This window comes from Nicotiana tabacum, chromosome 10 (genome assembly GCF_000715075.1).
Source record: "Nicotiana tabacum cultivar K326 chromosome 10, ASM71507v2, whole genome shotgun sequence".
Classification (NCBI taxonomy): Eukaryota; Viridiplantae; Streptophyta; class Magnoliopsida; order Solanales; family Solanaceae; genus Nicotiana; species Nicotiana tabacum.
The window spans coordinates 63,139,602-63,211,690 of NC_134089.1; the positions used below are offsets into that span (position 1 = coordinate 63,139,602).

Sequence of the window (72,089 nt, forward strand, 5' to 3'; positions counted from 1 at the left end):
TTAGTGCATTCATTATTTGTATTACAAAATAAAATAGTACATGAATTATCTTTATATTATTTATATAGTAAATTTTAATGTGATTTAAAAGTTTGATCATGTGAGCAGCATAAACTTCATTGAAAAAAAAATTTTGGAGAGAGAAAAACCAAACCTCTCTCCACTCTCAAACCACGCAATACTGAAATGGCCACATCCCCACTCCCAGTGGAGGACCCATCCTCCAAAATCCCACTGGAACCACCAGACCCCCCTACGGAAGCCACTCAAATTGAGATGGAAGAGAACATTCCTCAGAAAAATTCTTTCAAAGAGATCTTACTGAAAAGGAATTTAATTTTCACTACTTCATATGAGTTAACTCACTCCCCCCCCCCCCTATTCGAATTAAATGCGGGGAATATCCCCATTACTTTGACAAAGGAAGACACAAACATTCTATACCTCCCCTAGAAATACTCCTTAATAGTGAAACTATTTGGGGAAAAACTCCCTCATCAGTTACTGCGAGCAAAGTTTGTACAACTTTGGAAATCCATTGAACCCCAAACACTAATCGATCTAGGGTGGGACTTTTTTATCATAAAATTCAACCTTGAATCAAGTATGAACAAAGTTCTGACAGAGGAGCCTTGGTTTGTGATGGGCCATTTTTTATCTATACGAAGATGGGAACCAAACTTTGTTCCAGCGGAATCCAAATTAGCTATTAAAGCAATTTGGATCAGACTCCCACAGCACCCAACGGAATTTTATGTTAGAGAAATCCTAAAGAAAATGGGCAAAAAAGTTGGCAAACTATTGAAAATAGACACATGTACCTCCTCCACCCTTAGGGGGAGGTATTCTAGGATTTGTGTCCTAATTCCACTCGACATTCCTATCACCACCTCTATTATCATCGGCACTCATAATCAAACCAACTTATATAAAGGGGATGGGATTCTCTACAAGGGATGTGGGAGAATTGAAGCCTATTGAATCCAGCAGTCCGATTGACCCAACATCTACTGCCCCAAATGATGGTATAGTCCCAGACAAATACTCTTCGTGGAGGACATTCCCATTCATGCGGAATAGAAAAGGACACCACAAAGAAAATCATACATACCGACCAACCGGAGAAACATCAAATCAACCCACAACCCAGGTAAAATGGTACAGTGAAACCACAGTACGTTCCTTGACCTGGTAGACACCAATACTAGCGGCAGCAGTTTAAGGCCCACGACAGGTTACCATTTAGGCTCTATGGGGCGTGCTATGGGGAACCAACAAGAATTGAGGCCAACTTGGGCCAATTTTGATAAAGGCCCAGCTTTAGAACTGGGCCATGTCAAATCAACTACCACCCCACAAGCCAAAATTATTGGGCTAAAACGGCATCTGCCTAAGTCAGGAACAATCCTAAAAGATGTCGTTTTAGGAATATTTTAACCCCCAAAAATCCCAAACCAAAATACAAAAATGGGATTAAAGATCCCCCCCCCCCCCAACTCTAGTCTCTCCAAATTGGGTATGCTTACACATAAAGATAGTATCTCTTTTTGGAAAGGGATCATTTATCAGTGCAACCCCACCCCAAAATGACCCACACGTTCCCTGAAAAGCCATAATACCGTGCATGTGTATTCATCACACACAATCTACTCTCAACTCTTCCCCTATCTTGCCTCTTTTAGTAGAGGTAATCAAGTGCATGTTACAAATCCAATGCCCAATATTATCAATGAGGTGACTCTCCTTTTGAATCCCTCAAGATTAATTGTAGAAGGCAAATCGCCTCATACAAAACCTAAAGAGGAAATGGATTATAATAGTGTTTCTCCCTCCTCTGTCATTACTCAAAGCCACACCAACAGTCTCATCTACTTTGAACCTTCCGATAGAGAATAACTCTCCCTCTTCTCAAGCACAAACCACAACTCTGCTAGCAATCTCAACCACCCCACTGCCACCGAAGCTTATGCCGAAATCATGGTTGGAGATGACCCTCCAAGGATATACCCAGAACCTCCAAATGATGGTAGGTCTCCCCCGATGGAAATATCTATCCAAAACCCTATATACTTAGCTCGCATGGAGACCAACTCCTCTACTAGGGTCTGGCAAATTTTGGGCACCAATTATGGATGTCCACATTACTCCAAGCCCAGCAGGGAAAATCAACACCCTTTTGGGCCAGCTTTGCCAGACCATGCATTTTTCCCCCTCGTGAATTTAGAAACTCTAGTCTTATCTCCATCCTTCAAACTTTGGCCGCCAATAGTCCAAGTTCCCTAACCAACATCCCAACCATTGTCACCTATCAAACTACTAAGCAGGGGTACCACCATGGCATTGGACTATCTTAGGAGTCCAATGTGGACCTGGAGAACATGCTAGAAAAACTAGGATGCCAAAGAAAAAGGCCTTCCTCGTGTAGAAACCACTGGAGATACAATTCAAATAGCAAACATGTGAAATGCTTACTTCTCTATGTCCCAAAAAACTTATAAGTTGCAAACTCGATCTCCGAGTGCCCTCATTTCCAAACTCAAAAAACACAGCAGTGACACTAGTCCCTCTAGTAGGTATGTTGAAGCCAACCCCAATGAGCAAGGAGAAGGGAATCAAAAGTAAGGCTCCAACCCAAAATCCCATGTTAATGAATTTCATAATATAGAATGCGAGATAAGCCAATAGTGTTGAGTTCAGTAGGTACTGTGCATCGATGGTGAAGCTCTATAACCCTGTTATGCTGGTCTTGCTGGAGACTAGAATGGCAGACCACAAACATCTCACTACTGAGCTCAAACTTGATGTTCAATTCCAGTCCCCTATTGTAGGCCAGTCTAGTGGGATTGTGCTTATGTGGAAAGATGAGTTGGTTAAGCTAGAGTAAGTTTCCACTCCTCCACAGTGGGTGCATATTGTGGTTAAGGTACTCCCCCTTTCTCTAAATGGATTTTTCTGCTATGTATGCTAGTAACTGTATTAACAATAGTAATAAACTTTGAAATACACTAGAGGATCTGGCATATGTGTATAGACGTAGTTGTCTTGTTGGGGGAGACTTCAATGAACTCTTAAATGCCAAGGACAAGTTTAAGGGTAATAGCTTGAACACTAGTAGAAGCAACAGGTTTTGGAAATGCTTGAAAAGCTGTAAATTAGTTGATCTAGGATTCGAAGGTTCAAAATACACTTGGTCTAATAAAAGATATACCAACAGGCAAGATTTGATCCTAGAAAGACTTGGTATGTGCTTTGCCACTTATGATTGGATAGAAGAATTTCTTGATTCTACTGTTACCTATCTACCTAGGACACACTCTGACCACTATCATCTTCTCTTAAGATTAATCTATCAGTGTCAGAACATGGCCAATAAGCCTTTTAAGTTTGAGTCCATATGGTGCAATCATCCTGATTTCCTTCCAATTGTGCAAGATAGCTTTGCAACCAATACTGATATCCTAAGAGGTACTATTGTTTTTACTAATAGGGTGACTGATTATAATAGACATGTATTTGGAACATCTTCCATAGGAAAAGGTAGATGCTTTCTAGAATAGCTGACATTCACAAGTCTAATGCCTATACCTTTAGTACTTTCCATCAGGACTTAGAAGCCAAGCTCCAACAGGATTTCTCTGTCATTCTCAAGAGTGAAGACTTCTAGAAGCTTAAGTCCAGAATCAATTGGTTAAGTGAGGGTGATGCCAACACTAAAATCTTCCACATATCCACACTTAACAGAAGAAGTAGGAACATGATCATGTCTTTAAAAAATTAGGTGTGCAACAGTATCCAGGATTCCCAAGACATTAAAGACACAATCCTTAACTACTTCACTAAGATCTATGCCACTGACCATCAATGCTCAAATTTGAACAATAACCACATTACTGACAAAGCTAATGTCCCGTCTACCAGGGAGAAGAACATCATTGACTCTCCCCTTAGGCTCTCTAAGATTAAGTATGCCTTGTTCTACTTTAAAGCCATGGAGGCACCTGGGCCTGATGGACTTACCCTCTTTTCTATCAGAAGTACTGACACATTCTTTTTGATAAAATAGTCTAATACTGCTACACTTTCATCTCCACTTGTAAAATCCCTCCTAAAATAATCAAAATCAACCTCTGCCTCATTCCTAAGTGCCCTAATGACAACATAATGAAAAACGTCAGGCCAATAGGTTTGTGCAACACCATGTATAAGTTGATTACCAAGATCATTGCCAATAGAATCACACATTTGCTGCAGAATATCATTGGCCCAACTCAAGCCCGTTTTTAGCTAATAGAAGGGTTGCTGACAATGCCATTGTGGTACAATTGTACATTACCCATTTCCAAAATATATAAGAGAAGAATGCCAATATGATCTTAAAAATAGACATAGAAAATATTTTTGACAGGTTGGAGTGGTCTTTCATCAGAGAATCCCTCCTTTTCTTCAACTTCCCTACCAAATTAACCACTTTAATCAGTCTTGTCTTACTCTAAGCTCCATCTCCATTCTTGTCAATGGTACTCAAACTGAATACTTCAAGCCTAGTAGAGACATTAGACAGGGGGATGCCATCTCACCTTACTTGTTTATCATATGTATGGAAAGGCTTTCCAGAAATATTGACATTGTTGTTGCTAATAAGGAATGATTTCCTATCAGCATCAGCAAGGGAGGGCGTAGGATCTCTCATCTGTTCTTTGTTAATGACCTTACTATATTTTCTAGAGCCAATAGGAGACATTGTGAGACAATCTTATCCATCCTGGATAATTTCAATGCTGCCTCTAGGTACACATATAAGGTGATCTTTTCTTCCAGCTGTCAGGAAGAGTGTGCCACAACTTGTAGTACCATTCTCGGTATCAAGGGTGCCAATGACTTTAGTAAATACATAGGCTTCCCCATCATTCGTAGAAGGTTTACAAATAGTGACTTCCAATTCATTCTGGATAATCTCAACAGTAGGATAGTAAGTTGGAAAATCAAGTTCCTCAACATGGATACTCACACTACTCTGGCCAAATCTTGCCTAAGTAGTATTCCCAACCATATAATGCAATACATGCAATCGCCTTCCCACATTATCAACCAAATTGACAAAATCTAAAGAAATTTTATCTAGGGAACAACCCATGCCAAAAGAAAACTCCACATAGTTAAGTGGACCACTATCACCAAACCAAAGAACAGGGGAGGTCTGGGCCTCTAACAGACCCATCTAAAGAACAAAACTTGCCATACCAGCCTATCTTGGAGACTCTATAATAACAATAACTCCATCTAGGCTAGGGTATTTATGGGAAAGCACCATAGTGGAAGAGGGAACATGGCTAAGGCTAAAACTAGAACATTTAAATGTGTCTAGGAGGGCTGGAAGATATGCGCTAATTGCACTAGATGGGTGGTTCACAAAGGGGATAGGGTAAGATTCCTTACTGACACATGGCTTCCCAAAATATAACTATTAGATACAATACTTAGAGATCCATGGCACCACAATGATATGAACACCACGATAAATGAAGTGTACTCCAATGGGGGTTGGGATTTCACCTCCATTCCCTACCCAATCCCTCATGACATCAACATCATAATCCAAAATACTTTCATTCCCACCTCTACCTCGGTTGAAGACAATCTCTTGTGGAACCTTAACTCCAATGGGTTGTTTAGTGCCAAATTTTCCTACTCTTTCATTGATGCACTCATACAAAAGGACACATCACACAAAGACCACTTCATTTGGATTTGGAAACTTAAAACCCCAAATAAGATTAAGTCTTTTATATGGCTTATGCAGCAGAGCAGACTGCTTGTAGGGAACCACTTATACCACATAGGCTTGAGAATAATCCAAACTGCTATATCTATGATTCTAGAGTAGAATACATAAACCATATCTTCTTTGAATGTACAAATGTTAAGGAGTTCTGGCAGCAAATGCTGCACTTGTGCAACTATAGGCCAAGCCTTAGTGTACCTCTCATTTCTATGGCAAATTGGGAAGACACATGGAATAAGCTTCAAAATGTTGATTACAATGCTTGCATAAATTAAAAACAGTTATTTCCCTTCTACCTTGGGCCATCTGGCTCACCAAGAACTCTAATGTCTTTGAGAAGAAAAGAAATCACATTAATGTTCACCAAACAATTGTTAAAGCTATTGAATACCATCATGTTGCTGCCACGAATAGACCTGCTATAACCACCAGCACTTTATACCTGAAGTGGCAACCACCAAATAGGAGATTTTATAAGTTGAACGTTGATGAAGCTGCATGCCTTAATACAGGAAAATGAGGTGAGGGGGGTGTATTCATTAACAACAGGGGTGACTAGGTTTTAGGCTTCATAAGGGGGCTCCCTAACACTGACAGTCTAACGGCAGAATTTTCAAGCCTTACCGATGGGGGCTAAAAATAGCACTTGAACAAGGCTTGTCACACTTTGTGATAAACACTGACTCTGAAATGATGTTTGTCCATGAAATTTGGCCAGTTTTAAAATAAATTTAATATGAGTTCAAAAACCAAAAACTGGTTTTGACCACTTTTTCAAAAATTTTAATATTTTTTTGCCTCACTTACAAAACTGTAATATTTTTTCAAGTGAAATAAATATCTAAATAATTTCAAATTTCAAAATGTCATTTTCCAACTTTAACTCTAATTACTATTTTTATATCCACACGCCTGCTTAATTTTGATTACGTGATTCTTGTAGTGTCCTTTGGACGGCAAAGGTCTTTATCTTGTATGCCTTCCTTCTACTTTTGCACTATACTCTATTTCTCTTTCCTTTAGTTATAAATAGAGTAGCCATAAGCAAATACCTTCTCACCAAATTCACTTCTCCATAAACTAAAACAATATTAATCCTTTAGTACTACTTAAAACTCCTTCTTAAATTTGAAACTACAAATTATGGCACTCACTTTTGCAAAACTTGCTTTCTGCTTTCTTGTCTTATCACTAAGATTGCATAGTAGTAAAGCTGATTATGGAAGTTGGCAAACTGCACATGCTACTTTCTATGGTGGTGGTGATGCCATTGGTACAATGGATAAGTTTTAATATATCTTTTATGGGTGGAAGGGAATGAGAATTTGAGCTAATTAAGGGTTAATAATTAATTAAATTGCAGGAGGAGCATGTGGATATGGGAATTTGTATGGGCAAGGATATGGAACTAATACTGCAGCATTAAGCACATCATTGTTTGATAATGGGTTGAGTTGCGGGGCTTGTTTTGAACTGCGGTGCGCTGGTGAACCAAGATGGTGCCTCCCTGGTACCATTACTGTCATTGCTACTAACTTTTGTCCACCCAATTTTGCTTTTCCCAGTGACAATGGTGGGTGGTGCAATCCTCTTTATCCCCATTTTGACATGTCTTAACCTGCTTACCTTTAAATTACTCAATACCGTGCCGGAATCGTCCATGTTACCGTCCGAAGGTAAACACTGTCAAATTACATAAAAAGAATGTGTATGTTTTATGAATATATGTGTTCGTTCATGTGTTGGATATTTGCAGGGTGCCCTGAGTGAAGAAAGGAGGAATTCGGTTTACAATTAATGGACACTCTGTTAACACTAATAAGGACTGTTCAACTAAAGGAAAGGGATCAGTCCAACAACAATGAGACACTGCCTGAAGTACCCGGCTCACTTGGACCACTTGTATTTTTTCATTCTTTCATTTCTTTTATTTTTACACATTTAGTGGTGTAAATATAAATACACAGCCATTATGTACATTTAACAATAATAAAAATAAAAGAGTTGGTTCTTTTGATTAAACCGACTCATGTTCTCTCTTCTCTCTCACCCTAGCTAGGGTTTTCTAAATTTCTTTTCCGCCATAGTTACCGATTCTTCAGTCTAACATGGTATCAAAGCGGGAATCATGATTCCTCACTTCATCAGCTTCAATCCGATGTTACCCTTGCTTAAAGTTTTGGAGGATTTCATGTGCGTTTCTGGATGATCGAAGTTTACTGTCAATCGGTGATTTTGCCATCAAAACTTGGGGATTTCTTCATTTTCTCTTTCAAGCGACTGGTATCTGGTATAAGTTTTATATTTTCGAGGTCTACTTCAGTGATTTCTTCAGATTCGATTCTTAGGTTTTCATGTTCAGAGAAGACTCTTCTTCTTTGAGTTTGAGAAGAAGGCTGGTAATACCTTTCCTATTCAACTCCGAAATTGTACAAATCCGACACTGTTCCAGCATACTCCTATAGAAATTATATTGATTCAATTGATAGTAGTTTGTCTCATCTTGCTGAAGTTGATTTTTTCACTGCATGGGTAGTATTATGGAAAACGTAGGTTCACCTAGTAGTACAATCTCTGAAGGTTTTACTCCCTTTATGGTTGATCTATCTCATCCTCTATATGTGCATCCGTCTGATAGTCCTGGTAGTCAACTAGTGTCCATACCTTTCAATGGTTGTGGTTTTGTTCTATGGAGAAGCAGTATGCTTACCTCCTTATCTACAAAGAACAAATTAGGTCTCCTAGATGTTAGGGTCCCTCAACGAACACCTGATTCTCCCTATTATCCATATTGGGAAAGGTACAATGATATGGTGAAAGCATGCATAACTAATTCTGTGTCTAGAGAAATTGCTACCAGTGTCATGTGTCTTAAAACTGCAAGAGAAGTCTGGAAAGACATCAATGAGAGGTTTGGTCAGTCAAATGGATCAAAGTACCTTCAAATACAAAGAGAAATTAGTACTACAAGCCAAGGTTCATCAGACATTGCTACTTACTTCACTAAGCTTAGGAGCCTATGGGATGAACTGAACTCCTCTTATGTTGGTCCAGTGTGTTCATGTGGAGCACTTCCAAAATTCATAGAAGATCAACAGTTGTTCTAGTTCTTAAATGGTCTGAATGAGTTATATTCCACTGTTAAGAGTGCCATCATGATGATGAATCCTCTACCTCCCATAAGCAAGGCTTACTCACTCCTCTAACAGGATGAGAGTCAAAAGTAATCTCTTTCCAATGTTTCTAAATTTTCTGGGGACTCTGCTTCCTTTTCTATAACTCCTATTCAGTATAACAACAATAAAATTTTTACTTAGAGAGTCAATTTTGAACCCAAGAAGAATATGTCCACAGTATCATGTAAATACAGCAAGAAACCTGGACACACAGTGAAAAAATGCTACAGGCTGCATGGTTTTCCCCCTGACTTCAAATTTACTAAGGGTAAGAAGTCTGCTTCTTGTGTCCAAGGTGAGGTTCTCTATTCTCAACCACCTTCTGGGTCCAATCAGACTTTTGGTAACTCTACTTCAACTCATGGGTTTACAAAGGAGCAGTATCAACATCTCCTCACTTTATTCCAGCAAATTCAGATCTCTCCTGCTGCTACACCATCTATGCATTCAGATGAGGATTTTGCTTTTGCTCACTTTGCAGGTTTGTTTACTGCATATGCTGTAGAATCTGTAGATTCTCATGTGTGTGCTTCTTCACAATTAAATCCAAACCCTTGGATTTTGGATTCAGGGGCCACTAATCACATGACTCCACACAAATATTTGCTTCACAATATTGTACGTTTATCTAAACCATTTCTTGTCACCTTACCTAATGGATGCAAAGTTAAAGTTATATCAATTGTCCTTTTGCATCTAAGACATGACATAACTTTACTTAATGTCCTTCTAGTTCCATCTTTTCATTTCAATTTAATCTCTATTCATCAACTCATTACTCAGCTTGATTGTATTGCAGTACTTACCAAATTCCATTGTTCTCTACAGGGCCCTTCTCTGAATAGGCCACTGGTAATTGGTAAAGCTGCTGGCAGGCTTTACTATCTTTATCGTGATGGATATTTATTTCCCACCACAAGTTCTTCTGTATCTTCTGTTGTTGCTACTACTTATAATGAGTCTACTTTTGATGTAGGTTCAATTCCATGTAATAAGTCTGCTTTTGCACCTTTACATCTTGATGTTTCACCTAGTTGTAATCATATTTCACTTGTCAATAAGTTGGATGTACTTTGGCATCAAAGATTGGGTTACATGCCTTTTCATAAGATGCAGTCTATTTCTTTTCTATCTGATAAAATCTCTACCAAACAACCTTTTATATGTTCAATTTGTCTAATGGCTAGACAACAAAGTCTCCCTTTCCATGACAGTACCATTCATTATGCCAAACCTTTCCAACTTGTTCACATTGACATTTGGGGACCATATAACACTAAAACTTACAATGGTTTTAGGTATTTTCTCATCTTAGTTGATGATTTTACTAGAGTCACTTGGACTCATCTTCTTTCTTCCAAAAGTAATGCTTTGTCAATCCTTAAGTTTTTTCATCTATGGTGAATGTTCACTTCAACTCTTCAATACACACTTTTAGATCAGATAATGCTTTTGAACTTGGGGGTAGTTCTGAAGCCATTAGTTTCTTTGCTTCTCATGGCATTTTATATCAAACTTCCATTCCCTATACTCTACAACAAAATGGTGTTGTGGAGAGGAAACATAAACATCTTTTAGAAGTCTCAAGATCCCTACTCTTTCAATCCAAACTACCACTGAAATTTTGGGGGGAATGTGTTCTCACTGTCACATACCTTATCAACAGGATGCCTTCACCACTTCTTCTTAAGCTTTCTCATTTTGAAAAGTTGCATGGATATCCACCTTCCTACGACCATTTGAGATCCTTTGGGTGTCTCTGCTTTGCTACCTCTCCTAAGGTAGGCAGAGATAAATTTAAATTTAGAGCCATTGACTGTATATTCCTAGGCTATCCCTGTGGCAAGAAGGGTTACAAATTGCTCAATTTGTCTAACTCTTCCATTTTTCATTGTAGGGATGTGGTTTTCCATGAACACAATTTTCCCTATTCTTCTTCTCCTCCTTCTTCTTCTCATTTTAATGTGTTACCTCCCACTATTGTGGATGTCCTAGCTCCTCCTTCTGTAGTTCCTCCCTCTACTAAACATCCTGATCCTCTCCCCCTTCCTCATCCTGTTTCCTTTTCTTCTTCTCCTCCTTCCACCACCATTATTCCTGATCCTTCTCCCTTAAGAAAGTCCACCAGAACTGTCATCCAACCCTCTTATCTTAAGGATTATGTTTTTTCCTCTGTCCTTTCCAAATCTGTTCCTCCACAATCCAAAATTTCTTCCAGTGAAGCACACAACATGAACCTTAGTTCTACCAGCAGGCTGCAGGCAATCCTGCTTGGCAAGAGGCCATGCTAAAGGAATTCCATGCTCTTGAGGTTAATCAGACTTGGGACATTGTCCCTCTTCCCCAACATAAAAAGGTTATTCCCTGCAAATGGCTTTACAAGATTAAGTAAAGGAAAGATGGGTTTATTGAAAGATACAAAGCTAGGTTGGTTATTAGAGGTGATACAAAGGGAGGGTATAGATTTCACTGAGACTTTCTCCCCTGTTATCAAGCTCACTACCATCAAATGTCTTCTGACTCTTGCCATCAAGAAAGGTTGGACTGTGTACCAGCTGGATGTTAATAATGCCTTCCTCCATGATGATCTCCATGAGGAGGTCTATATGAAAATTCCTCCTGGCCTTGATGTCTTCACTGCCTCTTCTTCAGCTCATCTAGTCTGCAAACTTAAGAAGTCTCTATATGGCCTTAGGCAAGCTTCTAAACAATTGTTTTCCAAATTGTATGAAGCTTTTCTCTCAAGGGGCTACATCTCCAGTCTCAATGATTACTCTCTCTTCACCAAATCTTCTTCTAGTTCTCTAGTGGTTCTGGTTGTCTATGTTGATGATATACTATTGGTTGGTGATGATCTTGCTAAAATGCAATCTCTGAAGTCTTTTTTGGATGATCAATTCAAGATCAAGGACTTGGGTTCAGTCCACTATTTCTTAGGTTTGGAGATTTCCAAGACTCCTTAGGGTCAAATATGCTTTTGATCTTCTAGCTGAGTTCAAATGCACTCATTTTTCTACTGTTGTGGCTCCTTTGGAACTTCTGTCAAGCTGACTATGGATATGGGTGATCCATTCCCTGATCCTAGTTTGTATAGAAGGCTAATTGGCAATCTCAACTTCCTGCAGCACACTAGGCCAGACATTTCTTTTTCTGTACAACATTTGAGCCAGATCCTTCAGAAGCCTCATGTTCCTCACATGATGGCTGGTTTACATGTTCTTAGATATCTGTTGGCTGCTCCTTCTCAGGGTGTACTCCTCTCCAATTCTCCTGTCTTGTCTCTTATTGCTTACTCTGACTCTAATTGGGCAAATTGTGCTATCTCTCGCAAATCAGTGACTGGTTTTTATGGGACACTTGGTGGGAGTCCTATCTCTTGGAAAAGTAAGAAACAACCCACCATTTCCTTGTTTTCTGCTGAAGCTGAATACAGGGCTTTAAGGAAGGTTACTGCTGAAGTTTCTTGGCTTGTCAGACTGCTTGGGGACCTTGGTCTTCTTTTGATTCTCCTATCCCAGTTCATTGTGATAGTCAGGTTGCCCTTCACATTGCCAAAAATCTGGTCTTTCATGAGTGTACGAAGTATATTGAGATTGATCGCCATTATGTTCGTGAGTGTTTGAATTATGGGCTTATCTCTTTACATTTTATCTCTAGTACTAACCAATTGGCTGATATTATGACCAAGGCTCTATCTGGGCAGCTTCATCACAGCATTCTTGGCAAGCTTGGTGTGTTTCCACCCTCCAGCTTGAGGGGGGTGTTAACACTGATAAGGACTATTCAACTAAAGGAAAGGGATCAGCCCAACAACAATGAGACACTGCCTGAAGTACCCGGCCCACTTGGCCCACTTGTATTTTTTCATTCTTTCATTTCTTTTATTTGTAAACATTTAGTGGTGTAAATATAAATACACAACCATTATGTACATTTAACAATAATAAAAATAAAAGAGTTGGTTCTTATGATTAAACCGACTCATGTTCTCTCTTCTCTCTCAACCTAGCTAGGGTTTTCTCAATTTCTTTTCCGCCATAGCTGCTGATTCTTCAGTCTAACACACTCTTACTTCAACTTGGTACTAGTTACCAATGTTGCAGTTCCAAGGGATATCCATTCTATTTCAATTAAAGGATCTACAAGTGGTTGGCAGACAATGTCAAGAAATTGGGGTCAGAACTGGCAGAGTAACTCTTACCTCAACGGCCAAAGCCTTTCTTTTAAGGTCACAGCTGGTGATGGAACAACTATCACTAGCTACAATGTGGCACCTGCTAATTGGCAGTTTTGTCAAACTTTTGAGGGTGCTCAATTTTAGACATATAAATTAACTTTTTAAGGGCAGCATAAAATTTGTAATATGCATGATTTTTTGGGCAATGGTACTATATATTATTTCCCTTAGAAATATATAAGTACTAAAGAAGTGTGTTTAGGAAAAAAAACAAAAAACCCAAAAAAAAAAGGTGAAGTGAGTGTAGTAGTCCTTAGTAACAAAAGGAGCCTGACTAAATAGAGATGGCTAAGTAGCACCCGCTTTTGGCCATCAATTGTAGTAAAATGTTACTACTATTCATTAATGATTGGCGGAATGGCTTCGTGGCCACTTAAACTTGACGGGGTTTTAAAAGTTGATACATAAACTTTTAACTTTCCCATTTGAACATTCAAACTCATTTTTTTCGTAACTAATAAACACATTTGATCATTGACCATGCCCATGTGGCGTCAGTTGGTTCTAATCAGCAGGCCGCGTGAGGAACATGACGCACAGGAGCGTGAAAGCCCCCTTCCCAATGCCTAAGAGTACAAAATGGGTTGTATTTAATTATTTTCTTATTCATTCCTTCTAAAATACATCCTTCCTCTATTTTTAAAAATTTGAAGCTCCATTCCTCCTTCTTGTAAAATTTGAAGCTCCATTTTTAATTTGTTTTTCATTTTTTCAAACCGTGAAAATGGTGAAAAGTTGTATATTTTGTCATTATAGAGTTGAAGCAAAGTCTTGTATCACTTGGACCAAACTAAGCTCGATCAGAACAAGATTAACAGATAATAAACGAAAACAAAAAAAATGAGTGAGTGATTATGATCGATTTTGGAAGGGGGTGAGTGATTACGATTGATTTTGAAAGTTCATCCCGCATGACTGACCTCATGCCATATCCTCCACCATAAACAAGTCCTTTTTGAATGTTGGATAAGGTTAAAAGAATGTGGAAGATTCTGGAATTTAGCGATCGAAGAAGGTGAAAAGAATCTTCTAGAATTTTGATGCAAATGGCAATGAGGGTCTTAACCGCGAGGAAATGGCAGCTTTGGTGGTTGCTGTAAACCCTAGGGTCATACTCAGCGATGAGAAAATCAGTGCCATTCTCGACAAAATTTTCCGAACTTATGGAGAGTTCATCGATGGCGAGAAGGGCCTTACATATGACGGCCTATGGGCCTTACATATGTTCTCCTCACTTTTCAGATTCTTTTCACCTCCTCCGATCATCAAAATTCTTGAATGAACAGGGGAGGGATTCGTCAGTGAGAGGTTAAAATGAGGGGGGGTCGGTCTATGGAATGAAAGAGGAGACCAGGGTTAGGGTTTTCACGCCCTTGACGTGTAAGACATCTATTGGTCATTTGCTGACTTGATGGACACGTATGTGTATGTTTAATGCACACGCACATGATCTCTTATCAGATGTGTTTATTAGTCACGGAAAAAATGAATTCGAGTGTCCAAATGGAAAAATAGAAAGTTTATATATCGTCTTTAAAAAATCCGACAAGTTTAAGTGGCCAGGAAGCCATTTCGCCTAAATCAATAAGATAAATATAGGGATATGTGTAGACACCGGATTTTTGACCCTCCCCGAGAATTTTCACATTTTTAGCGTGAATATGTGAAATTGGGTCTAATATAGCCATTTTACCTATTTTACTTTATTTCGTTGCAAAAAGAAAAAATCACAAAAATACATATATAAATTTTAGTATTTCTCATAAACTTGAAAAATACAAAAATTGTACTTTATTTTGGTACTTTATATAAATTCGAAAAATTACAAAAAAATATAATTCTATTAATGTTTTGTAGTCATTTTAATTTTGGAAAAATACAAAAATATTACTTTATATTTTGTCTTTATTAAAAAAACGAAAATTACAAAAAAAATAGTTTTATTAATATTTTGTAGCTATTTTAAATCTTGAAAAATATTTAAAAAAGGATATAGTTTTGTTTAAATATTAGTCTTATTTTTGGTAGTTATTTTGCTTGCATAGGACTAGTTAAACAACGTCGTGTCCTTAATCGGGTCCGGGCAAAAGAATAATATTCGGGTTCAAACTACCCGGTTTTAGGCCTAATTTTCGGACCTAGCCCATAATAATCCGAGTCCACCACACATGGGGGACACGCGTGGGGAACACGGACGGAACACGACACACGGGGAACCCCACCACGCGTGGGGGACACAAGTCTCGAACCCCACCACGCGTGGGGCTCATTTCCCTGGGCAAAACCATTACAAATGCACGGAAAAAAAATTTTCAAAGGGAGGGGATTTATGTTTCCACTGTTCATCTTCTTCTTCCAAAGAAGAAGAACCGAAGAACCCTAGCAAACCTACCACCAAACGACCACTCCTTCTTCCTCCGTGAATCCGCCATTGTCACCGGCCCCTACTCCCCCACGTCCAAACCCACCGACCAAACGACCCGCCATAACCATCGCCTTCACCAGTTTCACGCCCAAACACCTACACTAAACGGACCCTTCCACCACCAAAACCACCCTCGACACAGTCCAAACACCACCCCCCCTCACGTCCAAAATCACCAGCAACCCGACGCCTGAACCACCGGCCCCGTCGAGCAGCAGCTGCTGCTGCTGCGCCACCTTCCCTACTGTCCAAACACCACTCCGTCACCTTCCTGACTGACCAAACAGTCCACCAGCCATTACCGTTACCAGCTAGGCCACCAGCTCCCCGCCACCCGCGAAACCTCCCCAGTTCGACAGCTCCACGCACAGCCCGAATGAAAACCAGCCGTTTCACCATTTCCAGTCCAACGAGTAGCTATCGCTGCGTGCCAAGCAGTCGTTGCTACGTTTTCGGGCAGCTGTTGGTTGCCGCGATTCTGCCTTGCCGAGTTTTCTGTTTTCCGTCGAGGTCGACTTTGGTCCGAGCTTTCTGTTTTTCCGGTGAGGTTGCTTTTGCTCGTCGAGGTGTTTGTCCGAGGTTTCGTCATTGTTTCCTCGTTTAGTGAGGTCAGGTTCGAAGTTCCGTCGGGGGCGCTGTTTGTCGTTCTAGGTTTGTCGAGGTTCGAAGGTTAGTGTTCTTCGTCCTTTGTTTCATTTCGTTCGATTCGCATATTATTGTTTAAGATGAATGTCAACAATGCAATTTTTGTCGTTTTTGTTAAAAATGTTCATCTTATGATCAGTTACTGCATATGCTTAAAGTAAATGTGAGAACATATTGTGAACTTAAGTTTTTGTACGAGAATGTCTACTTCTATGCATATATTTGTGTTTATTAAGGGAACAATTTGATATCCAGTGATTTGTTGCGAACATATGTGCTCGCATATATTATGTACTCTCGTTGTAATAGGTATGTGAACGTCTGAATGAAAAATCATGACTACTAGCGTTTAAACCTTATTTCTCATTTTTTAGTAATAGAAGTTGGGTTTAATAACAATAACAATACGTTAGCAAAGTTAGGACTAATAGGAACCTTATTAAAATTCTTAGAATTCGGGACAGGCCGCTTAGCGAATTTCACAGCCTTTCCCAAAATACCAATACGTTAGTTGCTTTAAGCGCGTATTTAATAATGTTACCTTCTTAACTCGGGTGCACATTTATGTGACCCAAATCCAAGTCTCAACGGAGTCGAAATGTGTTTCTAATCACGGGTACATTGATTGTGACGTGGTCTGAGATGCATTTCCATGACGTTGCAAATTCTTTTAAAAAATAATAATAATAAAATGAGGTGAGCCTCGCCAAATAAAAGGGACAAATTGCGGGGCCCTCACAAAATATATGTATTAAATACTTAGATTCCGGGACGGGGCGTTTAGCAAATTTCACGGCCCTACCCCAAAATAATAATGCGCTAGTTGCTTTAGGCGCGCCTTTAATAATGATATCTCCCTAAATTCGGGTACACATTTATGTGACCCAAATCCAAATCTCAACCGAGTCGAGATATGTCAATAACCACGGGTGCATTGATGTAACGTGGTTCGAGATATGTTTTCACGACGTTGCAAGTCCTATAAAAATAACAGTGAATGATAAAAGTGGTTAAAAGATAAAATTGGCACATAAGTTCACATTTGTATAAAATCAGATAATCGAGCCGAATATAACAGTTGAGCGACCGTGCTAGAACCACGGAACTCGGGAATGCCTAACACCTTCTCCCGGGTTAACAGAATTCCTTATCTGGATTTCTGGTACGCAGACTGTAATATGGAGTCATTCTTTTCCTAGATTCGGGATTAAAATTGGTGACTTGGGACACCCTAAATCTCCCAAGTGGCGACTCTGAAATAAATAAATAAATCCCGTTTCAATTGTCCTTTAATTGGAAAAAACTCCCTTGCACCCGCCCGGGTGTGGAAAAAGGAGGTGTGACAGCTCTGGCGACTCTGCTGGAGAATTTGACCCAGAACCACTGGTTCAGGGTTAGAAATTCGAGCTTAGATACATTGTTATATTTGGCTTTATTTGATTTTTACCTATTTTGAGACTAATGTGCTAAATGCTGCTTTTACCGCTTTGATATTATCTGAACTGTATATAAATTGTGCCGAAACCTTTCTCTTCTTACCTCCGGGGATGTGCTTACTAGTTGAGACTCCCTATTCTGTTAGTGTCATACCCTAAATAAAAGAGGATCGGAAAGTTTCTAAGCCGGCTGGCCTTTTGGTTCCCGGAAAGGAGCTCCTTCCTCAGCTCGAGTTGTCCGCTCGGGTACACTGTCTAGAACACCGACCCAGGTTTTGAACATATAATAACATGACTTCATGCCGGATCCCTAGTAGGAACGCTTATTTGCATCACGTTGCATTTGACTTAGGGGACTCAACACAGGGGTTGGGTCCGTCTAAGACAAGCAACCTGAAAATAATGGACCATCTTAAGGCATCCTATGTGCTACATGTTGTATTTATTCAAGGGTTCATTTGGGCGGACCAATGATAGTTGAGGACAAATGGCACTCCTTATCATGCTGATCACATTAAATAAGAAAGTTGCACGTTTTTTAGATAGGCATGATATTATGTTAATTAAGCATGGGGAACATTTGTGGAATTCAAGAAGCCTTGGTATTCCCTATGTCCCCCATGCTTCATATTTTGGGAAAAGCGCATGGGAAACATTTGCGGAATCCAAGAAGTCTTGGAAATCCTTATGTCTCCCATGCCACATTTTTGAAAATAATAATAAATATAAAAAATAAAAATACATATAAAAACAAAGCATGAAAATTCAAAAGAGTTTCGTATGTTTTCATCATTTTCCAAAAGAAAATAACAGTGTAGAAATATAACTACTTATATTTAGAAAAAAAATCAATGTCCAAGTAGTGTTGAAACTCTGCCAAAATTTTGAAAAAAGAAGGAATGTTTTATGTTTTTTGTTAGTTTGATAGTTTGTTATGAATGAAAAATAATAGTTTGTTTGTTTGTTTTGAAAAACAATATATAGAAAATGGAAAAGGGTCTTCTCAAAAATAGTTGATTTGCCCGAACTACGCGGGTTTGATTCTCACCGGATGTGAGATACGTAGGCAACCCTCATCGGGTCCAACCCCACCTTTTGCTAAAATAACCAAAAACAAATAAAAAAAAACATGTCAAAATTTTAATTTTGTCATAAAGAAGTCGGGTGACGCTGTTTTATCAAGACATAGCCGAATATTCCCGAAAGGGACGCCGGAAGGCTGACTTTGCATAAACAGCCACTTTTGGGTCATTTTTAAGACTTGGTCCAGTTGACCCCCACAGCCTAAAAATCTTCGTCCCCGAGACGTTGAAAGGCCGTGTTTGCAATATTGACTTTTCTAATTTGAAAAACGATAAAAAAGAGTTATAAATAAGTCAGGTGATGTTGTTTTGTCATAAATAGCCGAATGTTCCCGAAAGGGACGCCGGAAGGCTGACTTGGCATAAACAGCCACCTTTGGGTCATTTTGAGATATGGACCCACACAGCCTTAAAAATCTTCGTCCCCGAGGCGCTGAAGGGCCGTGTTTGCAACACCAGGTTTTTATTATAATTTGAAAAAAAAACAAAGAGTCGGCGGTCAGGTGAATACCGTTTGAATTTTGTCATAATAAGCCGAGCCAGCTTCGGCCGCGTCTTAAACCGTTCTTGCCGAAACAGCCTTAGAGTATCTTTCAGTTGTCGAAAGGTTGTTTTCGTAAAAAATGGACAAGTTGGTAAAAGTGTCATAAAATAATCCTCCCCGGCCTCAAAATTCATGTGAGAATTGGAAGGGGCCACATTTGCAAAAATAACCATTTGGTTAAAATTAGCAAACGGAGGAAGGAAGTTGGCCATTTGTTTTGAAGTTTATAAATCTTTTGACTAGAATACGCGGGTTGTTTGATTCTCAAGTTTGTGGGTCATCTTAAATCCTTGAAACCCAGTTTGTTTTAAATTTTTTTTTTAAAAAAAATGTGTTTAGTATTGTTTATCTTTTATTGGTCCGAACTACGCAATGTCTGATTCATGCGGGGTCATGATACGTAGGCAATCTCCATAAGATTCGACCGCCACCATAAAACCAAAAATAAAACATATAATAATAACACCACTAATAATAATAAATAAATAAAGGAAAGTGTGGGAGAATTTTCGGAGGGGCACAATTGCCTAACTGCTTAGGTGCACTGTATTTCTGACATATGATTGTCTGTCAAATGCCCTAACACTAACGTGATGCCTTCCCTTTGTTGTGTTCATATATAGAAAAGTGGTTGGTTGTGGTAACTCCTCCCTGCAATGCAAAGTCAAAGGACGATGACTCAGAACCACAACACCGAGTGGGTCGGTACTGATGACCGGCAACAATTGGTCGAACGGAACAACGAGTTGGTAAAAGAAGTGAAAATGCTGAGACAGCACGTGGCCGACATGTATCAGGCATGGACGACTGAGAGCGCACCAACCCCTCCACCGCCAAGCTTCTTGAACTCTGTCTTTACCCAAACACCCAATACCATAACGGAGGATCCCCCATACTCTCCATACCAACCCACTTATGGCAGTTTTTCCAGCTACCCGAGTAGCTCCATCACTCGTCAACACTGCTATCCTCCCCAACACTACTATTCTCCACGAGATTCCCAAGAACGGACTTCACTGTACAAATACTCAGCTCCACAAAAGGCCTATCCACCCTCACAAGCCTACCGAAAGCCCCCTGGATCTGGTTTCCGGCCCAATAAAGCATTTAGGAATGAGAGGTTGCTGAAACGAGAAAAGGCTATCACCCCTATCGGAGTATCTTATGCAAGTCTGTTCGAAAGGCTAAATCATATTGGCCTGATGGAGCCTCTCCCCGCATATACTCCAGATCCACGTGCAAGAAACTTTGATCCGGCAGCACAATGTGCATACCACTCCAATGTCAGAGGGCACAACATTGAGAGATGTCGTATCTGAAAAGGGAAGTAGAAAAATTGATCCAAAAGGGGCGGATTGTGATCGATAACAGTGACATAGAGCACTCGAACCCTATCGAGAACTCGTTGACGGAGGTTGATGGTATTGAAGCTGGTAGTGGTCTTGGTAGTATTGAGGCAAAGCTCAGTGGCTAAGATGCCAGGTCTGATAAGTGGGAGGACGCTCCGTTCTTTGGTTAGCAAGAGAAAAGCTTGTTGGTGGCTTATTTTGTTGTCAATTCTGTTGTTCGGATTATTAGAATTGTAATTCGGATTTTGTCCTGTGTCAAACCTTTTTATCTTTCCGTTTTGTCATAGCGGTTTGTTTAAATTTGTCCAGGTTATTTTAGGATTTCATTCTGGTTTGTTTGTTTGTTTTGTTATTCAAACCATTTTCACCGGTAGTCTAATGCAAATCCGGTCTTTTATTATTTCCAGTCCTCTTTTTGTTTAGTCCTTTTATCATTTTGTTCAATGCCGATTCTAGGGACAGGACATGCGCACCCATGTTTGGGCCTAATCTTAAAAGTTAATCATAAAACCCTGGGAAGGTGATCAAAGCATTTAAAGGAAATAAGAACGGTTCAAGATTATTTGGAGCCCGAGTCATGTGGAACTGGGGCAAGTAAAACATAAAGAAAACCGTTAAATGCAAGATTCGCCTAAATTGGCATGTGGGTCATTCATAATAATGAGAATGAGAGTGTCGCCCAACGGTGCTTTAGAAGTGACAAATGACCAAACAGATGTTGAATATAATTGTCAAGTCCAGCACCATCGGAAGAGACTATAAATCTATTGTTTAATTGTGTTGTTTGCACTTGGCATGTTTTAAAGACTGGAATGAAGAAGGCATTTTGTTTTGCTACCCAAACACTCTATCCTTCGTTACCCCTTTTGAGCCTTATTTATTTTCTTTCATACCCCTTGTTCGAAATCAGTAGCAACGAAGGAAAAAAAAAGAAGAAGAAGAGAGAAAGAAAGAAAACAACAAAACGAAAAAGAGAAAAAAATAAAGAAAAGAAAATGATAACAAAAAAAACAACAAAAGAAAGTCGGAATGAAAAGAGGAATTGGGAACTACGTTTGACCTGATTCCTCAAAGAGGATACGTATGCGCTTCACGGCTCGGTCATAGTTTTGAAAAATGAAAAAAAAATCAATTAAGATATCCCCAAACAAGAAACTGGGGCAAATGTTGCGTTTGTTGTAAATAAATCTAGTTCCGAAGGTTGTAATTAATAACCCAAAATCGATGCATTTTTTAGCCTTTAATACCCTTTCTTTCTAGCCCTATCGAAAACCCATATTACGGTCCAAAGAAAGACCTTCTGACCAGTCTTCAAAAGATGCCAAGTCAGACAAATGAGAGTCTTACCGGCGAACATAACATTCTGTTCCACAGCAAAAATGACTCTAATCTCCAGTAGAAAGAGTCATACCGGCGACACTCCAAACCCCCAGCTGGAAAGTGATACAAATGAGAGAGTCTTATCGGTGAAAACCTTCACAAGCACCATAAGGCGATGAAAGCTGAGAGAAAAACCAGAAATGAGAGAGGCTTGATAGTGAAAACCCTTTGGGCACTACAAGTCGAATAGGATTGAGAATCAGATGGGGTATTGCCAATTGAAGGTCTGGAAAGATGATTAATGGCGGAGGATAGGCCACATATGCATGTCATGGCCATTAGAGTCGGTATCTGCGTTTGATAGGTTTTTATTTATAGTTTCTTTTGTTAAAAGGTCGTCTTTTTCCTTTTGTCCTTTTATTCTGTTCCCTTTTTATCTTTTACCTTTCATAGAAAAATCCCCAATAGAGTCTGCTTGGTCAGAACAAGTGTAAATTGACTTCAAAATAGGCCATCAGCTTTCCAAAATGAGATCTGACTAGTACATCCAAGTGGTTTAGTCAGCAAGGAACAAACGCGAGGCCTATGTCAACAAAAATATCCCCAGCAAAAGGGAATTGACAAAAGGATTGACGAGTGTCAAGAGGGATACCCTTGACAAAACCAAGGTTATAAACCTCAAGGCCAAGGCCCGTGAACAAAGCAAGGAAAGCAGTGAGCATGAATTTGTGGGAAATTCATACAAGACTAAAAGTCGGGGAAATGCCAGTTTCCAAGCTATGCCACAAAAGAAGAGGGATACCCCCAGCAGAAAGGGATTATCCCCAGCACATAATATCATCCCCAACAAGTTGTTGAACGCAGAGCAAGGAAGGAGAAAGGGAAATCTATCCCAGTAGGAGTATCACAACCAACCACCATGTTTTAAACTAACAAATTTTTGTTTGATTTGAAGCAGGTAACGGAAATGGCATTGATGCCAGAACTGCATGCCACAAGGGATATTATCAAACTGGGGCAGAAAATTTTCCTTCCATTTAGAAAATTTTCTGGAAGTCAGGTACCCCCAGCTGATAACATTTTACCCCCCCCCCAACAGGTAAGTAAATAATTCCCCAACAGTGTTATCCCTAGCAGTTGCGAGGAGTCCAACACAAGGTTGGAAAGTCAGTATCCTCAGCGGTTCCTTTCGGGGAAAGACAAAACGACTCTCAAGGGAGGTAGTCTTCGAAGGAAGAAGCTATGCAAAAACAAAACAAAAAAAAAAAAGAATAAAAAAAAAGAATAAAAAAAGAATAAAAAGATAATAATGAAAAAAAGGGGGAAAAATCATCCCCATCTAAATAATCCCCAACAGTTTCGAGGGAAGACAACACAGGTAAGTAAATAATTCAAAAAAAAGCGAAGGTTTCATTAATAGGAGACACACTTCCTAGTTTGAAATCATTTAAGTTTTACCCATAGGAGACGCATTTCCTCCTAGGTTTGTTTAGTTTCACCCATAGGAGATGCATTTCCTCCTAAGTTTAAGTTTTACCCCCTAGGAGACACATTTCCTCCTAAGTTCGTTTTAGTTCCACCCATAGGAGATGCATTTCCTCCTAAGTGGTTGTTAAAGATAAAAAAAAAAAAAAGACCTAGTCTGATGAACCTTCTCCTAGGATCAAAATCTTAGTCCGATGAATCTTTCTCCTAAGATAGAGACCTAGTCCGATGAACCTTCTCCTAGGATCAAAATCTTAGTCTAATGAATCTTTCTCCTAAGATACCAAAAAAAACAAGACCTAGTCCGATGAGCCTTCTCCTAGGATCAAAATCTTAGTCTGACGAATTTTTCTCCTAAGATAGAGACCTAGTCTGATGAACCTTCTCCTAGGATCAAAATCTTAGTCTGATGAATCTTTCTCCTAAGATACCAAAAAAAAACAAGACCTAGTCTGATAAACCTTCTCCTAAAATCAAAATCTTAGTCTGACGAATTTTTCTCCTAAGATAGAGACCTAGTCTGACGAACCTTTTGCTAGGATCAAAATCTTAGTCTGATGAATTTTTCTCCTAAGATACCAAAAAAAAAAGACCTAGTCTGATGAACCTTCTCCTAGGATCAAAATCTTAGTCTGATGAATTTTTCTCCTAAGATAGAGACCTAGTCTGACGAACCTTCTCCTAGGATCAAAATCTTAGTCTGATGAATCTTTCTCCTAAGATACCAAAAAACAAGACCTAGTCCGATGAGCCTTCTCCTAGGATCAAAATCTTAGTCTGACGAATTTTTCTCCTAAGATAGAGACCTAGTCTGATGAACCTTCTCCTAGGATCGAAATCTTAGTCTGATGAATCTTTCTCCTAAGATACCAAAAAGAAAAAGACCTAGTCTGATGAACCTTCTCCTAGGATCAAAATCTTAGTCCAATGAATCTTTCTCCTAAGATACACAAAAAAAACAACGTTTGAATTTGAAAAAAAAACAACGATTGAAAAAAGAAAAAGAAAAAAAGAGAGTCATTTTTAGTTTTCTTAATATTATCAATGTTTAGTTTTCCTAAAACCAGGAGCCCGCCTGAAGAGAGGAGTGGCGTTTATTTTTAAGTTGTTTAAATCTCGCCAACCTAAAAAGAGGAATGACATTTTATTTTCAGAATTATTGAAATCAGGATCCCGCCTGAAGAGAGGAGTGGCGTTTATTTTTAAAGTTGTTTAAATCTCGCCAACCTAAAAAGAGGAATGGCATTTTATTTTCAAAGTTGTTAAAATCAGGAGCCCGCCTGAAAAGAGGAATGGTGTTTATTTTAAAAGTTGTTGAAATCAGGAGCCCGCCTGAAGAGAGGAGTGGCGTTTATTTTTAAAGTTGTTTAAATCTCGCCAACCTAAAGAAAGGAATGGCATTTTATTTTCAAAGTTGTTGAAATCAGGAGCCCGCCTGAAGAGAGGAGTGGCGTTTATTTTTAAAGTTGTTGTGAAAATCAGGAGCCCGCCTGAAGAGAGGAGTGGCGTTTATTCTAAAAGTTGTTGTTGAAATCAGGAGCCCGCCTGAAGAGAGGAATGGCATTTTATTAACAAAGTTGTTGAAATCAGGAGCCCGCCTGAAGAGAGGAGTGGCGTTTATTTTTAAAGTTGTTTAAATCTCGCCAACCTAAAGAAAGGAATGGCATTTTATTTTCAAAGTTGTTGAAATCAGGAGCCCGCCTGAAGAGAGGAGTGGCGTTTATTCTAAAAAGTTGTTGTTGAAATCAGGAGCCCGCCTGAAGAAAGGAATGGCATTTTATTTTCAAAGTTGTTGAAATCAGGAGCCCGCCTGAAGAGAGGAGTGACGTTTATTTTTAAAGTTGTTGTGAAAATCAGGAGCCCGCCTGAAGAGAGGAATGGCGTTTATTTTTAAAGTTGTTTAAATCTCGCCAACCTAAAGAAAGGAATGGCATTTTATTTTCAAAGTTGTTGAAATCAGGAGCCCGCCTGAAGAGAGGAGTGGCGTTTATTTTTAAAGTTGTTGTGAAAATCAGGAGCCCGCCTGAAGAGAGGAGTGGCGTTTATTCTAAAAGTTGTTGTTGAAATCAGGAGCCCGCCTGAAGAGAGGAATGGCGTTTATTTTAAAGGTTGTTGTTAAAATCAGGAGCCCGCCTGAAGAGAGGAGTGGCGTTTATTTTAAAAGTTGTTGTTGAAATCAGGAGCCCGCCTGAAGAGAGGAATGGCGTTTATTTTAAAAGTTGTTGAAATCAGGCGCCCACCTACATAACGAGTGGAATACTTTTCAGTCTTTAAATTTCTTGTCAGGCGCCCACCTACATAACGAGTGGAATACATTTCAGTCTTTAAATTTCATGCCAGGCGCCCACCTGTATAATGAGAGGAATACATTCCAGTCTTTACTTTTCAAGTGTTGAAATTGGGAGCCCGCCCATAATAACAGAGGAATACATTCCAGTCTTTACTTTTCAAGTGTTGAAATTGGGAGCCCGCCCATAATAACAGAGGAATACATTCAGTCTTTACTTTCAAGTGTTGAAGTTGGGAGCCCACCCATATAACAGAGGCATACATTCAGTCTTTAGATTTCTAGTGTTGAAGTCAGGCGCCCACCTGTATAACGAGAGGAATACTTTTCAGTCTTTACATTTCATGTTAGGCGCCCACCTGTATAACGAGAGGAATACATTTCAGTCTTTACATTTCATGTTTCAGGCGCCCACCTGTATAACAAGAGGAATACTTTTTAGTCTTATACTACAGATTTTGGAAATCAGTAACCCCACCGGAAGGTAGAAGGTTACAACAGGAATCCCCAGCAGGAAACAATAAAGATCCCCAGCACCGGGAAGCAGAAGGCTACAACAAAAATCCCCAGCATTCAACCAAGTTATAAATAGCAGAAGCTCGCCTCAAGAATGCGAGTCAACAGGCTGAGATGGTCAACAAAAGCTGGTCACAAAAACAAAAACAAAAAAAAAAACAAAAAACAAGAAAAGAAAAAGAAAAAGAGAAAAATGAATGAATCCGAAGCACGGAAGTGGAGAACGGATGTGATCTGCTCAAGAACTAGCGCCTATAACTAGCAAGTATCAAGGTTCAAATCCAAAGTCTGTATGAAGTACCATTCAAGACTCAAGACCAAGTTTCAGAAGACTTGAAGATAGGAATCCGTGTAACTAGTAGCTGATAGGTTTAGTTAGTCTTTTTTAGTTATCATTTTTGATATAATGACAGGACCACGGACCGGAACCTCAACGGAACGGAACCTCTATCGGCTCTTCACCTCGGTACACTTTACCATCTCTCTCATTCCCGAACTACACGTGGCCTGATTCCTGTATAACCAAGGATATGTAGGCAGCTCAGATACCAGGGCTCGGTCACATTCCCTCCCTTTCCTTAGTGTAGTCCGTCCAAGTAATGGTCGGGTCAAAAACATGTCTAGTCGTTCTTTGTCGGAAAACTCTTCGTGTTTCCAGTCAAAGAGGGGCAGCTGTAGACACCGGATTCTTGACCCTCCCCGAGAATTTTCACATTTTTAGCGTGAATATGTGAAATTGGGTCTAATATAGCCATTTTACCTATTTTACTTTATTTCGTTGCAAAAAGAAAAAAATCACAAAAATACATATATAAATTTTAGTATTTCTCATAAACTTGAAAAAATACAAAAATTGTACTTTATTTTGGTACTTTATATAAATTCGAAAAATTACAAAAAAAATATAATTCTATTAATGTTTTGTAGTCATTTTAATTTTGGAAAAATACAAAAATATTACTTTATATTTTGTCTTTATTAAAAAAACGAAAATTACAAAAAAAATAGTTTTATTAATATTTTGTAGCTATTTTAAATCTTGAAAAATATTTAAAAAAGGATATAGTTTTGTTTAAATATTAGTCTTATTTTTGGTAGTTATTTTGCTTGCATAGGACTAGTTAAGCAACGTCGTGTCCTTAATCGGGTCCGGGCAAAAGAATAATATTCGGGTTCAAACTACCCGGTTTTAGGCCTAATTTTCGGACCTAGCCCATAATAATACGAGTCCACCACACATGGGGGACACGCGTGGGGAACACGGACGGAACACGACACATGGGGAACCCCACCACGCGTGGGGGACACAAGCCTCGAACCCCACCACGCTTGGGGCTCATTTCCCTGGGCAAAACCATTACAAATGCACAGACAAAAAATTTTCAAAGGGAGGGGATTTATGTTTCCACTGTTCATCTTCTTCTTCCAAAGAAGAAGAACCGAAGAACCCTAGCAAACCTACCACCAAACGACCACTCCTTCTTCCTCCGTGAATCCGCCATTGTCACCGGCCCCTACTCCCCCACGTCCAAACCCACCGACCAAACGACCCGCCATAACCATCGCCTTCACCAGTTTCACGCCCAAACACCTACACTAAACGGACCCTTCCACCACCAAAACCACCCTCGACACAGTCCAAACACCACCCCCCCTCACGTCCAAAATCACCAGCAACCCGACGCCTGAACCACCGGCCCCGTCGAGCAGCAGCTGCTGCTGCTGCGCCACCTTCCCTACTGTCCAAACACCACTCCGTCACCTTCCCGACTGACCAAACAGTCCACCAGTCATTACCGTTACCAGCTAGGCCACCAGCTCCCCGCCACCCGCGAAACCTCCCCAGTTCGACAGCTCCACGCACAGCCCGAACAAAAACCAGCCGTTTCACCATTTCCAGTCCAACGAGTAGCTATCGCTGCGTGCCAAGCAGTCGTTGCTGTGTTTCCGGGCAGCTGTTGGTTGCCGCGATTCTGCCTTGCCGAGTTTTCTGTTTTCCGTCGAGGTCGACTTTGGTCCAAGCTTTCTGTTTTTCCGGTGAGGTTGCTTTTGCTCGTCGAGGTGTTTGTCCGAGGTTTCGTCATTGTTTCCTCGTTTAGTGAGGTCAGGTTCGAAGTTCCGTCGGGGGCGCTGTTTGTCGTTCTAGGTTTGTCGAGGTTCGAAGGTTAGTTCTTCGTCCTTTGTTTCATTTCATTCGATTCGCATATTATGGTTTAAGATGAATGTCAACAATGCAATTTTTGTCGTTTTTGTTAAAAATGTTCATCTTATGATCAGTTACTGCATATGCTTAAAGTAAATGTGAGAACATATTGTGAACTTAAGTTTTTGTACGAGAATGTCTACTTCTATGCATATATTTGTGTTTATTAAGGGAACAATTTGACATCCAGTGATTTGTTGCGAACATATGTGCTCGCATATATTATGTACTCTCGTTGTAATAGGTATGTGAACGTCTGAATGAAAAATCATGACTACTAGCGTTTAAACCTTATTTCTCATTTTTTAGTAATAGAAGTTGGGTTTAATAACAATAACAATACGTTAGCAAAGTTAGGACTAATAGGAACCTTATTAAAATTCTTAGAATTCGGGACAGGCCGCTTAGCGAATTTCACAGCCTTTCCCAAAATAACAATACGCTAGTTGCTTTAAGCGCGTATTTAATAATGTTACCTTCTTAACTCGGGTGCACATTTATGTGACCCAAATCCAAGTCTCAACGGAGTCGAAATGTGTTTCTAATCACGGGTACATTGATTGTGACGTGGTCTGAGATGCATTTCCATGACGTTGCAAATTCTTTTAAAAAATAATAATAATAAAATGAGGTGAGCCTCGCCAAATAAAAGGGACAAATTGCGGGGCCCTCACAAAATATATGTATTAAATACTTAGATTCCGGGACGGGCCGTTTAGCAAATTTCACGGCCCTACCCCAAAATAATAATGCGCTAGTTGCTTTAGGCGCGCCTTTAATAATGATATCTCCCTAAATTCGGGTGCACATTTATGTGGCCCAAATCCAAATCTCAACCGAGTCGAGATATGTCAATAACCACGGGTGCATTGATGTAACGTGGTTCGAGATATGTTTTCACGACGTTGCAAGTCCTATAAAAATAACAGTGAATGATAAAAGTGGTTAAAAGATAAAATTGGCACATAAGTTCACATTTGTATAAAATCAGATAATCGAGCCGAATATAACAGTTGAGCGACCGCGCTAGAACCACGGAACTCGGGAATGCCTAACACCTTCTCCCGGGTTAACAGAATTCCTTATCCGGATTTCTGGTACGCAGACTGTAATATGGAGTCATTATTTTCCTCGATTCGGGATTAAAATTGGTGACTTGGGACACCCTAAATCTCCCAAGTGGCGACTCTGAAATAAATAAATAAATCCCGTTTCGATTGTCCTTTAATTGGAAAAAACTCTCTTGCACCCGCCCGGGTGCGGAAAAAGGAGGTGTGACAATATGTTATGTGTGATTTCTAACTTACTTGATATGCTAAAATTATTAAATGAAAATTGACATCGGGTGACGGCATATAATTTAAATTTATAATTTTTTGGCCTTAAATTATGTTTGACAAAGACATTCCAAAAAATTGGCAATGTATAGATAACTCACAAATATCTACTTCCCTATTTATTCTCTCTCACCATAACCCCTATCTACTTCTCTTTGTCGTCTCTTTCTCCCTCTCTTTCTCTCCATACTTCTTCTATCGCTCCTTTCTCCCTCTCATCGATTAGGGAAGATTAAAAAGCTAATAACAAAGCGTGAGATTAGAGCAAATCATACTCGCATGCAGTTTTCTAGGCGAAAGTCGCAATACTTTTATTCTACGTCATTTTAGTAGACACATTGTTTGATGTGTGATACCTCATGAAATACAAATAATACAATTATTTTTGTGTTATACACTTGGATATAGAGAAAACAATAAATTATAGATAACTATATTATAGTTTCATATTTTAGATATAAAGAAAGAATATAAAAATTTTAATATACATTTTGATATGTAAAGTTGTGATATATATACCGGCCTTAAAGGTATTTGTTTATTTTAATTTATTTTATTTTATTGTATAGTATTTAAATTATTTTGTTTCTTTCCACTGTCGTGACTATGTCCGGCTAAGCGGATTCATATCTATGTTGAAGAACTTATTAGTTTTCTAGGAGAAATATTATTTCTTTCTTTGATAGTTTTTCGTAGGACTTGATATCATCGTTCTCCTCTTCTCTAGCGATTGAAGCAAATGTATTACTTTGCTTTATGCGGAAAAAATAATTTATTAATTCTAACCAATTAGTAGGGTGAAGTGATATACGACGCCAAATTCCCATTATTTAATACTCAATACGTTTGCATTTGAAAAGTCTTGAATATTGTAGGTGAAAAATGGTTCCCCTTGTTTGGGCTTGTGTGCACTATTCTTATTGTTTTGTTTCCAAAATTTGGTCAATAATATTTTCCTATGCCAAATCTTGGGCCTGTGTACTTAAATGGTTAACGTCTTCCAATTGGATAATAGACAGCAAAGGGACGACGTGGTTTTTGAGCCCATCAAAAAGTGGAACTTGGGATGCTCATTTTGGTAAGCGTCCTATTTGGTCACCCCTATTTAAGATGTATTCTTTTAAAAAAAAGTTTAAATGGTACCTAAATTTTGGGTAACTTCATATACAATTTTCTCTTCATATTCGTTGCTGCTTTCTTCTTCTTTATATTCATGTCCCATATATCCGGAAGCTTCCTGTTGCTTTCTTTTTCTTTGTATTCATGTCCCATGTATTCAAGAGCCGTTTGGTTTCTTCTTCTTATTCTTCTAGTTGCAAAACACCATTGTAGGTTGTGCTTAGGGTTTCTTCTTCTTCTTCTTCTTAGTTGTAAAATGGTTTTGTCAGATATATTATTTTGACAATTTAATGACTAGGATTTGTTCTTTATGATTTTTAAAAGTTACCGTTTCAAATTTAAGCACATTTGAAATAGATTTGGGCATTGAATCATTTGTTATAATGTTGAAATTTGAAGAACAAGTTTACTCTTCAGAACTTAAGATCTGATTTCTAAAGTTGCATTGAAGAGATAGAACTACTTAAGACCCTATTTTCTAGAGTTGCATAGGAAAGATACAAGAACTTCAGATCCAATTCTAAAGTTGTATTGAGGAGGTAAAAGAACTTCAGACTCACGTGGGCAAATATTCTAGTTTTGTGCAATGCATGTATAATTTCAATGGCGACCCCAAAAGTGGGTTGTAACGACCTAGCCGGTCATTTTGAGTATTTTAGTCCCGTTTTCATATTTATTACCTCCTCTATGTTATATTATGGTTATGTGACTTGTTGGGGTGGTTGGTTTTATTTCGGGTGAGGTTCGGGTGAGTTGGGACACTTAGTCCTAAAGTTGGAAGCTTAAGTTGAAAGAGTTGATCGGAGTTTGACTTTTTTGTAGATGACTTCGGAATGTAGTTTTGATGGTTCTGATAGCTTCGTATGATGATTTTATACATAAGCGTATGTCCGGATATTGATTTGGAGGTCCCTAGGTCGTTTTGGCTTGAATTGACGAAAGTTAGGAAGTTGAAGACCTGGAAGATTGAGAAGTTTGATCGAAAGTTGACTTTATTAATATCGGGGTCGGATTTTGATTCTGAAAGTTGGAATAGGTCCATTGTGTTATTTATGACTTGTGTACAAAAAATTGAGGTCAATTGCAAATGGTTTGGTACGTTTTGGCATTAGTTTTAGAAGGTAGAAGTTCAATAGTTCATTAGGCTTGATTTGATGTGTGATTCATAGTTTTGGTGTTGTTTGATGTGATTTAAGGCTTCATGCGAGTTCGTATCGTATTTTAGGACTAATTGGTATGTTGGAACGGGATCTCGGGGGCCCAAGTGTTTCAGATTGAGTTCGGGCCGTTTATGCATATGTTGAGGTTGCTGGTTTCAGAGCTTTTGGTTTCCTTCTTCGCGATCGCAAAAATATAGGACGTGATCGCGTAGGGTATTTGTTAGCAGATGATCTTTGCTCTTCGCGTTCATGAAGATTTGGCTACGTTCGCGGAAGGTTGGTTGGTTGTGCATCGCGAACGCATGTGGGGGACCTGTTTGCATAGAAGGAATAAGGGAAAGTGGGATGTCATGCGTTATTCATTACATTCGTGTGGAGTTGTCTGCGATCGCGAAGCCTTGGGATGTTTTGCCATCACGTTATCGTCTGTAGTAACGCGATTGCATAGTGTATTTTGTGAGCTGGTGGAGTTTGTTCTCCGTGATCGCGTGTGCTTTTCCACGATCGCGTAGAGTAATCACTGGGAAGTAGATATAAAAATTTCCAAATCGATGGTTAGAGTTATTTTTTATCTTTTGAGTTAAAGAGCTCGGTTTTGGGAGATTTTTTGGGGTATTTTCAAGGAGTTGATCGGGGTAAGTGTTTATGACTCGAATTTGATTATATTACATGTGTCACGACCCAAACCGAAGGGGCCGCGACGGGCACCCGGTGCCTTACTCAACCGAGTACCAATGTAACATATCTTTCTTAACATGTTATCATGAGTAAATGAGCCAGAAAACCCGTCATGAGATAACAAGAATAAAACATAAGGGAATACCTAACATATGAAGACTCAATAGGATATACAAACTAATATATGGGACATACGGGCCAATAAGGCCGACATGACCATTAGTAAACTCAAAACATAGGCCGACAAGGCCATACAAGTATCTATACACCTGGCATCTGTCTACAAGCCTCTAAGAGTATATAAAATCATAAAGGTCGGGACAGGGCCCCGCCATACCAATCAATACATATCCAAAGCATACTAACCAACTAGGCGACTCCGGAGAAAGTGGAGTGCACCAACACCTTCGCTGAGCTGATAGCCTACTAGGAGGACTGTCAACCTATCAATCGAGACCTGCGGGCATGAAATGCAGCGTCCCCAGGCAAAAGGGACGTCAGTACGAATAAAGTACCGAGTATGTAAGGCAGGAAAGCATAAACAAGAACAGTAATGTAAAGAGAGAGATAGAGGGGATACAACCTGTAACATCTGAGTGCCTCTGGGGGCTACTGACATGAAATGCATAATACATATATATACATGAACTTTTTAAAAACATTCGCCTCTGTGGGCATCATCATCATCATATTGTACCCGGCCTCAAAGAGGACTCGGTAAAAACATACCCGGCCATCATAAGGCTCGGTAGAATCGTACCCTGCCACGTGGAGCTCGGTAAACCCAACTGATCAGTGGTTGCACAATAGGTGTCGTACCCGGCCGACTATAGCGCGGCTCGGTAGAGTAAAATAGATACATATATATAATGCATGCTCAACTTATGGAATCACCTTCTAAACCTTTTGGAGTGACTTAAGAGCACTATGGATATCCATACCCTCAATATGAACCTTAGTAGGATTCAAGGATCATACACACTTGCTTAGAATAATTTTATAAGGAAAGAACAACATGGACAACCTTAGTTGCTAGGAGTAGATCCATTATGAAATAGCTTATTCATTTCACTTTAGATCATGCCAAAAGAAAGAAGAAAGTGCCTTAACATACCTTAAACCTGTTGAGTCCTTAATCACTTCCAAGCAACTCTTCAAACAAGTCAACTCAATCTATCATAGTATAAGGAGATTCAAAATCAGTGCTGAGCACAGGCTAAGTCTATAACTTAAGCTAGTAGCTCGTTTACGTAAATTTGGGCAGCATCTCCCTTGTAACAAGGGCCTCCTCCAATACCATATACCAACAACAATGACCAGAGCAATCCATCAATACATAATTATCAATATCAAGACACCATATAACAACAAGTCACAACTACATTACGACGAGCGGCAGGCTCCGATTTGAATCCGTATACCGCTTATCAATCCTTATAGACTTCTTAATTCAACATAAAAGTATCATTAACATGATAATGAAGTCATTAATCAATGATTACAGCCTTATACCATATATTTATAACAACGAAAATAATCCACAACTTCAACTATCCCCAACTAGCAACTTTATTCACTAGTTCATGTCTAGCCCATCCATTTAACTTAATCAATATCAAGATAACCTTAGGCACAAGCAAGAACACAATATACATACCTCCTACAGTAACGTCAAGTCAAAATCCAAGTTATATTCAATTTACAACAACCCTTAATAGCAATACAACACCATAGAAGTGACTTAAGCTAATCCAAGTATTATCTTGTAGTTCATCATCCTAACGACTTAACCAACATACAAGCAAGCTTAAGCACAATTAGTATGCTGTTATACTCACCTTATAAAGCAGCAACAACTTGGAATTTCATCCAAATACAGCCCACAACAATCCTCAATGACAACACAACCTCAAAGAGGTGTTGTTCTTCACTAGAACTAAGTTTTGATGTTGAAATATGGTGTAATCACTTTGGAATCACTTCAAACCCTTGTGGTATATGTTTAGGAGGGTTAGGAGAAGTTTGGAGATGAAGTTTAGTTGAAAAATGAGCAAAAATAGGCGTCCAAATCGTTTATAAATTGAAGTAGGTCAACCACCGCCTAAGTGGGTCCCATTGGGAGCTGCTTGCGCGGTCTCGCAAAAACGCAAATATCTCTCTACTCCGATGTCGTATTGATAAACAGTTTAATGCGTTAGAAACTAGACTTGTATATATTTAATTTGATAGGTAGAACACCCCATGATTCCAAGTATATTTGGAGAAATTCTCAGATACATTCGACCTAAATTTCAGCAAATTTATGAATGTAACTTGTGATGACCTTTGCCAACTCTTGTTCCACAACTTGCTTGCCTTCAAAATGTAGAAAATGATTATCATACGACTAAAATAACTCATAGAAAAACCTCCTTATCATGTTAAGAACCCTAGTCTCACCCCAAAGTACATGTTATAACATTCCAAACTTGTCGACTTTTGACGAAACTTATTTTCTTCAATTGGTTTAGCTTCTAAGATTTCCAACCCTCTTGGTACTCGTTATTCATGATCTTAAATATTTGTAACCTCCAAGGTAACATGATTAACTTACTTTATTTGCTTCCAAATATAATCTCATTTCCGAGCTTACATCAATGACTTACGACGTACTCTCACGTATGAAAACTTAGGGTGTAACAACATGAATCCATCACTATTTTTATTATTTAATTAGTATTTTGAGTTGGAAAAATTGGGAAATTTTGTGAAAAATTCCTAAATTATAAATTGAGGATTTGAAGATCGATTTTAGCTAGGAATTGGATAATTTTAGTATAGTTGGACTCGTGATTGAATGGATGTCCGGATTTTATAAGTTTGGTCGGGTTCCGAGATGCAGGTCTGGGGTTGACTTTTTGGGTTGACATTTTGATTTTCTTTAAGGATTGAAACTTTATTATCCAGATTGTTTCCTATAGTTTGCATTTTGATATAAACTTATATTGGCTAGATTCGAGCCGTTCGAAATTGGATATTTACTGAAAAAGCTTACTAGTGGATTGAGTAAGCTTGTTTGAGGTAAGTATGTTGCCTAACTTTATGTGGGGGAACTACTTCTTAGGAGTTGGGTTGATTTTACTATTTGTGCTATGTGAAAGCCGTATACACAAAGTGACGAGTGGGTACATGAGCTATATATGGTATTTGATCGGTTTAGGCTATTTGGACTCTTTTCGTGCCTTTAATTGAATTATCATAACATGTTATACTTACATGTATTAATCTACCTCACATGCCTTATTTGACATTGTTAACATTTGTTCTACTTTTTACTTATTATTTTGTCTTATATGCTTTAGTTGAAGTTATTATCTTCCTTATTATCTGTTACTTCTTTAATTGTTGAATTGTTTACTTGAAGTTGTTGTTTTCATGGAATAACTTCTTGTTGAGTTATTGGCATTGAAGTTGTAAAAGCCGTGATCACATTGAGGCAAAGTTATTAATTGTTTAAGTACCATTCTTGTTGAGCTATTCACTTTCAGTTTTCTATTGTTGAGACTCCTATACATATTATGGTTGAGTCATAGGCTAATTATTGTGGAAAGATTGGTATTGTTGATTCTTTTGGCAAGTTGTGGTATATGGAAACTTGTGGTGCGAGTTGTGATATTGATACGCATTCAACGGTATAAGGATAGGGGTTAATGTTCATGTGGCGACATAAGATGAGATAACGTGTGTGTAGCTATTTCGAAAAACTTATTTTCAAAACTATCTAAATGTAAGACTCATGCGGCGGTATAAGGAAAGATTGTAATTGTGATTGTGAAATGTTATTTCGAGGTGATACCTCGGTTGTGATTCTTGTTGTTATCCCTCATTTACCTCACTTGTATTTGTTTGCATTGTTATCTTGATGTTCTTATTATGTGTTTCTTCCTTGTTGCATTTATTGTTTTAAATTTAGTTGTAGTCTATCTTGTTGTATTTTTTATTACCTCATTTTTCCTCATTTCCATTCTTAGGCTATACTATACTTGTTAAGCTTATTTTTCTTATCCTAGTAGGCTTCTTTACCTGGCCCCGTAACTACTCTACCGAGGTTAGACTTGATACTTACTTGGTACCAGTATGGTGTACTCATACTACGCTTTTGCACATTGTTTTGTGTAGATCCAGGTACTTTATATCAGGATAGGCATCAATGATTTGGCTATACACTCGAAGACTTCAAGGTACCTGCTTAGCGTCTGCATGCCTTGAAGTCACTCTCTATCCTTATCTTTCTACTACTTACTCGTTTTAGATAGTGATATATTAGGAATTTTATGGTATATTTGGGTAGAGCTTACGACTAAGTCTCACTAGATTTTAGGAGTTATTGCCAGCGGTATTGTTGAGTTCTTTTATGATAGCTAGATGATTTAAATTTGAAGTTCTATATTGTTTCCGCTATTTCTCCATGCATGTTAGACTTGCCTAGTCTTCGAGACCAGGTGCCATCCCAACATCCTTCTGTGGGGGAATTGGGGTTGTTACAAGTTGATATCAAAGATCTAGGTTCATAGATGTTACGAGTCATAAGCAGGTTTAGTAGAGTCTTGCGGGTCGGTATGAAGACGTCTGTGCTTATCGTTGTCTTTGTATTATCTCATAGATTGTGGTGACACGTACCGCTAGATCTAACACTTAGACACCCGCTCCCCCTGCTAGAGCCGCGAGAAACTGGGGTTGGGATAGAGGCCGAGGAGAGGCACATGGTGCAGCTATAGCACCTGGGCGAGCTGTAACAAAGGAGCCACCAGTAGCTCTTGTTGGGGGAGGGGACAGGCAGGCACCTGAGGCGCATGTTGCTACCCCTGCACTTCAAGAGACCCTCACATAGTTATTGAGCATGTTCAGTACTTTATCTCAGGCAGAATTTATTCCACTTATACCAGCCATATCTCAGACTCGGGGAGGAGCTTAGACTCATGCGACCCGTAATCCAGAGCAGCAAGTCCATGTTGATTAGGTCTTATAGGTTATGCCAATGCACCCTGTTGTTTCGGTTCAGCCCGAGGTTAGGGCAGTGGCATCTGAGGAGGTGCAGCTTAGATTTGAGAGGTTCAAGAAGTATCATCCTCCTACTTTCAGCGGCCTAGCTACAGAGGATGCACAAGGTTTTCTAGAGAAATGCCAATGTATTTTCTGCACCATGGGTATTGTGGAGATGAGCGGGGTTGCTTTTACTACATTCCAGCTTTTAGGAGCAGCGTATTGTTGATACCCAATTTTTCTATATATATATTGTAATATGCAAAATACTTTCAAAATAGCATATGTATGCATATATAAGTATATTATTTTTCCTTAATTTTTAAAAGGTTTTAAACTAATTTATTTCCTTATTTTCATCCCTAAAATCCAATAATAATTTCCAAAATTATTATTTTTGATGATTCATTTATAGGATTCTCATACTCATACTAAAATATAGCTAATATAAGTTTTGCATATTTTGACAAAGTTATTTAGTATTTTTAAAGCTTAAATTGCATATAATTGCAATATTAGCCTCTTTTAGATTTAATTGCATTTATATTTATAAAAATTAAGTCTAGTATTTTTAAATTGATAATTATGTATTACAAATCATTTTAGTACCTTCAATTGACCTTCGCATGCTTTTGATATTCTATGTTTCTTCACTACTAATTCAATTGACTATCATGCTTCGAGTGTTGCTATCCATTGAATTTTCTTTTTATTCTACTACTGTATGCTGTTTTCCTTTTGCCAACAGGTTTGACCTCGCATGTATAATGTTTATGCACCCTATTTATATGCTGAGTCTCCTTCTTTGACTGATTTTCAAACTTGTGACTGATTTCAAACATTTCCTTTGTGAAATTCTGATTTCACTCGCCTATTAAGGTTAACTGATTTCTTTTCCTGTTTTGCCTTACTCAATCCTTTCCAAAATTAGAGTATTTCTGTACCTAGACTCTATTGTTTGCTTAATGTTTTACTACTTCTTTTATGGCAACTGTCAACCTACTGACAAATTGATTTCATTCCATGTTTTGAACCTGTAAATGCCCGTTAAGCAAGTGATCCCTTAATTAAAGGGAAACACTTGTATAATTGATTCTGAATCATGATTGTTTCCATGTTTGTAGCTTATTACCTCTCTCTTACTCGTTTTCAAAAACTATAAATAACTTGTACTTCTTCTCTTTCAAAGACACACGAACACAAGGCATAAACTGGTGAGTTCAAACACACACTACACTAAACCTCCTTCTCTTCTCTGTTACTATTATATTGATGCCTTACCTAGCTGGCTGAAAGCCAAGGCTAGGCTATGGGGAAACTTGCTTATTTTCTGCATTTGCATTTCTTACTGGTATGTTCTAATTAAGTTTCCTACACCAACAACAACATGCTTATCCATTGTTTCTTGCATTCTTGTCTGCCTACTGCTTGTATTTAACCCAGTACCATTATTTATCATGCTGTAATTTCCTTTCTCCTATTCTGAATCAATGTATTATGACCTGTGAATTCCAAATCCCTACCCCCAATGTGTTTAATTCTTGTGGTTGGTTTGGGGCATGCCAGCATTGGAAATTGTTGTGCATGACCCAAACTTAATCCTCTTAGGATCATAACCTCCATGTTTCTCTTAAATGTTGTGTGTTCTAGTTTATTTACAGGGATGTCAGCACTTCCTATTGTTGTGCATGCCCAAAGTTAATCCATGCCTAAGTGTATAGGCTCTTTGCAATAGTTTCCCAATCCCCTGCCCCTTTGTGTGAAGTTATTGACTCCTTGAAATGTTAATGGTTGTCTCTCATCATCCTTCCCCTCTCCTTTATTCCCTCAGCTCCTAAAACTCAGTTTCTGCACTTTCACTCTCTTCTTAGACTTAAGGTCTCCCCCCCCCCTCATGAGAGCCTTGCCTTGGGACCTATGAGCTCCCTCTGAACTTGGACACAAGAGGGCTGACATTTCCACACTGCACTCATCTCTATTCTAGTTATGTAACTTGGGTGTGAGCACTGCCCAGGGTCCTATTGAGGCCCTTAGGGAACTCTGACACACTCAAGTCTGAGAAAGGCTTTGGATCAATGGCATTTTGAGGTGGTTTATTCCATAACTCAGAGAGGAAGTTAAGAATCAGGCTTCCTTTGTTTGTAACTTTTCTTTGTACTCTTCTGATGTAATTCAGTATTCTTGGTTTGTAATAATTTATAATGAACATTTGGGGCTGGCTAGTGAAAAAGGGTTGGGTAGTTACGCATGCTCAAGGGTAGAAAATATGCCTATAGGACTGCTTTTTCTACATGTCCAATTCGCATTTTGAAAATATGCCTATAGGACTGCTTTTAAATTCTGCTTACTCACATCGCATTTAGAAACCATGTCTATAGGACTTACTTTAAATCCTGTTTGTTCACATCTAGATAACATGTGTATAGGAATTATCTAAAATTCTGCGTGTTAGTCACCGTTTAGATATCATGTTTTTAGGGCCCAATTAGTTATAACCCAGTAGCATGTTAAAATCGGTATAATGTATAGAAATCATGCTTATAGGAATTCCCCAGTAAGAACCTGTCTGTTTCCATTGTTTAAGATATTATGCCTATAAGGTTTAACATTATTCATTTAAATACTTTATATACAAAGGTTTAAAATCAACAATTATGTCTATAAGGGTCTAAAATCAGCAATCCTAGATCTCGTGTTCATAGGAGTAAAAATCAGCGATAGTAGATACTGTCATCTGCAGAAACTGAAACTAGTCTAATTTAAAATTCATCCATTCTGAACCTTTTTTAATAACCTAATTTCCTTATTTTAACAAGGTTTAGCAAGCATGCCTATAGGATTTCAAGCAATTCGTTTTGAGTTATCACTGTTTCACCACCTTCTGAATTAAGTAGATATCATGTCTATAAGACCCCGTCTAAATACTTAGGCAAGCCTTAGATTAATAGCTGTAAAATTGAATCCGTTTTTTTGTTAATTGCTACAACCAGTAGGCAGGCCTAATTCAGACTTCTTAACTGAGTTATGTAATAAACAAATCTTCTTCAATAATCAAATTTCCCTTATCTTTAGTATTTTAGTCAGACCTAAAAAGTATGTGCAAGTCATGTTAGTTATGTGCTTTTGTTCAAGCAGGCGTATTTGAGCATTTATCTGTTTATATGCTTCCCCAACATCCAGTATGTGTTTTGTATGTCGCCTTAGACTTTTATCCTTTGAAACCAATCAGCCTAATATCCCACCCTTTAGGACTAGTAGTCCTAAGTGCTTCCGGGACTGATAGGAATGGGACGGGTAATAGCATGCAATAGTAATCGAGACCAATTCGCGCTTTAATACCTTAATGGGGTAGGAAGGGTAGATATGGATATGATTACCGGTGCGCTAATGCCACGTGTAACCCCTCTTTTGAGGAGTGATTACCGGGTATTGCATTGATGTGATCCATATTAAATATAAACCTAGGACCCCCTTTTTCCTTTTATTAGCAAACTCTTTTTACTCTTCTTTTAATTGTTCTCTCTTTTTATGTGTTTAAATCCCCTAATATTTGAGTCATATTTGTCTATTGCTAAATTTACAATAAAATGTCTGGCCGGGAACCACACTAGTGGATCTTGAGGGGTGCCTAACACCTTCCCCTCGGGATAATTTCAAGCCCTTACCCAATCTCTGTTTATCCAAACAAACTTAGAATTGAACCCCATTGGTGTCCTAATGCACCTCAAATCATTAGGTGGCGACTCTTCAAAATGCAAAACCCAGTTCCCAAAAGGAACGAGTTGCCCTCCAAATGTCATAAACCCGATTTCGCAAGAAAAAGGGGGCGCGACAGCATGGCGACTCTGCTGGGGATATTTAGGCTTTTACTATTTCAGACTATTATTGTGAATTCATACTTCTTTATGTGCAATTACTTGTTTAATTCCTTTAAGCATTCAATTCCCTTTTCAATTGCAAAATTGACTTGTCTTTTTGTTTCTTTCCTTTATTACTGTTTTAAATGATGAAACTGATGTATTTACTGCTTTCTTAATGTGAAAATACATGTTAACATGCTTTTAATTATTGCATAACCATGCTCAACATCATAATCCACTCGTTCCAAACAAAATACCATAGCAACGCTTATAATGAATGGTTGCGCTCTTCCTATATTATTACCCCATAAATCCGGAAAAGGCATATTTGCGGTAAAACCAGTCGATCAGCGGTGCAGTTGACGGTTCCGTGCCTTTCCCCCTTTGAGTCGTCCTCTCAAGGGTACCGGTCTAAAAACCCATAGAAACCTTACTCTGTTCAAGTTGTGTATGCATCATGGTCAAACCTAGCCAGGTTAGTTATGTTGTCTACATAATGACCCTTTAAGATAGCCTTGACCAAGTCCACTGGGTTTCCTAAACCCAAATGGATGTCACCACGTTCTGTGCATTTATTTGGAGAACTAAATGCTTCATGCTAATTATTGATATTAAATAGACGAGTCCGGTGGGGGTATGGTCTTAACCCTTTTGTTTTGCAGAAAATGAAGAACGAGGTCCCCCGATTCGGTATGGTTAGCATACCCTCACTCTTGCTAGACTGGTGGAAGAGCCTTCCATCGAATGGCCAAATCAATGAGTGGAAGGAGAGGGCCGCCAAAGCTAGTGAAAAGTTGGAATATCTGGAATACAGTCTGCTGGAGTTGGAAGGAAAAGTGAGAAAGAGAGTCACCGACTGCTAAAACACTGAGGGAAACGAAGGAGAACATCTGGCAAAGGCATTTTTACTGGTGAACCTACTGGAACTGGAGGATTTGATTAACGGGCGCATTCAACTTGAGGAAGGTCCTTCTGGTACCACATAGGAGTTTATCTTTTCGCTTGTAATAAGGCTATGACCATTACTTTCTTTTACTTCTTGTTTATTTAGTACCGATTTGGGATTCGTCTATTTCTATCAATAAAATGAGGCATTTAGCATTCAAAGTTCTCCAAAACAATTTATCGCTAGGCCTACCTCGGGCACAAAGAGGTCCCCCAAATTAGGACACGATTTAAATTCCCGCACTATGTGTTTAAATACTGCAATACTTTTTATGATCCTCACTAACTTGGTTACCTTTTGTTTTATTCTTTGTTTTTGTTTTTATTATTCCCTTTCCCAAAGGTTAGTTCGTGCAATCTGGCAACATCATCCTATTTCATGAGATTCAAGGGCTCTCCACCCACTCCTCCTCTTAGTCCCATTAAAGGCAAGAACAAAGGGCTCGGCAAGAACCTTCAAGGAATCTCTAAATCCATAAAACTAAAGAAACATGGCACTACCTTAGGTTTAGGATATGGATACACGTAGGAGGAATTCAATAGCTGGTCGCCACCATGGCGTGGTCCTTACTATCCATTAGAATAGCCAATACTACATTTAGAATAGACTTTCCAATAGGCTGACATTATTTATGGACCAGATGAAGAAGTAGCACTGGCAGCGGTGAAAAACTTGTTCTTAAAAGATAATGACATGGATTGTTGTGTTGTTCTCAAGGAGGAGGGGGAGGAAGGCCCTTCCATACAGGCTGTAAGCAGAGGGGCATGCCTCATTAACTGGACCATCAGGACAACCAGAGCCCGATGAGCCTCGGGGTAGCAAGTCTAAAACAAGCATCATGCACAGTTTTAATTTATTAAATGATTTTCTTTTCACATTTTTAATTTCCGCAATAAGATCTCCAATGTTCCAAATAATTATGCAATTTATCAAAGCATTTTAACTTTTCTTATGATTCGACGCTCATTATTATTTTTCTCTCATTACTTTACTTATACAGCAATACTATTACTTATCTTGATGAACCAATGACTGTGACCTGCAACGAGACAACACAACAAACGGACATAGATTCAGAGGAAGACGGCATACCGCAGGGGATTGTTAAAGAAGTTGAGAATTTTAAAAACAGACCCAAGTTTAGCCTGGACGACACCGAGATTGTTAACCTGGGAGATGCAAAAAACGTCAAAGAAACACGAATTAGCGTCCACTTATCGCCATCAGAAAAGAAGGAATACACAGATTTTCTAAGAGAATATGAGGACATATTCGCCTGGTCGTAACATGACTGGTTTAAGTATGTCTATTGTGGCTCACAAACTGCCAACCGATCCAACATGTCCACCGGTAAATCAAAAGCTCAGAAAGTTCAAGCCTGATATGAGCCTGAAAATCAAGGAAGAACTCACTAAGCAGGTCAAAGCTAAGGTTCTCAAGGTAGTAGAATACCCGACATGGTTAGCCAACATTGTACCGGTGCCAAATAAGGATGGGAAGGTTAGAGTCTGTGTCGACTACCGGAATCTCAATCGGGCCAGTCCAAAAGACGACTTCCCTTTGCCGAATATACACATCGTAATTGACAATTGCGCCAAGCATGAGTTGAAATCATTTGTAGATTGTTTAGCTGGTTATCATCAAATCTGGATGGATGAGGAAGATGCTGAGAAAACGGCTTTCATTACGCCGTAGAGGATATACTGCTACAAGATGATGCCGTTTGGGCTAAAGAATGCTGGGGCCGCCTACATGAGGGCCATGACTACCATTTTCCATGATATGATACACAAGGAGATAGAGGTATATGTGGATGATGTTATCATCAAATCCAAGAAGGCCACTGATCACAGGAAGATTTGAAGAAATTCTGCAATAGATTGCGGAGGTAAACCTAAAACTGAATCCCGCAAAGTGCGCATTTGGGGTTCCCGCTGGAAAATTACTGGGGTTTATTGTGAGTCGTCGAGGAATAGAATTGGATCCATCAATGGTCAAAGCCATTCAAGAACTACCACCGCCAAAGAACAAGAAGGATGTGATGAGTTTCTTGGGGTGACTTAACTATATCAGCCGGTTCATAGAATATTCTACAGTTATTTGTGAGCCAATATTTAAGATGTGGAAGAAGGACGCCGCTACCAAATGGACTGATGACTGCCAAAAGGCTTTCGACAGAATCAAGGAATACCTGTCAACACCACCAGTCTTAGTCCTGCCCGAGCCAGGTAAACCCCTATTAGTTTACCTCGCAGTATTGGATGGAACTTTCGGTTGTGTTCTGGGGAAGCATGATGAAACGGGGAGGAAGGAGCAGGACATCTATTATCTCAATAAGAAGTTCACCCCGTACAAGGCCCAATATTCTCTGTTAGAGCGCACCTATTATGCTTTGACTTGGGTAGCTCAGAAACTGAGGCATTATTTCTGTGCCGATACCATATATCTCATATCAAGGATGGATCCTTTGAAGAACATCTTTTAGAAGCCCATGCCCACTAGAAAGCTAGCCAAGTGGCAAATCTTGTTGAGTGAATTTGACATTGTCTACGTGACTCAGTAGGCAATCAAGGGACATGCACTAGCAGATCACCTTGCTAAAAACCTGTGGACGGAGAATACGAACCCCTGAAAATGTATTTTCCTGACGAAGAGGTATCATTCATAGGAGAAGACATCGCAGAATCCTATGATGGTTGGAGAATGTTTTTCGATAGAGCAGCAAATTTTGAAGGAGTTGGCATAGGAGAAGTCCTAGTATCAGCAATCGGTCAGCATTATCGATGTCCGCCAAACTCAGGTTCCCGTGCACCAACAACATGGTCGAGTATGAAGCCTGCATCATAGGGCTCAAAATGGCCATTGACATGAACGTTCAAGAGTTGCTAGTGATTGAAGATTCGGACCTACTTATACATTAGGTCCGAGAAGAATAGGTAGCCAAGAACTCCAAGATACTCCCGTATCTGCATCTTGTACAGGAATTGAGAAAGAGGTTCACAAAGACAAAATTTCTAGCATGTTCCTAGAATCCAGAATGAGTTCGTCGATGCATTGGCTACCCTATCATCTATGATACAGCATCCGGACAAAAACATCATTGATCCTATTCCAGTAAGATCCATGATCAGCCAGCTTATTTTGCCCATGTCGAAGAAGAAGCAGACAGAAAGCCCTGATTTCATGATATCAAGGAATATTTGGCAAAAGGCGAATACCCAGAACTTGCAAATCCTACTCAGAAACGCACACTTCGGAGGTTGTCCAACGACTTCTTTCACATCGGAGGAATCCTGTATAGGAGGACTCCTGATTTGGGGTTACTAAGGTGTGTCAACGCAAAAGAAACATTCAGGCTACTACAGGAAATTCACGCTGTGTCCTGCGATCCACATATGAACGATTTTGTCTTAGCAAAGAAGATACTCTGAGCTGGTTACTTTTGGATGACTATGGAAACGGACTGCATCCAGTATGTCCGGAAATGCCACCGCTATCAGATACATGCAGACATGATAAATGTAGCTCCAAATGAGCTTAATGCAACAAGTTCACCTTGGCCGTTAGCCGCTTGGGGGATGGATGTTATTGGACCAATTGAGCCTGCCGCTTCCAACGGGAATAGATTTATCCTGGTAGCAATCGACTATTTCACCAAATGGGTCGAAGCAGCATCTTACAGGGCATTAACCAAGAAAGTCATGGCGGACTTTGTCCGCGACCGCATTGTTTGTCGATTCGGTATTCTAGAGTCAATCATTACTGATAATGGCTCCAATCTCAATAGTGACTTGGTGAAAGCTATGTATGAAACTTTCAAGATCAGACACAAGAATTATACAGCCTACAGGCCTCAAATGAATGGATCCGTAGAAGCCGCCAATAAGAATATCAAGAAGATATTGAGGAAAATGATAGAGAAGCATAAGCAATGGCACGAGAAGTTATCATTTTCTTTATTGGGATATCACACCACAGTTCGCACATCAACCGGAGCAACCCCCTATATGCTGGTTTATGGTACAGAGGCAGTCATTCCCAATGAGGTAGAAATTCCTTCCCTAAAGATCATACAGGAAGCTGAGCTCGACGATGCAGAGTGGGTGAAAGGTCGTTATGATCAAATAGCCCTTATAGACGGGAAGAGAATGAATGCAGTTTGCCATGGTCAACTCAATCAGAACAGAATGTCCAGAGCCTTCAACAAAAGAGTTAAGCCAAGACAATTCACACCGGGGCAGCTGGTGTTAAAGAAAATTTTTCCGCATCAAGATGAAGCCAAAGGGAAATTCTCTCCCAACTGGCAAGGTCCATACATGATTCACCGGGTCCTGACAGGAGGAGCCCTCATACTTGTAGAAATGGACGGAGAAGTCTGGCCAAAGACCATCAACTCAAATGCAGTCAAGCGTTACTATGTGTAATCTTAATGTTTTCCTATATGATGTAAATTGAACTATGGCTGACCTAATTCCCATTTAAGAGGGGATACGTAGGAAGCCCAATGGGTTCGGTCACAATTCAATAAAATTTCCATTTCCCCCCGCAATCGGAAACTGGGGCAGAATTTTGAGGAGGACCCTCAAAATTTCGAAGTGATTTCAGCCAATTGTCGCAAGCAACGGTCAGAAGCATCAACCCATTAACTGGGGCAGAATTTTGAGGAAGACCCTCAAAATTCCATAGCAAAAGAGGTTGTAATGTCTTGAACCACATCACAGTCATCGGTTCATCTAAAAACATTTCTTAATTGTATACTTATATCGTTTTTTATACAAAATCATGCATGTTTATTACTGAAATTGCCTTGTTTAGCAATGCTACCCCAATGATACATACAATATCACCAGATCAAAGCCTAGCAGGTCAAGCAAAGCCAGTGGGGATACGAACTAACCTTCTCCCTTTACAAAACTCATGATTTTTTATGGATGCAGTCACTGAGATTACGAAAGCACAAGACATACTATACACTCACAAGACAAACATTGTTCAGGAATACAACTCTCAAAACTATCGCACTTACCAACATTTTCTATCCACACACGCTAGTGATATTCCGTATGTCACAATGTCCCTAGCAGTCACAATATCGGAACCTGCTATCAGGTAAGAAAGTTCTATTACTGATTGCCCTTTTATTTATTGTATAAGGCTACCATTCTGCCTTCTGAGACTAAACACTGTCTACATCTACATTTTCTGCATTGAATAAGGCTACTATTCTGCCTTCCGAGGTTAAGCTCTACCTCCATCTGCATCTACATGGCTGAAATATTGCCACCCTATCTGCATTTGCATGGCTAAAAGATCGCCGCCTTATCTACATTTGCACGGATGAAAGATCGCCACCTCATCTACATTTGCACGGCTGAAAGATCGCCACCTCATCTATATTTGCACGGCTGAAAGATCGCCAACTCATCTACATTTGCATAGCTGAAAGATCGCCACCTTATCCACATTTGTGCGGCTGAAAGATCGCCACCTTATCCACATTTGCATGGCTGAAATATCGCCACCTTATCTCCATTTGCATGGCTGAAAGATCGACTCCTTATCTCCATTTGCATGGCTGAAAGATTGCCACCTACTGCATTGCATGGGCTGAAGGATCGCCAAACCATCCGAAGGCGTCATTGTTCGGAGGCACCATTTTCATAGCCCGAGAACGCCATGTCATGGCCTGAGGACCCCCTTTTAATCTTTTGCATATCATTATTCAAAGGCATTATGGTTCGGAGGCATCATCCTCATAGCCCGAGAGCATTATTTCATGGCCAACGAATCCTTTATTATGCGCTTCATGGCCTAGGACATCATGGTCCAAGGACGTCATTCTAACCGTCTGAAGACAATCCTCATGGTCCGACCGGAAATTGCATCATGTTTAAATTTATGCACAATATATGCTTGTATTGCTTATTTGCAGGTAAACCAGTGAGCAAATGGCCATCTCAGTAGGAGAGATTCTGCTCCAGGTCTCGCAGCCCTATCAGACCTTAACCATTCACCCCGTCCTAGATATTGCGTCCGTTCTTGAATGTCTCCATCGGCATACTCCGCCGATGGATTCTAAACTACATATGGACTGATTCCTGTAAAACCAGAGATATGTAGGCAGCTCAGAAGCCAGGGCACGGCCTAAACTTCTTCGAACCGTCTCGCTCGGTCAAAATTGGCCATCATATCTTTACCCGACAACTCTTTCATCCTTCCCGAGTAAAGAGGGGCAGCTGTTGATACCCAATTTTTCCCTATATATATTTTCTAATATGCAAAATACTTTTAAAATAGCATATGTATGCATATATAAGTATATTATTTTTCCTTAATTTTTAAAAGGTTTTAAACCAATTTATTTCCTTATTTCATCCCTAAAATCCAATAATAATTTCCAAAATTGTTATTTTTGATGATTCATTTATTGGATTCTCATATTCATACTAAAATATAGCTAATATAATTTTTGCATATTTTTACAAAGTCATTTAGTATTTTTAAAGCTAAATTGCATATAATTACAATATTAGCCTCTTTTAAATTTAATTGTGTTTATATTTATAAAAATTAATTCCAGTATTTTTAAATTGATAATTATGTATTACAAATCATTTGAGTACCTTCAATTTGTTTTCAAAAATTAATTTGCAATTTTTTATAAAATAAATAAGGGAAAAGTGGCTATTTAAAATCTAGCCCCAATTACATTTCAATTACAGCTTGAATTGGACCCCCAATTTAAACCCAATTACCCAGCCCAATTGCCATTTGAACCGACCCAAGCCCTAAATCCGCCTACCGACTCAAGACCCGATAAATCCTAGCCGTTGATCTAAAAGATCAACGACCCTCACGATTCCTTTCCTTTATTAATTCCAACGACCCCCAACCCTAGCCTCATTTCCAAACTCCCCTTCTATCTCAATCCTCTCTCAAATCTTCTCAAACCCTAGCCGCCACTATCAAACTACAACCCTAATACCTCCCAAATCTACAACTTCCGAGGTCATCGGAGACCTGTATCCACCTCCCATGGCTTCTACGTGTTCGATTCTATGGTCTCATGACCAGATCGTGAAGGGGCTTTGTCCAGTCTTTGCTCGATGACTATTTTCCAGTCATCTCTGACCTTTATCCAGGCTAACCATGGCTATTCGAGTCAGATTTTTGACTCTCCTGCTTAGATCGAGGGTTTTCAAAGCCTTTCTCATCATTTGGGGTTCTTCTGAAACCCTAACCTCTAAGGTTCTTTCGATTTCTCTTAGATCCGTTTCAGATCTATGTTTGCTTTGAACTTTTAAGCACTTTTCTCGAAGTTTCTTTTAAAACTCTTCTTTCAAAACTCCTTATCTTTTCAATTAAGGTTCTGTTAAGTTATTTCAAAAACTTTTCTTTGATTTTTGACATGTTTTGCTCTGTTTGCTCGTATTATTCTTCTGCCTGAGTTTGCATGTTAAAAGTCTTAATTCCTTTTGAATTGTTTGTTAGAACTAATGCTGGTTTGCTTGAGTTTTTCCGGTTTTGTTTTGTTTATCCATCTTTTAAAATTCTTCTATTGTTGAAAACCCTATTGCTTTGGATGTGAGACTGTTAGTATAAGTACAAGGCTCGATTTGAAGTTCTTTATTTCGAAACCTCTATTCCTTTGTGTGATCCTTTTTATTCTGGGTTCCTGTTTCCTCTAGAACTCACGTATGCTCGAAACCTTAATTTTTCAAAAGGGGTTTTCCTCACCGGCTACTGCGAGCCCTTCGCATGCTTTTGATATTCTATGTTTCTTCACTACTGATTCAATTGACTATCATGCGTCGAGTGTTGCTATCCATTGAATTTTCTTTTTGTGCTACTACTGTATGCTATTTTTCTTTTGCCAATAGGTTTGGCCTCGCATGTATAATGTTTATGCACCCTATTTATATGCTGAGTCTCCTTCTTTGACTGATTTCAAACTTGTCCTTTGTGAAATTCTGATTTCACCCGCCTATTAATGTTAACTGATTTCTTTTCCTGTTTTGCCTTACTGAATCCTTTCCAAAATTAGAGTATTTCTGTACCTAGATTCTATTGTTTGCTTAATGTTTTTATGGCAACTGTCACCCTACTGACAAATTAATTTCTTTCCATGTTTTGAACATGTCAATGCCCGTTAAGCAAGTGATCCCTTAATTAAAGAGAATCACTTGTATAATTGATTCCAAATCATGATTGTTTACATGTTTGTAGCTTATTACCTCTCTCTTACTCGTTTTCAAAAACTATAAATAGCTTGTACTTATTCTCTTTTAAAGACACACGAACACAAGGCATAAACAATTGAGTTCAAACACACACTACACTAAACCTCCCTCTTTTCTCTGTTACTACTATATTGCTGCCTTACCTAGCTGGCTGAAACCAAGGCTAGGCTATGGGGAAACTTGCTTATTTTCTACATTTGCATTTCTTACTGGTATGTTCTAATTAAGTTTCCTACACCAACAACAACATGTTTATCCATTGTTTCTTGCATTCTTGTCTGCCTACTGTTTGTAGTTAACCTAGTACCATTATTTAGCATGTTGTAATTTCCTTTCTCCTATTCTGAATCAATGTATTATGACCTCTGAATCCCAAATCTCTACCCCAATGTGTTTAATACTTGTGGTTGGTTTGGGGCATGACAACATTGGAAATTGATGTGCACGACCCAAACGTGATCCTCTTAGGATCATAACCTCCATGTTTCTCTTATACGTTGTGTGTTCTGGTTGATTTATAGGCATGTCAGCACTTCCTATTGTTGTGGATGCCCAAAGTTAATCCATGCCTAAGTGTATAGGCTCCTTGCAATGGATTCCCAATCCCCTTCCCCTTTGTGTGAAGTTATTGACTCCCTGAAATGTTAATAGTTGTCTCCCATCATCCTTCCCCTCTCTTTTATTCCCTCAACTCCTAAAACTCAGTTTCTGCACTTTCACTCTCTTCTTAAACTTAAGTTCTGCCCCCCTCATGTGAGCCTTGCCTTGGGACCCATGAACTCCCTCTGAACTTGGACACGTGAGGGCTGGCATTTTCACACTACACTTATCTCTATTCTGGTTATATAACTTGGGTGTGAGCACTGGCCGGGGTCCTATTGAGGCCCTTAGGGAACTCTAACACACTCAAGTCTGAGAAAGGCTTTGGATCAATGGCATTTTGAGGTGGTTTATTCCATAACTTAGAGAGGAAGTCAAGAATCAGACTTCCTTTGTTTGTAACTTTTCTTTGTACTCTTCTGATGTAATTCAGTATTCCTGGGTTGTAATAATTTGTATTGAACATTTGGGGCTGGCTAGTGAAAAAGGGTTGGGTAGTTACACATAATCAAGGGTAGAAAACATGCCTATAGGACTGCTTTTTCTACATGTTCAATTCGCATTTTGAAAAATATGCCTATAGGACTGCTTTTAAATTCTGCACACTCAAATCACATTTAGAAACCATGTCTATAGGACTAACTTTAAATCCTATTTGTTCACATCTAGATAACCTGCCTATAGGATTTATCTAGAATTCTGCATGTTAGTCACCGTTTAGATATCAGGTTTTTTAGGGTCCAATTGGTATAACCCAGTAGCATGTTAAAATCGGTATAATGTATAGAAATCATTCTTATAGGAGTTCCCCAGTAAAAACCTGTCTGTTTCCATTGTTTACTAGATATTATGCTAATAGGGTTTATCGTTATTCATTTAAGTACTTTGTATACAAAGGTTTAAAACCAACAATTATGTGTATAAGGGTCTAAAATCAGTAATCCTAAATCTCGTGTTCATAGGAGTAAAAATCAGTAATAGTGGATACTGTCATCTGCAAAAACTGAAACTAGTCTAATTTAAAATTTATCCATTCTGAACCTTTTTTAATAACCTAATTCCCTTATTTTAACAAGGTTTAGCAAGCATGCCTATAGGACTTCAAGCAATTCATTTTGAGTGATCACTGTTTCACCACCTTCTGAATTAAGTAAATATCATGCCTATAGGACCCCGTCTAAACACTTAGGCAAGCCTTAGAGTAATAGCTATAAAATTTAATCCATTTTTTGTTAATTGCTACAACCAGCAGGCGGGCTTGATTCGGACTTCTTATCTTAGATATGTAATAAACAAATTTGCTTAAATAATCAAACTCCCCTCGTCTATAGTACTTTAATCAGACCTAAAATGTATGTGCAAGTCAAGCTAGTTATGTGCTTTTGTTCAAGGAGGTGTATTTGAGCCTTTATCTGTTTATTTGCTTCCCCAATATGCAGTATGTGTTTTGTATGTCGCCTTAGACTTTTACCTTTTGAAACCAATCAACCTAATATCCCACCCTTTAGGACTAGTAGTCCTAAGTGCCTCCGGGACTGATAGGAATGGGACGGGTAATAGCATGCAATAGTAATTGAGACCAATCCGCGCTTTAATAGCTTAACGGGGTGGGAAGGGTAGATATGGATATGATGACCGATGCGCTAATGCCACGTGTAACCCCTCTTTTTAGGAGTGTTTACCGGGTATTGTATTGACGTGATCCATAATAAATATAAACTTAGGACTCCCTTTTTCCTTTTATTAGCAAACTCTTTTTACTCTTCTTTTAATTGTTCTTTCTTTTTATGTGTTTAAATCCCCTAATATTTGAGCCCATATTTGTCTATTTGCTAAATTCACAATAAACTGTCTGGCCGGGAACCACATTAGTAGATCCTGAGGGGTGCCTAACACCTTCCCCTCGGGATAATTTCAAGCTCTTACCTAATCTCTGGTTATCCAAACAAACTTAGAATTGAATCCTATTGGTGTCATAATGCACCTCAAATCATTAGGTCACAACTCTTCAAAATGCAAAACCCAGTTCCCAAAAGGAACGAGTTGCCCTCCAAATGTCATAAACCCGATTTCGCGAGAAAAAGGGAGTGCGACATGTATCAGTGGTGGCGAGTTTAGAGGGTAGCCCAGTTGATGTAGCTCCACTCACATGGACTCAATTTTTAGAGATGTTCTTGAGAGAGTTTGTTCCCTAGAGCCTTCAGGATGCATGGCGTTTGGAGTTTGAGCAGCTGCGCCAGGGTACTATGACAATATCAGAGTATGCTGTAAGATTTAGTGAGTTGTCTAGACATGTACCTGCCTAAGTTTCTATAGTCAGAGAGTGAGTCTGTTGATTTATCGAGGGGCTCAACTATGGTATTAGATTCAGCATGGCTCAAGAGTTGGAGAAAGATACCCCATATTATCAAGTGGTAGAGATCGCATAGAGGCTGGAGGGTATGCAGGTCCGTGAGAGAGAGGATAAGGAGGTCGTCTCAAGGTACTGGAGGATTTAGTAATGGCCACGCTGCAGCTACAACCTGTCATGGAAGGGGTTGTGTGAGTCGTCCAGTTCCTTCAATAATTATAGCTTCTAGTGGTGCTCTAGCTACTTCCAGGTCTCAGATTGCCCATTATGCAATGCCATTGTCTAGTGCACCTCTTGCACGAGGTTTTTTAAGTGATCAATCCGGTCGACCAGACCCAAGGTAGTTTCAGAAGCCACGCCCACCGAGATCTTACATTGAGTGTGGTGATACCAGTCATATGGTAAGGGATTGCTCTAGACTCAGGAGGGGTGCACCTCCACAAACTACTCAGGCTCCATGTATTCCATCGGGTCCATAGACTTCTTAGGTCGTGGTTGATGTTCCAGTTACTGCTCCACCTACAAAGCCAGCTAGTGGTAGGGTTAGACATGTAGGTATCGCCTTATAGGGGAGGTCAGGCCTGATGCTATACTTTTTTGGGGTAGGACGGAGGCGGTCACATCAGACGCACTTATCATAGGTATTGTTTTGGTTTGTCAAAGAGATGCATCAGTCTTATTTGATCCAAGCTCCACTTACTCATATGTATCATCTTACTTTGCTCCATATTTGGGTATATCTCGTGATTCTTTGAGTTCTCCAATATATGTTGCCACACGTGTAGGAGATTCTATTATTATGAACTGTGTGTATCGATCATGTTTAGTTGTTATTTGTGGTTTTGAGACCATAGTTGATTTATTATTGCTCAATATGATAGATTTTAATATTATCTTGGGCATAAGCTAGTTGTCGCCCTATCATTCTACTATGTATTGTCACTCCATGACTGTGACACTAACTATGCATGGTTTTCCATGGTAAGAGTAGGGGGGATACATTGGATTATATTCCTAGCAGGTTTGTGTCCTTCTTTAAGGAACAATAGATGGTTGAGAAGGGGTCTGATGTATGTCTAGACTTTGTGACAGATGTTTGTGCTGATACTCATAAGTTTGAGTCATTTCTGTTAGTGGGATACTTCCCAAATGTATTTCTAGCAGATCTTCCGAGCATGCCGACCGATAGAAATATTAATTTTGGTATTGACTTGTTTCCAGGAACTCATCTCATTTCTATTCCACCATATCACATGGCATCGCCGGGGTTGAAGAAGTTAAAGGAGCAGCTACAAGAGTTGCTTGATAAGGGCTTAATTCAGCCTAGTGTGTCGTCTTGGTGTGCTTCGATTTTGTTTGTAAGGAAAAAGGATAGTTCTATGCGCATGTGTATTGATTATCGGTAGTTAAACAAGCTTACAAAGAAGAACAAGTACCCATTTTTCACGCATTGATGACTTATTTGATTAGCTATAGGATGCTAGAGTGTTCTTAAAGATTGATTTGTGGTCAAGGTATCATCAGCTGAAGATTCGGGATCCGAATATCCCAAAGACTACTTTGAGTATTAGGTATGGTTAATACGAGTTCCCAGTGATGTCAATTGTGATGACCAAGGCCTTAGCAACATGTATGCACCTGATGAACAGTGTATTCCAGCCATTTCTTGATTCATTCGTTATTGTGTTTATTGATGACATCTTGGTGTATTCCCAAAGTCGGGAGTATCATGAACACTATTTGAAGATTGTGCTTTAGACCTTGAGAGAAAAGAAGTTGTTTGCCAAATTCTCAAAGTGTGAATTCTGGCTTGACTTGGCGGTATTTTTGGGTCATGTGGTGTAGAGTGGGGGGATCAAGGTATATCCTAAGAAGATTGAAGTAGTGTATAGTTGGCCCAGACCATTATTAGCTACTAAGATTCGGAGTTTCCTGGGTTTGGCCTGATATTATCGCCATTCCGTAGAGGGTTTCTCATCTATTACTGCACATATAACTAGATATACCCAAAAGGGTGCTCCTTTTAGACTGTCCGAGCAGTGTGAGGAGAGCTTTCAAAAGGTCAAGACTGTTTTGACGACCCTCATTTGCTTGTCCTTAAGGACATGATGCAGCACTATGATACCAAAGAGGTTTCTATCGGAGATGATGGTATGTTGCGGATGTGAGGTCGATTGTGTGTGCCCAATGTGGATGGGTTACGTGAGTTAATTCTTCATGAGGCCAACATTTTACGGTACTCCATTCATCCGGGTGCCGCTAAGATGTATCAGGATTTGAGGCAGCACTATTGGTGGAGGAGAATGAAGAAATACATATTGGAGTATGTAGCTCGGTGCCTAAATTATCAGCAATGAAGTATGAGCATCAGAGACCAGAGGTCATGCTTTAGAGACTTGAGATTCTTAAGTGGAAATGGGAGCGTGTTACCTTGGACTTCATTGTTGGGCTCCTACGGACTTAGAAGACATATGACGTTGTATGGGTGATTGTGGATAGTTTGACCAAGTCGAATCATTTCATTCCAATGGTGACTACCTATTCTTCAAAGAATCTGGCTCAGATCTATATCCGCGAGACTGTTCGACTTTATGGCATACCGGTATCTATTATCTCTAACCGAGGCACGCAGTTTACATCGCACTTAGAGAGAGTCGTACAAGGTGAGTTAGGCATGCAGGTTGAGTTGAGTACATCATTTCACCCACAGGCGGATGGACAGTCCGAGACCACCATTCATATCTTAGAGGATATGCTTTGTGCCTGTGTTATGGATTTCGGGGGTTCTTGTGATAAGTTCTTTCCTCTTGCGAAGTTTTCCTACAACAATAGCTACCGGTCAAGTATTTAGATGGCTCCTTATAAGGCCCTATATAGGAGGCAATATCATTCTCTAGTTGGTTGGTTTGAGTCGGGTGAGGCTAGATTGTTGGGCACAGATTTGGTTCGAGATGCCTTGGAGAAGGTCAAGTTGATCCAAGATCGGCTTCATACACCATAGTCTAGGTAGAAGAGTTATGCGTATCAGAAGGTTCCTGATACATCATTTATGGTTAAAGAGAGGGTTTTGCTCCGGGTTTTACCCATGAAGGGTGTGATGAGGTTCAGAAAGAAAGGCAAGTTGAGCCCTAGGTATGTCGGTCCTTTTGAGGTCATTGAGAGAGTGGGGGAGGTGTCCTACAAGCTGGCATTTCCACCTATTTTATCTACATTTCACCTGGTGTCCCATGTTTTCATGCTTCAGAAGTATCACTGTGATCTATCCCATGTGTTAGATTTTAGCTCGGTCAAATTGGACAAGGATTTGACTTATGTTGAGGAGTCGGTGGCTATCTTGGACAGACAAGTTCAAAAGTTAAGGTCAAAGAACATTTCTTCAGTAAATATTTAGTGGAGGGGTCAACTAGTCGAGGTTGGGAGACCGATTATGATATGCGTAGCCGTTATCCTCATCTTTTCACTACTACAAGTATGTCTCTATACTCGTTTGAGGATGAACGTTTGTCTTAAGAGGGGGAGGATATAATGACCCAGACGGTCTTGTTGAGTATTTTAGCCTTGTTCCCCTATTTATTGCCTAATCTATGTTATATTTTAGTTATGTGACTTGTCAGGGTGGTTGTTCTAGTTTTGGGTAAGGTTCAGAGTGGATTGGGACACTTAGTCCCAAAGTTGGAAACTTTAGTTGAAAGAGTTGACCAAAATTTGACTTTTATTTAGACGACTCCGGAATGGAGTTTTGCTGGTTTCAATAGATTCATATGGTGATTTTGGACTTTGGCAAAAGTTGGAAAGTTGAAGGTTTGGGAGATTGAGAAGTTTGACCGATAGTTGAATTTATTGATATCAGGGTCGAATTCTGATTCCGGAAGTTGAAATAGGGTCGTTATGTCATTTATGACTTTTGTGCAAAATATGAGGTAAATTGGAGATGGTTTGGTACGTTTCTGTAAGGACTCAACCGGTCATTTAGAGCACTAGCGCGTCGTTCAGCGGTTTGAGGTTATGAACATCTTCACTTCAGGTATTATGATTTGTACGCATGGACAAAATTGAAATTCGGGGAGTTCGGAGTTGATTTGGAAAGAGGATGCTCATTTCGGAAGCTTTAAGTTGGAGGAATATAACTAAGGGTTGATTTTGAGTAAACAACCTCGAAATCGGGATTTGATGGTTTCAATAGGTTCATATGATGATTTTGGACTTGGGTGTATGTCCAGATCAGGTTTTGGATGACACAAGAGCATTTCTGCGCCTATTGTGGAAGTTAGCATTTTGGGATTCTGAGCCTGGGAATAGCTCTGTATGGTGATTCTGGTATTAGGGGTGCGTCTGAAAGTGGATTCGGAGGTCCGTAGGTCAGGGTCAGAATCCGATTCTGGAAGTTGGAGCAGGTCCGTAATGTCAAATATGACATGTGTGCAAAATTTGAGGTCAATCAGACGTGATTTGATAGGTTTCGGCATCGAATGTGGAAGTTTGAAGTTTAAAAGTTCATTAAGCTTGGATTGGAGTGTGATTCATGGTTTTAGCATTGTTTGTTATGATTTGAAGGCTCGACTAAGTTTGTAATGTGTTTTGGAACTAGTTGGTGTGATTGGACGGGGTCCCGGGGGCCTCGGGTAGATTCCGAGTGGTTAACTGATCGAATTTGAGTTGGGAGAAAGAGCTGAAACAGCTGGGCATCTGTTGTAACCGCACATGCATTAAGAGGGCCAGAGGTGCCAACCCGCAGGTGCGGCTAGGTGGTCGCAGAAGCGACGTTTGGTCAGAGCTGGATCGCCACATATGCGAGGGTATTTTCGCATCCGCGAGCTGAGCTCCGCAGAAACGGAAAATCGAGGGGGCAGCTGGGTCACAAAAGCGAAAGGGGCACCCGCAGGTGCAAAGGCACAGAGGCGCGTGGAGGACCGCAGAAGCGGATTTTGCTAGCTTGGAGGGAACCGCACCTGCGATCGATTTCCGCAGGTGCGGCTGGTGTAGCGCAGATGCGGAAGTGCGGGCTCGGCAGTGTGTCTCTTTAAAACGAAGATTTGGCTCATTTTCACTTCATTTTCCTCCATGGGAGCCGGTCTTGGAGCGATTTTGGAACTCCATCATCATCATCTATGCCAAGGTAAGTGATTCTCACCTATTGCAAGTTAAATACATGATTTATATATGGATTTAAGCATGGAAATTAGTTGAAATTTGGGGCTTGGAAGAAAAACCTAGAAATTCATATTATTGGATTTTGACCACGAAATTGGATATGGAATTTGAAATAAATTATATGTTTGAGTTCTTAATGTTATGGGTAATGTTTATCTTCGAAAATATTTTGGATCCGGGCATGTGGTCCCGAGGGTGATTTTATCGACTTTCCGAGCGGAGTTGGGAATTGTTGTAAATTGAATCGTTATGAGTATTAGAGTATATTTTCATTGGTTTACATATTGTTTGGCTTGTTTTGGAGCGTAAGGCATCAGATTGAGGTGTTGGAGTGGCATTGGAGCCGGTTATGGAACTTCAGAGCGAGGTAAGTCTCCTTTCTAACCTTGTAAGAGGGAATTAACCCCATATGTGAACTAAATTATTATGTGCTCCTATTTGTGGGAGCTACATACGCACGAGGTGACGAGAGTCCGTATGCAGCTACTAGTTATGCCTGTGTCCGGGTAGTTTAGGTTCACATCATGCCTCGTTGTCCTTGCTATTTGGTTTATGGTTATTGCTTGCCTTGAGAAGAAACAAGATCGAGGTTGTGTAATATTGTGTTGAAAAGAATTTAAATTGACGAATTTAGGATTTTAAGAATTTCCATTGAACTTCATATTTTTGAAAAGGATTGAGGAATATCATAATAACTTAAGAAATCTATATGTAACCGCGTCGCATGTATGTTCCGTGAGCGGGGTAATTTCCTTAAAAACTCCAAGTTGAATTGTCTTTACCTTGAAAACAATCAAGAAAGGGTTATGATTTAATGTTAAAATTTATATTTTGACCGCGTCGTAGGTATAATTCGCGAGCGGGATAATTCCTTAAATTCATATTTGACCGCATCGCAAGTATGATTTGCGAGCAGAGAAATTTCTTAAATTTACATTTTGACTGCGTCGCATGTATGATTCGCGAGTGAGGTAATAGATGCATCTATGGTTCGCAGCCTTCGACCCTCGGCAATGTACAATTTACATTTATGTTGGATCGGGCCGAACGTCGTCGGTGGAATTTGTGTGTGATAACAGAACTGGAAGTCCCTTATATAATTGGTATAAATTCATTGTTTGTTGATCATATGTTTTAAAGGAAGCAAGTGATTTAGGTTCTTAAATATGGTGAAGACCTGTTCAGTTATTTCTTGTTCCGAGTCTTATTGTTGTATATCATGCTTTATTAAAATTTCGTATTATCATATTATTGGACCACTAGTAAGTGTCGGAGTCGACCTCTTGTCACTACTTCTTCGAGATTAGACTGGATACTTACTGGGTACGCGTTGTTTTCGTACTCATACTATATTTGTTGTACATTTTGTTGTTTAGGCGCATGTATGGCTAGTGGCCTTATGGGCGCAACGACATAGTTGATACGGGAACTTAGGTGAGTTACATCTTATGAGACGATCCGCAGCCAGCAGAGTCTCCTTCAGAGTACTTGTATTTTCTGTCCAAATTTGTACTTCGGACATTTATCGTATTGTATTTTAAATTCCTAGTAAATGGTCATGCACTTGCAACACCGGGTTTTAGGATGATTATGGGATTATTCAGTATTGGCACTTATTAAAAACCATTATTCTTTACTCTGTGAAGTTCATTACTTACTATTTAATTGAAAAATATTATGATTTTGAAATATTAAAAGTGAGAACTAAATTAACTATTTGGTGTTGTCTTGCTTGATAGTGGTGTCTGGCGCCATCACGACCTTTAACGCATTTTGGTTTAGAAGTTCTTTAAATTTGGTTTGGAGCGGGTTTTTGTGATATCGAGGTCCAAATAAGATTTCGAGATCGGGAAAAGTTCTGTAATGTCATTTAAGACTTGCACACAAAATTTGGTATCATTCCGAGTGGATTAAGTACGTTTTTGGCGCATTGGGAGTAAATTGAAGAACTTGAAGTTCATAAGTTTGATTCAATTGGTTTTGGGGTGTAATTTTTAGTTTTAATGTTATTTCGGGAGTTCTGAGAGTTCGAACGAGTCCGCTTTATAATTTCATGCTTGTTGATACGTTCGAGTAGGGCCCGGGGGGCCCCGAGTGTTAATCAGACGAGGCTCGGTACAAGTTGGTAAGTTAGAGCAACAGTTGAAGCTCCCATCTGCTGTCTAATCGCACTTGTGCTTGGCTAGCCATAGGTGCGAGTTCACAGGTGCGAACCATGAACCGTAGAAGCGAACCAGTGAGGGAAGCCCAGCAATTCGCAGGTGCGGAAGTTTTGGCGCACCTACATGACCTCATGTGCGAGAATAGTGGTCGTATGGGACGAAGGGGCGCAGAAGCGGCCCTTTTTTAGTCTACAGATGCGGAGCTTAGCCAGGTAAGGGAAATGTGCACCTGCGAGGATTTTCTGTAGCTGCAGGACTGCTGATGCGACCAAGGCACCGTAGGTGCGAAAATCGCTGGACATAAGGGTTCATTTATTACAGGACTTAAGCTATTTCTAACACATTTCTCTCATTCTTTGGGCGATTTTGGAGCTTCTTGAGAGGGGTTTTCACCTAGCACTTTGAGGTAAGTGATTTCTACCAATTGTGAGTTAAATACATAGTTTATGGGTAGATTATAACATGTATATTAGTGAAAATTACGGATTTAGGTGAAAACCTGGGTTTTTGATATACAATGAGATTTAACCACGAAATTGGTTATGGAATTTAATGAAAATCATATATTTGAGTTCACGAGGTTATGGGTAATAACTTTTTTCAAAGATTTCCGGAATCTGAGCATGTGAGCCTGGGGTGAATTTTAGAAATTTTGCAAATAGGCTTGGGAAATCACTTTGATATTCAAGATATGAAATTTTACGTATGTGTTAATTATTTTAAATAACATTTGACTAGTTGCGAGTCGTTTGGCACAAAATTGAGGGTTGGGGCACAATCTTGAACCGGAAAGTAGGCCTTGAGACGAGGTAAGTCTCTTTTCTAACCTTGTAAGAGAGAATTAACCCCATAGGTGAATTTTAATTAATATGTGCTCTAATTGGTGGATGTTACGTACGTACGAGGCGACGATAGTCTGTACATAGCTACTAATTATGCTATTATCCGCGTAATTTAGGACCCATATTGTGCTATACTTGCAATTTTTTACCCTATTTGATAACTTAATTACCTAAGTCATATTGAAAGTTGATAAAAGAATTGTAAAAGGTTGAATTTCATATACTTGAAGTTGTAAATGAGACACTTGACTGTTATTTAAAATTTGTGTTTCTTTGAAGGTTTTTTCTATTTGTCGAGCAAGTCGAACGCCTCGGTAACAGATAGATGAATCTATGGTTCGTGTCATTCGACATTCGACAGTGCACAGTTTAAATATTATATTGGATCGGACCGTACGACCTCGACATAATTTGCGCATGATAAATCTTTGGAACTATTTATTATTGATATTGTTTAAATGCCTTGAGATACAAACTATTAAATGATGAAAATAACTTGGGAATTTATATCTATGAAAGGAGTATTTACTATTCTCTATTATTGAGTTTTTAGTATTATTCATGTCATTCATGCTTAGTATACAAATTTTGATATATCATTGTTAGCCCATAGTAAGTGTCAAAGTTGACCCCTCGTCATTACCTCTTCGAGATTAGTCTGGATACTTACTGGGTACATGTTGTTTATGTACTCACGCTACATTTCTGCACTTAAATGTATAGGATCTGAGGTAGGTACATCTGGTTATTAGTCCGGCGGGTACGTTTGACTCCCGGTACGAGACTATACGATGAGCTGCCCTTCCGAGCCATTCTGCAACAATCGAAGTCTTCCTTTTGTTATATTTTTCTGTTTATTTCATTTCAGATAGTAGACTAGTATTCTTTTGTATATTCTACTAAAATGCTCATAAACTTGTGACACCGGGTCTTGGCACACACTAGTAGACTTATAATTTTGGGTTGTATTTCCATGATTATGATTGCATTTAACTGCTTTCGTTTCGATTATTTTAAATCCATTATTCATCAAATCTTTTTTAAATTAAGGGAAGTTATTTATTTAAAAACTTAAAAAAATGGGAAATCACTAGATTGTTCACTGTTGGCTTGCCAAGCAACGGTGTTGGGCGCCATCACGGCCTAAAATGAAATTGGGTCGTGACACAACCTACACCTTCTCTGCTACATAATAATATTCCCAAAAATATTTCTTTAAAGTATTTCATAAAATCTTTCTTTTCATTATCCCTTTTGGACATTCATCATCTCATTTTTGGCAAAAATGGCCATATATCATCTTCAATCTTGCCATGGATTTTCAAAAGTCGTAGAAATGTATTTAAAATATCGGGTAGCCATAGCTACAAACACATGAGTACATGCAAGCTTAAACATTTGAAATAAATCTCAAAGAATAGTCATAATAGTGACAATGTAACATAAATCGGGTTCATAAGCTTTTGATAATTCAAATATTTGAGGCAGTTCAAAACAAAAGGAATAAAAACTTCAACAAACCATATTTAGAGCTTATGAGGAGTTCATAGAATCCAATTCTATGAGAAGGGTTTATCCAAACATTTCTTAATCAAGCTTTCGTAGGGTCCTTACTGTGTTTCACTACTTGCAATACTTCAATCTACATCACAAAAGTTCAATTCACCCAACATTAGCAAGAATTTTCATGTTTTAGGTTATATAGGTATTTTATCAAACACCTAGAGTGCATATCATTTTATCACCTCTAGTAATAGTATTTTCTTTATTCTTCACACCCTTTCCATAACTACATTCATTCCCACATCCATCCTTGCGTAGTAGGTAACCTCCAACAACACATGCATGGTCACCCAACTATTCCTAATCAACACCTCCATCATACAACCTTATTTCCCTATTCTCCACAAAATCCAATTTCAAGGTTGAGAGTTTATGGCTTCAATCACCATCCCATAAGCTCCAACACTAAAAATCTACTTATAAACTCATTATTGAATATTGACTGTGAGCTTGGGATGAAATCTTATCTTGATGGTAGAACAGAGATAGACAGATAGAGAGAGAGAGAGAGACCGAGAGATGTTAAAAATTATGTCCTAGATGGTTCCTTAGAGGGATGATAATGTTCCATCTTTAGTTTCTTCGAGAAGCTAATTATACAAGACAAGAAAGGACCTTTTTATGACTGGACTACTCTACAATTCAAAAAGGACTATTGAAAAGGCATTTCATGGATTGCATAATTAAAACTCGATGATGGTTGATGTCAGAGGGCTGGTGAGAATGCGCTCTAGCTCGCACTGGAGTCAGAACCAAAGAAAAAGATCTGTTGGGCTTGGTTCATTGATCATTCTGAGACGACACCGTTGTCTTAAGATACCGGTGATAATGACTTTGAAACCATCAACTAGAGCCTCCAGCCACAATATCGCGGAGTGCCCAACTCTGATCGGGCCATGACTTCCATGTGTCGCATTCCTATTGGTCTACCTAGCAGGTCTGAAATTTCACCCCATACAATTAACTTCATTGCAATGCATTTAGAAAGAGGGGGAAGAGGAAGGAAAATGGAACAAAGAAACAATAACAAACAAAAGTATAAAACAATTCAAGTGGCTGCTTGCAGTCATGTCAATTGAATTAGATGGAATGCATTTCGGACCATATAGTTAAATTTACAAGTATAATAATATACAAAGTTATGTACAATATATAAACTACAGAATATATTGTTAACCCTGGATTCCTTAATTTTGAAATTTGCATGTATTCTACATCAAATTTTAGGAAGCTAAACATCTGGCAATATCGGCGACATGGATTATAAAGTTTTCAAAACTGCCGACCAATTTGTGGCTTTGGCATTAGCCTGAATAAAGCAAAAAAGTCACCATCTCAAATTTGTCTATTTTCTATGAAGCTTCTCAAAATTGTCTATTTGTCTACTGTAGCCATAGAACTCTAAAATGTACTTAACTTGTAACAAGAGTTTAAGCTAGTGTTTGGACATAGATTTGATTAAAATTTGAAAAAAGAATTTTTGAAGTTGTGTTAAAAAATAATTTTTGAAAGTTGAAGTTGTGTTTGGACATGCATTTTATTTGAAAAAGAAGTTGAAGATTTATGAGTGGAAGAAAACATTTCACCCAAAAACTGCCATAAACCAGTTTTTGGGAACTTGAAAATTTTTGAAATCTCTTTTTCCAAAACATGATCATATCTCATAAAAAATATTTTCAAAAAAATTAAAAATATTAAGCCAAAATCTATAATCAAACGGGAGCTTAGTTTCATGCACAAAAGTCATTGATAAGATATATGTTTTACACAATTAGATTTAGTTGATCGTATATAAAAAGAGGTAATTCTTAATAACAGATATCATATAATAACTTGGAAAATAAAGTAATAAAATGTTATAGCTTATGGGTGTGGTTGGTATGAAGTTTTTCAATTTTCTCATATTTAGTTGGCTTAAATGTTTTGAGAAATATTTTCCTAAGGAACTTATTTTTCTTCAATTGGAAGAAAATATTTTTCCTACCAAGAGGAAGGAAAGTATTTTCCTAAACTCTTTTCAACCTTCCCCGCCCTATTTTTCATGCCCACCACCCACTCACACCCCACCCCTACCCATTCCCTTACCCCCACCCCCACTCCCACCCCCACCTGCCCACATCCCCATTACATAATATTTGCCTAAATTATATATTTTTCAAAATAATATTTTTTTACTCACCAATCAAATACTAAAAAATATTTTTCGAATTTGTTTCCCTCTCACCAACCAAACATAAGGACAAAGGATAAAACCACTCATTTTGAAAAATATTTTCCTTTATACCAAACACACCCTATAGAAAGTTAAATTACATAATAGTGAAATTCTTGACTCCCGGATAGTAACGAAAAGTAAAATGTTATATTTTCTGGATTGAATTTATAAATATGTTAATAGATTCTTGATTTATATCTTCCGTGCAAAAAGCCCTCTCCCTTCATAAGGCTAAGACTGATCCTCATATGTGAAACCAGCTGATTACTGATTGAGCATGATGACAAGCGATGCCCTTAGCTTAGCCCATTCTTTGGTTCAGGATGGATCCGGAATAGATTAAGCTTGAAGATCTAATAATGGAATAAATTTTTTTTTGTCTCTGCTAGACTCATTTGTAATAGCTTGACAAGTTGAACCAATTACATTGCACCTTATACGAAGATAATTTGAGAAATCCTAAGAAATCATTTAATATAAATTATAACCTTATAGTTAATGTTTAGAATCTAGTAAGTGTTGACTATTATATTTAATATTTAAGTAAGAATTAATAAAATGACATTAATCCAAATTATAACCTCATTTATTAATGTCTAGAGTATTGCAGTAGAACTATTCAATATTTAAAATCACAGTTGCCTTCTTTTTGTATTTAGTAACAAAGATTGATATTACATAAGATCTACAAAAGTTACCATTGTATAGCGACTTTCGATAAATTCTCTCTCTGATTTATTGTTTTTATTTTTCGTTGAATTATTTGGATGTCATTTTTTGAGAAAGTTATTAGTAAAACTATTGTGCAGTCATGATGGGTTAGTATCTATAATATGCGAAGTAGGACGTATGTTTTTTTTATTCAGTCAGTAGGATTCTATATATTATTAAAAGCAACAAAAAAAAAAGCACCACATTAAGCCAAATGGTAGTATAGAAAAAATGTCACATAGCATAATTAGTATAGTTGGATTCGTGATTGAATGGATGTCCGGATTTTATAAGTTTGGTCGGGTTCCGAGATGTAGGTCTGGGGTTGACTTTTTGGGTTGACATTTTGATTTTCTTTAAGGATTGCAACTTTATTATCGAGATTGTTTCCTATAGTTTGTATGTTGGTATAAAGTTATATTGGCTAGATTTGAGCCGTTCGAAATTGGATATTCACGGAAAAAGCTTACTAGTGGATTGAGTAAGCTTGTTTGAGGTAAGTATGTTGCCTAACTTTGTGCGGGGGAACTACTTCTTAGGAGTTGGGTTGATTTTACTATTTGTGCTATGTGAAAGCCGTATACACAAAGTGACGAGTGGGTACACGAGCTATATATGGTATTTGATCGGTTTAGGCTATTTGGACTCTTTTCGTGCCTTTAATTGAATTATCATAACATGTTATACTTACATGTAGTAATCTACCTCACATGCCTTATTTGACATTGTTAACATTTGTTCTACCTTTTACTTATTATTTTGTCTTATATGCTTTAGTTGAAGTTATTGTCTTCCTTATTATCTGTTACTTCTTTAATTGTTGAATTGTTTGCTTGAAGTTGTTGTTTTCATGGAATAACTTCTTGTTGAGTTATTGGCATTGAAGTTGTAAAAGTCGTGATCACATTGAGGCAAAGTTATTAATTGTTTAAGTACCATTCTTGTTGAGATATTCACTTTCAGTTTTCTATTGTTGAGACTCCTATACATATTATGGTTGAGTCATAGGCTAATTATTGTGGAAAGATTGGTATTGTTGATTCTTTTGGCAAGTTGTGGTATATGGGAACTTGTGGTGCGAGTTGTGATATTAATGCGCATTCAACGGTATAAGGATAGGGGTTAATGTGCATGTGGCGACATAAGATGAGATAACGTGCATGTAGCTATTTCGAAAATTATTTTCAAAAATATCTAAATGTAAGACTCGTGCGTCGGTATAAGGAAAGATTGTAATTGTGATTGTGAAATGTTATTTCGAGGCGATACCTCGGTTGTGATTCTTGTTGTTATCCCTCATTTACCTCACTTGTATTTGTTTGCATTGTTATCTTGATATTCTTATTATGTGTTTCTTCCTTATTGCATTTATTGCTTTAAATTTAGTTGTAGTCTATCTTGTTGTATTTTTTATTACCTCATTTTTCCTCATTTCCATTCTTAGGCTATACTATACTTGTTAAGCTTATTTTTCTTATCCTAGTAGGCTTATTTACCTGGCCCCGTAACTACTCTACTGAGGTTAGACTTGATACTTACTTGGTACCAGTATGGTGTACTCATACTACGCTTTTGCACATTGTTTTGTGTAGATCCAGGTACTTTATATCAGGCTAGGCATCAATGATTTGGCTATACACTCGGAGACTTCAAAGTACCTGCTTAGCGTCCGCAGGCCTTGAAGTCAGCCTCTATCCTTATCTTTCTACTACTTACTCGTTTTAGATAGTGATATATTAGGAATTTTATGGTATATTTGGGTAGAGCTTACGACTTAGTCTCACCAGATTTTAGGAGTTCTTTTATGATAGCTAGATGATTTAAATTTGAAATTCTATTATTGTTTCCGCTATTTCTCCATGCATGTTAGACTTGCCTAGTCTTCGAGACCAGGTGCCATCACAACATCCTTATGTGGGGGAATTGGGGTTGTTACAAGTTGATATCAAAGATCTAGGTTCATAGGTATTACGAGTCATAAGCAGGTTTAGTAGAGTCTTGTGGGTCGGTATAGAGACGTCTGTGCTTATCTTTGTCTTTCTATTCTCTCATAGATTTTGGTGACACGTACCGCTAGATCTAATGCTTAAACACCCGTGCCCCCTGCTAGAGCCACAAGAAACCGGGGTTGGGACAGAGGCCGTGGAGAGGCACATGGTACAGCAATAGCACCTGGACGAGCTGTAACAGAGGAGCCACCAGTAGCTCTTGTTGGGGGAGGGGGCAGGCAGGCACCTGAGGCGCATGTTGCTACCCATGCACTTCAAGAGACCCTCGCATAGTTCTTGAGCATGTTCGGTACTTTAGCTCAGGCAAAATTTATTCCACTTATACCAGCCATATCTCAGACTCGGGGAGGAGCTTAGACTCATGCGGCCCGTAATCCAGAGCAGCAAGTCCATGTTGATTAGGTCCTATAGGTTATGCCAATGCACCCTGTTGTTTCGGTTCAGCCCGAGGTTAGGGCAGTGGCATCTGAGGAGGTGCATCTTAGACTTGAGAGGCTCAAGAAGTATCATCCTCCTACTTTCAGCGGCCTAGCTACAGAGTATGCACAAGGTTTTCTAGAGAAATGCCAATGTATTTTCTGCACCATGGGTATTGTGAAGATGAGCGGGGTTGCTTTTATACATTCCAGCTATTAGGAGCAGGGTATTGTTGATACCCAATTTTTTCTTATATATATATTGTAATATGCAAAATACTTTCAAAATAACATATGTATGCATATGTAAGTATATTAGTTTTCCTTAATTTTTAAAAGGTTTTAAACCAATTTATTTCCTTATTTTCATCCCTAAAATCCAATAATAATTTCTAAAATTATTATTTTTGATGATTCATTTATAGGATTCTCATATTCATACTAAAGTATAGCTAATATAATTTTTTCATATTTTTACAAAGTCATTAGTATTTTTAAAGCTTAAATTGCATATAATTGCAATATTAGCCTCTTTTAGATTTAATTGCATTTATATTTATACAAATTAAGTACAGTATTTTTAAATTGATAATTATGTATTACAAATCATATTAGTACCTTCAATTTATTTTAAGAAATTTATTTGCTATTTTTTATAAAATAAATAATGGAAAAGTGGCTATTTAAAATTTAGCCCCAATTGCATTTCAATTACAGCCTGAATTGGACCCCCAATCTAAACCCAATTACCCAGCCCATCCATCTGAACCGACCCAAGCCCTAAATCCGCCTACCCGACTCAAGACCCGCTAAATCCTGGCCGTTGATCTAAAAGATCAACGGCTCTCACGATTCCTTTCCTTTTTTAATTCCAACGACCCCCAACCGTAGCCTCATTTCCAAACTCCGCCGCCTGTGAATCCCCCTTCTCTCTCAATCCCCTGTCGAATCTTCTTAAACCCTAGCCGCCGCCATCAAACTACAACCCTAATACCTCCCAAATCTATGGCTTCCGAGGTCATCAGAGACTTGTATCACCTCCCATGACTTATACGTGTTCGATTCTGTGGTCTCATGACCAGATCGTGAAGGGGCTTTGTCTAGTCTTTGCTCGATGATTGTTTTCCGGTCGTCTCTAACCTTTCTCCAGGCAGCCATGGCTATTCGAGTCAGACTTTTGACTCTCCTGCTTAAATCGAGGGTTTTCAAAGCCTTTCTCATCATTTGGGGTTCTTCTGAAACCCTAACCTCTAAGGTTCTTTCAATTTCTCTTAGATCCGTTTCAGATCTATGTTTGCTTTGAACTTTTAAGCGCTTTTCTCGAAGTTTCTTTTAAAACTCTGCTTTCAAAACTCCTTATCTTTTCAATTAGGGTTTTGTTAAATTATTTCAAAAACTTTTCTTTGATTTTTGACATGTTTTGTTGTGTTTGCTCGTATTATTCCTCTGCCTGAGTTTGCATGTTAAAAGTCTTAATTCCTTTTGAATTTTTATTAGACTAATGCTGGTTTGATTGAGTTTTGTCCGATTTGTTTGTTTATCCATCTTTTAAAATTCTTCTATTGTTGAAAACCCTATTGCTTTGGATCTGAGACTGTTAGTTTAAGTACAAGGCTCGATTTGAAGTTCTTTATTTCGAAACCTCTATTCCTTTGTGTGATCCTTTTGATTCTGGGTTCCTATTTCCTCTCGAACTCAAGTATGCTCGAAACCCTAATTTTTCAAAAGGGGTTTTCCTCACCGGCTACTGCGAGACCTTCGCATGCTTTTGATATTCTATGTTTCTTCACTACTGATTCAATTGACTATCATGCTTCGAGTGTTGCTATCCATTGAATTTTCTTTTTGTGCTACTACTGTATGTTATTTTCCTTATGCCAACAAGTTTGGCCTCGCATGTATAATGTTTATGCACCTTATTTATATGTTGAGTCTCCTTCTTTGACTGATTTTCAAACTTGTGACTGATTTCAAACTTTTCCTTTGTGAAATTCTGATTTCACCCACCTATTAAGGTTAACTGATTTCTTTTCCTATTTTGCCTTACTGAATCCTTTCCAAAATTAGAGTATTTCTGTACCTAGACTCTATTGTTTGCTTAATGTTTTACTACTTCTTTTATGGCAACTATCAGCCTGCTGACAAATTGATTTGTTTCCATGTTTTGAACCTATCAATGCCCGTTAAGCAAGTGATCCCTTAATTAAAGAGAATCACTTATATAATTGATTCTGAATCATGATTGTTTCCATGTTTGTAGCTTATTACCTCTCTCTTACTCATTTTCAAAAACTATAAATAGCTTGTACTTCTTCTCTTTCAAAGACACACGAACACAAGGCATAAACAGTTGAGTTCAAACACACACTATACTAAACCTCCCTCTCTTCTCTATTACTACTATATTGCTGACTTACCTAGCCGGCTAAAATCCAAGGCTAGGCTATGGGGAAACTTGCTTATTTTCTGCATTTGCATTTCTTACTGGTATGTTCTAATTAAGTTTCCTACACCAACAACAACATGCTTATCCACTGTTTCTTGCATTCTTGTCTGCCTACTGTTTGTATTTAACCCAGTACCATTATTTAGCATGTTGTAATTTCCTTTCTCCTGCTCTGAATCAATGTTTTATGACCTGTGAATCCCAAATCCCTACCCCCAATGTGTTTAATACTTGTGGTTGGTTAGGGGCATGTCAACATTGGAAATTGTTGTGCATGACCCAAACTTAATCCTCTTAGGATCATAACCTCCATGTTTCTCTTATACGTTGTGTGTTCTAGTTTATTTTTCAGGCATGTCAGCACTTCCTATTGTTGTGCATGCCCAAAGTTAATCCATGCCTAAGTGTATGGGCTCCTTGCAATAGATTCCCAATCCCCTGCCCCTTTGAGTGAATTTATTGACTCCTTGAAATGTTAATGGTTGTCTCTCATCATCCTTCCCCTCTCCTTTATTCCCTCAGCTCCTAAGACTTAGTTTATGCACTTTCACTCTCTTCTTAGACTTTTGTTCTTAAGTTCTGCCCCCCTCATGTGAGCCTTGCCTTGGGACCTATGAGCTCCCTCTGAACTTGGACACAAGAGGGCTGACATTTCCACACTGCACTCATCTCTATTCTAGTTATGTAACTTAGGTGTGAGCATTGCCCGGGGTCCTATTGAGACCCTTAGGGAACTCTAACACACTCAAGTCTGAGAAAGGCTTTGGATCAATGG

At 38.8% G+C, this 72,089-nt stretch overlaps 1 pseudogene; it reads left to right on the forward strand.

Annotated features, from left to right (window-relative positions):
- Positions 1-6,868: 6,868 nt before the first annotated feature.
- LOC107777690 (expansin-A2-like) lies at positions 6,869-13,279 on the forward strand (annotated as a pseudogene).
- Positions 13,280-72,089: the final 58,810 nt, after the last annotated feature.